Raw genomic sequence first — 72,089 nt, 5'->3', positions numbered from 1 at the left:
TTGCCAAGACCAAGTTCTCCTAGCCCTCTTTTTCCTTTGCTGACATCACGCCCCCTCGCAGGTCGCAGGGTCGCAGGTGAGGGAAGGATGTCAGGAAGGACGGACTAAGGGGCAGCACAGAGGGCATGCCACGATTGGCTGTCTGGTGTCGGCATGCTGTGTGTGCTGGTATTACATGCCAATTCTGTACAGAACTGACATGTGACACCAACACGCCAGCATAGAATACTTTGTTATGATATGGCCAGTAATACTGCTGAAAGTATTAACCACTCCAGCAGCGAAGAGGTTAAACTAAGCGAAGCTCTGCAAGTACATGCACCATGTCCACTTCAAATCACTGAAGTGGTCATGGTGCTCAGAGTAACCCATTAATATATAGTTGTTGACATACACATTAAATGCATTACTTTCCCTGTGTCCACATCCTGATAAAGCATGAAAGGGACCAGGAACCAAAACCACTTTAATACCTTAAAGTTATTATGTGACTGGATTCCCTGGGTGCCATCTTCCGCACCACTGTTGAACTGTTTTTGCACAGTATAAAAGTAATTACACTATACCAGGGATATGGCAAAGTGATTGTTTGAGGGAGCTCAGCTGATGCTCTCAGCCAATTACTTACCATTATCCCAAATATAGGGTAAGGCAGTTAGGGTAAGGCAGTTTCAGCTTCACCATTGAGTCTGGACTGTGGGTGCCCTGGACTGTGGGGGGCTGAACTGTAAGTGCCCTGTGACTCCAGGCACCATAATAATTTAAAAGCGTTCAATCAACCTTAGGGAAGCCAACTTTCTGCGGCAAACAGAAAAACAGATAGGCAGAAAAAAAAGAGGATGGCAAAAATAATATCAGCGTCACAACTATGTACTACCAGACCTGTGAGTCCACTATACACATGCCATTTATTAGATAATGCGACCTGCGAGTCGCCAATGCATGTCTGACAGACTGTACCTTACGATGTATAAGCGACTACAAGTAACCAAAGGGACCTGCGAGTCCACGTTAATACGTTCTTCTTTTTCATGTTGGAAACAAAAAAAAAGTTCAATAAAAACATATTCACAACAAAAAAAAAATTATATCAGCGTTTGTGTGTGTGTGTGTCTAGTAGTATGTTTAGCAGTGTAATTGTATGTGTCATGACTCTGGCAATGTGAATTGTGACTGGTAGTGTTTGTGTGTGTCTAGTAGTATGTTTAGCAGTGAAATTGTGTGTGTCATGACTGGCAATGTGAATTGTGACTGGTAGTGTTTGTGTGTGTCTAGTGGTATGTTTAGCAGTGTAATTGTGTGTTTCATGACTTTGGCAATGTGAATTGTTTGTGACTGGTAGTGTTTGTGCGTGTGTACAAGTATGTTTAGCAGTGAAATTGTGTGTGTCATGACTCTGGCAATGTTGACCGTGACTGGTAGTGTTTGTGTGTGTATAGTGGTATGTTTAGCAGTGTAATTGTGTGTGTCATGACTCTGGCAATGTGAATTGTTTGTGACTGGTAGTGTTTGTGTGTGTGTATTAAACAGGCAGTCTGGTATTGGCACGGTCTATTGAAGCAAGCTAAAAAGTTGGCTGCCTTAATATGATTAACATTTTACAGCTTCCTACCTTACAACAAGCAGTACTCGATGTACCATAACAATAACACCAATATGTAAAACCTACCAAAATACACAGTGACACATTGTACCAGAGCTGTCAACCACTGAAAATACATTTTACTTACTGCATGTTCTAAATTTAGTGACAGCTAAATGCTGATAAATTTATTTCAAAAAATCCATATGGATCAAAATAATATAAATAAATATATATGTGATATATATTTAAAGGCACATATTGTACTTACACACTACTATAAAGGAGCTTGCAACTACAATTTAAAGGAACACTCATGTCACTATAACACTTCATCTGAATGACGTTGTTATGGTACCCGGAGGTCCTGGGCATTGTCTTACCTTAAGGGGCTACTATTGCGAACAGTTCAACCACAAGGTTGTGCAGATGGAGCCCATCATGCATGGCAGATTTCTTCTGGCAACGTCCTACGTTTCAATGAGAAAACCTCTGACTGGGTGCCAGTGATATGCTCTCAGCCGATCACTAGTTTCCCAATGAGAAAATGGTCAGGGTTATTCACTAAAATGAGAATTGCAAGGATTGCAAAGTCAATTTCAAATTTAGAGAAACACTATAGGGTCATGAACACAAACAATTTCTAGCCCCCCTGTTCCCCCTAAATATAGTAACCTTTATTCCAGTCTGCTGGTGCTGGCTCTGCCCCTAATCTGCCTCCTTGGTTGATATCATCGGAAGTGGTGATCTCAGCCAATCACAATGCTTTCCCATAGGATAGCTGAGACTGTCAAAGAGGCAGATCAGGGGCAGAGCCATCACAAGTCAAACACAGCCCTGGCCAATCAGCATCTCCAGAATTGAATCAATGCATCTCTATGAGGAAAATTATGAGGGTGGAGACACTGCCCCAGGAAGCACCTCTAGCAGCCACCTGAGGAGTGGCCAGTGAATGGCAGTGATGCACATTAAGCTGTATTTGTTCTGATGACTATAGTGCCCCTTTAAGGCCAAAGTAGCTGAACTGGAACAATTCTCCTTTCAGTTTGGCTACTTTGGCCTTCAATATTCACTTTGAATTCACTCTGTACTGCCTGCAATTCTCAGTTTGGTGAATAGCCGTGTTTGTGAGAAAGGTACACTGTTTAGATAAGTGGTTCCCAAGTTACATTATAGGGACACTATAGTCACCCAGACCACTTCAGCTCAATTAAGTGGTCTGGGTGCCAGGTCCCTCTAGGGTTAACCCTGCCTGCTGTAAACATTGCAATTTCAGATAAACTGCTATGTTTACATTTGGGGTTAAGCCAGCCTCTAGTGGCTGTCTTCCAGACAGCCACTAGAGGCGCATCTGCGACGCTGGATGCATATTATGCCTCCATCACGCAGAGCGTCCATAGCAAAGCATTGAAAAATGCTTTCCCATGGATACTTTGAATGCGCGCGCAGCACTGCCGCGCATGCGCATTCCGCTCCACTGACGTCAGATGGGGGAGCTGACGTCGGTGGGGGAGGAGAGGTAAGGGGGCCCAGCGGTGGAAGAAGGTGAGTAACTGAAGGGGTTTTAACCCCTTCAGCACCACGGGAGGGGGACCCTGAGGGTGGGGGCACCCTCAGGGTACTATAGTATCATGAAAACCGATTTGTTTTCCTGACACTACAGTGATCCTTTAAGAGTCAAAGCATACTTCGGTGAGAGAACAATTTCCAAGATTGATTTACTTTTATGGGCAGCTTATAAACATCATATTTACTCAGATTAAAGGGGACTTGTCACTTCTCTGGATTTTTAATAGTTTTACTTGTCCTCTGAATTTATCATGTCTCTACATGTGAGGTATGAAAAATAAGATTAAATGTTAATTCTTATGCTTAAAGAAACACAATAGCATTGGGAATACAAAACTGTATTCGTAACGCTATAGTCTGCCCTGCCCCTAACTTAATAGGTCACCCCTACCTGCAGTCGTAAAAGTTTAAAAGCCCTTTTTTTCACTTATCTGTTTCCAGCATTGAGGTCCCTCCTTTGCGCTCATTAGAGCGTCTTCCTAAATAAGCATTGAAACAATGTTTTCCTATGGGCATTTTGAAGACGATGGACGTCCTCATGCAGAATCTGAGAACATCCAATGTTATTTCATGGAGTTAAAATCTGTACATGAAGAGAGCTGGGTGCTTATAGTGTCACTTTAAAGGAACATAAATGTGTATTCCTAAAGCTATAGTGCTTGCTTCACTTTTATCTATAGAACCATCTGATTGAAAAAGCATAATTTTACTCTGCTATTGTGTTGGAAGAGCCTCTAGAGCAGTGGTCTTCAACTACTGGTCCGTGGACCAGCGCCGGTCTGCAATAATTTTTTGCAGGTCCACGAAAGCTTTCACCCGACTGCTAGGCTGCTAGAGTTCTCTCTCACCACTGGGACCACCAAGGATTGCAGGGAATGACCCCCTCCCACTCAAAGCAGGGATGGGGGATATCAAAATGAGTATAATTGTTTTATTTATTTATTTAAAATATATATATATATATATATATATATATTTATTAATCTACCCCCCAACCCCACAGACCCATTCTCCCCTATACACACACACTGCCCCACATATACACACACACTGCCCCCCATATACACACACACACACCCACACTGGCCCCCGTACACAAACACACTGTCCCTCATACACATACACTGTCCCACATACACTGCCCCCCATACACACACACACACACACTGCTTCACACATACCATTGGTTTTTATAGCTGGCTGATGCTGGTCCGAAATATTTCTCCTCTTTTCGCAAGGCCGCGGGTGCTAGAAGGTTGCAGAACACTGCTCTAGAGACATTTAAACCCTGCAATGAAAACATATTGAAACTGGTTTCTAATAACCCTAAACCTCTAATTCTAAATGCAACGATTACACTGCTCTACGCCGTGTGATGGCTGAATTGGGTATTCAGTGGCGGCTCTAGACTTTATGAGGCCTTAGGCGAAACTCAAACATGAGGCCCCCCACTAACACTCATAGTAAAAAAAACATATAGGGGTTGAATTGTGTGTATAATGAGCTGTAGTTATAATGTATGACAGGTTTGCAGTGCTGGATACAGAGAGCTAGTCTCTGTATTCACTGTTGGGGTGAGTGTGGCACGGTTGAAGGAGAAAGGGTGACAGGGCGAGGGGAGGTGAGAGTGACAGGATGAGGGAGGGTTATGTGACAGGGTGAGTGTGGCATGTCTAGGCAGGATGAGTGACAGGATAGGAGAAGTTAATGTGATAGGGTGAAGAGGGGATGAGTTTGACAGGGTTATGGGTTACGTGTTGCACGGCTGGAGGAGGGAGTGTGACAAGGCAAAGGGAAAGTGAGCCGGACAGGATTACGTGACAGGGTGAGTGTGGCATGGTTGGGCCCACGAGAAAAGGGTTAATGTGAAAAAGGATGAGTGTGACAGGGTTGGGGGTGAGTGTGACAGTATGAGAGAAGATGAGTGTGATAGGATTAGGGGGATTAATGTGATAGGGTGAGTGTAGAAGAGCGAGGGCCGGTAATTGTAGAATGGATGGAGGGGGTGAAAGCAACAAGATTAGGAGAGGTTAATGTGAGCGAAGCTGGGTGAAGGGGGCATGACAGCATGTGGGGGGTGACAGTGTGTGGGGTGGCTGTATGTGTGTGGAATTGTGACGGTGGGTAGGTGAGAGTGTGGGATGCAGTGTTGGAAAGGGTGACAGTGTGTGCAGGGGCAGTGTGTGGGAGGGGTGACTGTATGTATTGGTGACAGTGTTGGGGGCTGACAATATGGGGTGCAAGTGTGTGAAAGGGTAACAGGGTGAGAGAGCAGTGTGGAGGAATGTGACAGTTTTGGGGGCAGGGTGTGAGTGGGTGACAGTGAGGAAGAAGATGACAGTGTGGGGTAGCAGTGTGGAGGATGGTGAAAGTGTGGGGAGCAGTGTGTGATAGTGTGTGGGACACAGGGTGTGTTACAGTTTGGGAGGGCAAGGTGTGTGGGACACAGTTTAGTGAGGGCAGGGTGTGTGACAGCATGAGGGGGCAGTGTGTATGACAGTGTAGGGGGGCAGGGTGTGTGACCATGTGGGTGGCAGAGTGTGTGGGAAACAGTGTGGGAGAGCAGGGTGTGTGACAGTGGAGGGCATTTTGTGTGAGAAATTGTGTGGGGGCAGAGTGTGTGGCGGACAGTGTGGGGGGCAGGGTATGTGGTGGTCACTGTGGGGGGCAGGGTATGTGGTGGTCACTGTGGGGGGCAGGGTATGTGGTGGTCACTGTGGGGGACAGGGTATGTGGTGGTCACTGTGGGGGACAGGGTATGTGGTGGTCACTGTGGGGGACAGGGTATGTGGTGGTCACTGTGGGGGACAGGGTATGTGGTGGTCACTGTGGGGGACAGGGTATGTGGTGGTCACTGTGGGGGACAGGGTATGTGGTGGTCAGTGTGGGGGACAGTGTCTGTGGTGGTTAGTGTGGGGGACAGTGTCTGTGGTGGGCAGGGTATGTGGATGGCGGGGCAGTGTATGTTGGGGCAGGGCACGTTTGAGACAGGGTATGTGGGGGGCAGGGCAGAGTGGGTGAGAGGGCAGTGTGCGTGGGAGGGCAGTGTTGGGGCAGGGCAGTGTATGTGGGTGGGCAGTGGGGGTGGGAGGGCAGTGTTGGGGTAGTGTGGGTGGGAGGGCAGTGAGGGTGGGAGGGCAGTGTATGTAGGTGGACAGTTTTGGGGCAGTGTTGAGACAGTGAGGCTGGGTGGGCAGTGAGGGTGGGTGGGCAGTTTTGGGGCAGTGAGGGTGGATGGGCAGTGTTGGGACAGTGAGGCTGGGTGGGCAGTGCTGGGGCAGTGAGGCTGGGTGGGCAGTGAGGCTGGGTGGGCAGTGCTGGGGCAGTGAGGCTGGGTGGGCAGTGAGGGTGGGTGGGCAGTGCTGGGGCAGTGAGGCTGGGTGGGTGGGCAGTGCTGGGGCAGTGAGGCTGGGTGGGCAGTGAGGCTGGGTGGGCAGTGCTGGGGCAGTGAGGCTGGGTGGGCAGTGCTGGGGCAGTGAGGCTGGGTGGGCAGTGAGGCTGGGTGGGCAGTGCTGGGGCAGTGAGGCTGGGTGGGCAGTGAGGCTGGGTGGGCAGTGCTGGGGCAGTGAGGCTGGGTGGGCAGTGAGGGTGGGTGGGCAGTGCTGGGGCAGTGAGGCTGGGTGGGCAGTGCTGGGGCAGTGAGGCTGGGTGGGCAGTGAGGCTGGGTGGGCAGTGCTGGGGCAGTGAGGCTGGGTGGGCAGTGTTGGGGCAGTGAGGCTGGGTGGGCAGTGTTGGGGCAGTGAGGCTGGGTGGGCAGTGTTGGGGCAGTGAGGCTGGGTGGGCAGTGCTGGGGCAGTGAGGCTGGGTGGGCAGTGCTGGGGCAGTGAGGCTGGGTGGGCAGTGTTGGGGCAGTGAGGCTGGGTGGGCAGTGCTGGGGCAGTGAGGCTGGGTGGGCAGTGTTGGGGCAGTGAGGCTGGGTGGGCAGTGTTGGGGCAGTGTTGGGAAGAGTGTGTGTGGAGGCTGTGACAAGCCTCCACACACTAAAATACCTTGTTTTATAATTAAATTCCCTGGTGGTCCGGTGGCAGCAGTCCCTGGTGGTCCGGTGGGATGACTGTTCTGTCTGCAGCTCCGCGAGAGCTGCAGACCTCGTTCTCGCGAGAGCCTGTCAGAGCGTTGCCGTGGTAACCCGCGGCAACGCTCTGTGTGCTCGCGAGAACCACATTATGTGATCTGCAGCTCTGCACTCGGCGGAGCTGCAGATCAGAGGCTGGCTCTCCCTGTGGGCAGACCATGTGGAGGGGCCACCCGGCGGCATACTGGGCAAGCCGCCGGGCCCCCTCTCACTGTCGGATCCTCGGTCTCGGTCATGGACCGAGGACCCGGCAGTTCCGTCTGCCCTAAGGTGATTTAGGCGGCCGCGAGGCCCCAGCAAGCGCGAGGCCTTAGGCGGCCGCCTAAATCGCCTAATTAGAGAGCCGCCTCTGTGGGTATTCATTGTTTTACATGTTTTAAGGATTTGTTAAAGCCTTCTTTAGAACATGATTTTATTATGAAAGAGGCACACTAAGTATCTTAATCACTACTGCCTGCTCTAGGATTTATGGTTCATGAACCCTGGCGCTGTCTGAGTCAAATCACTTTCGAGCAACCCGATACAAAGTAAGGGTCCTTCAGGCAGCCATGGCTCAGCTCATCACTAATATATTTCTATGGCAGAAATTACACATTCACAATATCAATCTAATGTGGAGATATAACTCTGAGTGAGAGGCTAGGCTGTGTGTGCATTTAAAGGACCTCCAGTTTGTCTCAAACCACCAAAACTGTTGGACATAGACCTGAGAAGCCATGTGAGGGGCAAGCTATTGTAGAGCCCTTTTAACACTGCACTGTTATAACACTCATCTTAAACAGCACTATACCAGCACAGTGCTTTCTTCATTGTAGTGAATGGTTGTCTTTTAAACATTGTAAATAAAAAAACTAAAAACGAAACACATTCCTCTCCGGTTTAAAAAAGAGCCTACATTTTGCTACAAATTAATTCTTAACTTGCCATAACTCTGTTTCCTGAATAGACCCCCCAATGTGTAGTCATGTTAGGATAAAACCTGAGTATACCCATTCACAAAACAGCAGGTCCTGACCATGAACTTTTCCTTTTAGAGTTATTAAAGGAACACTTCAAATACCATAACCAGTACAGTGCAATTTGCCAAACTGTTTTAGTACAAGCTTAGAAAGCCGTGCCCCGCCCTGCAATTAGGCTCAGGGCACTCTGGTGGGTTTAGCCATCCAATCAGAGTGCTCTGACAGGTAAATGAAGAGACTGACAGGTAAGTCTCTACATTTACCTGTCACAGCACTCTGATTGGTTGGTTTGAAATCCACCAATCAGAGTACTCTGTGTCATTTTACACAGCGTGGGAAAGTTCTTTGGAATTTTCCCACGCTGTGTAATTTGAATCATAACTCTCTGATTGGTGGATTAGGTAACCAATCAGAGAGTTATGAGTCAAATTACACAGGCGGGGGTGGGGGGGAAGACAATAGGTCCCCCCTCCCTATTGGTATTTAGGTCCTCCCCCCTTATTTTACTGTAGGGCCTCCACCCACCGCTCAGGGGTGTGGGCCAGGGGGAGGATATTAGGTCCCCCCCCTATTAGTATTTAGTGCCCCCACCCACACTCAGGGGTGCGGGCCAGGGGGGAGGACATTAGGTCCCCCCCCCTTATTTTACTGTAGGGCCCCCACCCACCGCTCAGGGGTGGGGGCCAGGGGGGAGGACATTAGGTCCCCCCCTTTTTAGAATTTAGGGCCCCCACCCACCACTCAGGGGTGGGGGCCAGGGGGGAGGACATTAGGTCCCCCCCATTATTTTACATTAGGGCCCCCACCCGCCGCTCAGGGGTGAGGGCTGGGGGGGCAATTGGTCCCCCCTTTAGTTTAAAAGCGCGGTTAGGGGCTCGGGAAAGGGGAGTAGGGGCATAATTTACTAATACTAAGTAATCTTTACTTAGTATTAGTAAATTTGGCTGAAAGACCAATTTAGGTCTTTCAGCCTTTTAGTAGATAGCTCCCTAATACCGTGGGAATTAGGGAGTTATCTACTTATTCATTCCTGTCATTACACTGACTGGCCAAGCAACTTACATTTTATATGAATGTATGTTACTTGATTGTTGTAAGTGTTGCAAATATATACTTTTTATTTAAAATTGTATGCAATGTAACATTGCGAGGCTCTTGCCGCGCATGCGCATTCAGCCGATGACGGCAGAAGAGGGAGGAGAGCCCCCAGCGCTGGAAAAAAGGTAACGGATTAACCTCTTCCTCCCCCTTCAGCCTGGCGGGAGGGGGACCCTGAGGGTGGGGGCACCCTCAGGGCACTATTGTGCCAGGAAAACGAGTATGTTTTCCTGGCACTATAGTGGTCTTTTAACCCCTTAAGGACACATGACATGTGTGACATGTCATGATTCCCTTTTATTACAGAAGTTTGGTCCTTAAGGGGTTAAGCAGGCTACGTTAGTCACAGCCAGATGAGGCATGGCTAGGGCTGCATTAATAGAAGCAAAAGTGATTGAACTCCTAAATGAGAGGGAATTGAGCAGTGAGACTGCAGGGACATGATCTATACAGCAAAATGGTATTATTAGGCTAAGGTTATTTTGATGCCTAAAGTATCCCTTCAAAGCTGCTCTGTCACCAGTGATGTTGGCTCCTGGCAGCTGAGGCTGTGCCCACGAGGGGCAGATTCAGACAAGTAAAACTCTAGCTTGTTCCCTAGCTTGTTCCCACAGGCACCGATGTCTTTGGGGGTGGCTGGACAGGAAGTGGAAGGGGTCATTTCCTGCTTTATGTTTGTGTCCCTGACCCTATAGTGTTACTTTATTATATACCATGGGCAGACTAGATGGTTCTTATCTGCCGTCACATTCTATGTTTTTTATCTGCCCACTAGTAACCTCTCACACAGGAAGTGCTTTGCAGGAGGAACAGGGAAGCTCTGAGTATTGCACTCTGTATAACCACTCCTGCAGCTCTAATATCATCAATCATCATAGGAGTCTGACTGGACTTCAGAAGACATAGGAGGTAAGTACTTTGCAAATAACTCTTCAAACTCCAGCACTCAAAGCCTAAACCTGAATATAAAACATATTCCTCTTAAAAACTAATCACCTCATGTACCCCAATACTAATTTTAACCCCACACTAAATCTAAACCCAATAATCATAAACAGCCCTAATACTACAACTATAACCTCTCTCAAGCTTTTTATCTTCTTAATACTAAACACCCTATGCAATCAAAAACTGCAAACTTTTCTCTCTTTTTCTATTAGAAAAAATTGTGTCTGTACGTCCAGCCTATTGTTGCATTTTAATTTCCTTTGTCAATTCCTACAAGTCCTCCTTTGGTGACTAAAGCCTTGATTCTAAAGTTTCCTAGAATTTATCCAAGAAATTCTTAAAATATTAATATCAAATCTAGTGTAAACAATGAAAATTAAATGTTCCAGTTTGACACTTAGAGAGTGGTAATATGCCATTTCGTGCATGGCAGCGAAGTACCAGTAATGTATATCCACATTCCTCACTCCATTCCTAGGATGACATCATTGTATCCTGTGATCATTCCGTGCAGGACTTCGCGGCTGCTAAGCATTCTGGGGCTGATCAACTAAGGTGTGGTAACATTTAGTCCCAGGAGAGTATATGTGTGTGTGTGTATGTATATGTGTGTGTGTATATATATATATAAAACAAAAATAGTAATGCACTCCACCTTCCTTGATGTACTTTCCCGGTGCTTATCAGCAAACAGATACAGCCAAAAGTACAAGATAGCACTCCAGGGACTTCCAAGTCAAATGAATAAAACTTAGCTTTTATTAGCTCAAAATAAAAATCAACGTTTTATCCTGATGAAAGTCTGTGATACAGACTGAAACATTGATTTTTATTTTGAGCTAATAAAAGCTAAGTTTTATTAATTCGACTTGGAAGTCCCTGGAGTGCTATCTTGTACTTTTGGCTATATATATAATATGTATATGAAACCATATATAGATAATATACTGAGAAAGAGAGAGAGATCTTATAATTTGTATCTTATAATACGTTTTTTACTGGACTAACAGAATTTTGTAATGACATGCTTAACCCCTTAAGGACACATGACATGTGTGACATGTCATGATTCCCTTTTATTCCAGAAGTTTGGTCCTTAAGGGGTTAAGGGAGAACCTCCCTTTCTAAAGTTTGAAGCATTTCTGAGTAAAGACGAGGCATAGAATTCAAAGTTGAGTTTTGATACGGGGGTTAAAGTGACATATCTATTTATCAGACTGTTACACATACATCTGAGACTTTAGTGATTGGGTAGTTATATATTATTCGTAATACTCCTGGTCATTTGTATACATCAGTGTTGTCTGAAAAAAAACTTATTCTTGTTGGTAATTTTTGTCCATAGGTCTTTGAAGTTTAACACAGAGGGCGATAGATTGTACTGTGTATGTGTGGAGACAGGGGAGAGCTGGGAACTTTAGACATTTTGTCCAAGTACAGATAAGTTGCCTTTTCTTGTGCACAAAACTCCTAAATCTCTCAGTTCTTTAAAGGATCACTATAGTGTCAGGAATACAAACATGTATTCCTGACATTATAGGTCTAAATCACCATTTAGATGACCGGCCCCTAAAAAGGCATTGTAGACAGCCTGTCCCTGCAGGCTTTTTGATGTAGACACCAAAACAACTACATTAAGCTGTAGTTGTCCTGGTGACTATAATGTCCCTTTAAAAGCTGTGAACAGGCTCTACAGAATGCGCTCCACAGGTGCCCACTCTAGGTCGTATGATAAATTCTTTACTAGTTACAATGAAGTCTTTGAGGTGAGGCCAGTTATTAGCGATCATCATTCGCAGAATCTATTCAGGACCAGACTATTTTCCACGAACCCAAACACCTCCAGGGACGTCATGCATACTCATCATAGTCTGGTTGCGTGGTAAACTCCAGATACAGCAGTCCTTGCCTGGAGAACATTGAGACATCAGCTCATGCCCAAACCCACACAGTGCTAGGTGAAAGGCTAACAAAGCCACCGTTCCTCACTCATGCAGTACTCTGTCAACAGACATTCTAATGGACCTATTGCTATTTGAAGCCATAGGAGAATGGTGTGAAGCAGTAGTGCACACCTCCTGTGTGTTAGTGACCCAGGGGGCAATTGCACCCCTTGCCAATCCTCTCTTGAGTGGCGTGTTGTTATATATCTTGTGAGATCAGGTGCTAGAAAACCAATACAGTGTCCTCTCTTATATGTTCATCTAAGTATCAGAAAAAGGAGAAAATGCACTTTGTCCGACCCTTAATATCCAATGCCTTTTGAAGTTATTTCTTCAGGCGTATTACATACTTATACCATCTCCAGTGCTGCTAATTATGGATTAGTGGATGATAGGTTAGTCTAGTCTAGACCAGGTTTAGGCAACCTGCGGCCCTATAATGCCCATAATGGCAAAGCACCAGAGGAGATGTAATCCACACAATCTGGAGTGCCAAAGGTTGCCTAACCCTGGTCTAGAGTAACACCCACTCACATTTCATTCTTACTTCCTGCGCCTCTTCATCATGATTAGGAATACTGTACGTAGGAGATGCGGAGTGCTCCTCCACTAACAGAAACAGAACGCAATTTAATATTGTTGAATACACTTTCAAAATAATTTAATATATTCGAATACACTTTTAAAATGACTTAATAGCATCACAAACATTTAAAAAAAAATTATATTTTGATATTCATTGATATATATGATAGATTTTTTGATATTTTGAAATATATATAATTTTAAAAGTTTATCCAGAAATATTAAATAATTTTGAAACCCTATCCAACATTATTAATCAAGGCCATAATTTGCAGCAATCCTGTTCTAGCTAGGATAGACCCGCTTCTTTGGATGCTCTCCTTTCTAAAATTATTTTTTAGTTTAAACAATACAGCCAAGTTGATATAAACATTACCGGAAAAAGGTTACCTAAGCACTATCCCATATCCCTACACACATTTAAATAACATAATTTTTAGTACCACTGCAATGGCCATTAAAGTGTATCTCATTAGAGATTTCCTTTGAACCTGAAAGCAACACGGTGAATTGTTAGCATAGGACTTACCTATGTATTGACATTAGTTATTTATATGTTTAGGTTTTTCACATTCCTCTAAACATTGTACAGCATTTGTCAAAATAAAATTAGTACACTGGTACATTCTTAAAATTTGTCTCTGAATTGTATTTAGTCAATCCACAAAAGGAGAATGTGGAATTATGTCTGAATTCTTCAATTCAGATACCATTTTAAAGCGTTGGACAATTATCCCCATGTATGTAATAATATAATAGAAGTAATGAAACCCATGCTGTAATAAAAACCTTTAATGTTCTCAGGAATTTTGTAATAACTCTTATAATATTTTTAGACAGGCTATAACTACACCTATGGCAATTCTTTGCAGCCTATAATAAAACATATGATGTTCTCTGTTAGGCTATAATAAAACCTAAGATGCACTTGGGCAGTCTGTGATAAAATTATATGAGAAATGCAGGCAATATATAATAAAAAAAAAACTGTTATTGGGCAGTCTGTGATAAAATGCATGATTATTCTATAGTAAAAAAACTATGATGTTCTCTGCAGTTTGTGATAAAGTGTAGGACAATCACAAGCAATCTATAATAAAACATTATGCACTTGGGCAGTTTGTGATGAAATATAGCATGATTACAGGCAATCTGTAACAAAATCTATGACATTCTTGGACAGCCTGTAATGTGATGATCACAGCTAATCGACAAAAAAAAAAAAAACATTCTTGAGCAGTTTGTGTAAAGTGTGTGATGGTGGGATGTGGCTAGCTAAGACGCATAATTGCCACTTGATCTGCAAGCTCGAGACCATGATGCACAAGAAAAGGTAGATTAAATGTTCCTGAATGCTGGCAATGACAGACGGTCAACAGAAGTCTGAGAAGATATTGGAGGCTCAGATAATATTGTAGACATCTGGAACATTCTTTTGAAATTTACTAAGTTATGCTATCTAGGCTGCATGGACCAAAATCTTTAGAGGAGAGACCAGCCTGGATGGGGGTGGGAAGGAGAGACCACTAGGGGAGGGGGGAAAGGAAAGACCACTAATGGGGTGGGGGAGAGGAGTGACCACTAAGGGACAGGCGAGGTGAGGAGAGACCAGTAATGTGCTGGGGGTTAGGAGAGAGCTCTAAGGGACAGGAGGGGAGAGCAGTAAGGGACAAGAGGGGGGAACTCTAAGGGACAGGGGGAGGAGAGGAGACCACTAAAGGACGGGTAGGAGTAAAAGAGATTATTAAGGGACAGGGGAGTGGAAGACACACAGAGCGGCTAAGCAGGGGAGGGCTGGCAGCCTTAGGCCTGGGGGGCAAAACCAGTCAAGTGGCCCATTGCGCCACCAAATCAGTTCACCATCCATGCCCACCTTTTTCTGGTTTTATAACGGATATTGATGTTATGCTAATCAGTAGCTTTTTGCCATACCCGCTCCTTCACGGCTCTGACTTTCAATGTTGTCAGAGCACAGGCTGAGAATCTCTGAGCCTGTGCTCTGACTCATTAACTGAGCGCCGGAACCACGAGGGAGAGGATATGATCTGACTGCACCTACTGCTGGTGCGCACCAGTGGACCACCAGCGAATCGTTTAAATTAAATATGCTGGTGTACCCAACTTGTGAGCTGTGTTGGCCGCTGGGCACCTCTGTTGTCATGGCAGCCTGCGTGACCGCACAGCTTGCCCACCCCAACGGCTGGCCCTGCTGACACACACTGATGTTACTACTTAGACATCCCTCAATATTAATACAGAGATGAGTAAACACCAATAAACTGTGGAAACAGAGCTGATCCCCCCCAAATTTATAAAGGTTTGCTTAGAGGATTTATTGTAAGATTAAATCATGCCTCCTCCTCTCTCCCCCATGCGCTGCTCTGTAGGCTGGGAGGAAGTGAAGAGTAATCACAGTCTCCCAGCACAACGCCACCTGTGGCTGCATGGGGAACAGCTGTTTAATGTAATGCTTGCAGGACGGCCAGCTGCCGCAGAACCTCTTTGTTCCCGTCTCTGCAAAGGGCTCCAGGCACTGCTTGTTGTGAGTGTGAGCCACTGTAAATTAGGGGCAGAGGGCACTTGCACTGCGGTCAAGACGGGTCTGGGCAGGAGGAGAGTGCAGTGCAATCAGTGCACTCCCCTCCTGTGGGTCACCAGTAGACTGGTGCACCTGCCCAGGATCAGAGCCGGTGCAAGGATTTTTGCCGCCCTAGACAAAATATAAATGTGCCGCCCCCCCCCCCATGTGACATCACAATGCCCCACCCATATGATCTGCCATATGAACTAACGCCAGTGCTGCACACAGTGTGTGTTTACATTAAAAAGCCTGCAGGGACCAGCTATAGACGCCAGAACCACTTCATTAAGCTATAGTGTCCCTTTAATGTGAGGTAAATTATAGATTAGTGTCACTAATAATATACTAGATTGCCTACTTACAATTAGATGAGGATGATGATGGGCTGCAGTTTGGCTCCACTGGTCTGGTGTAGAACAGGATCTCTGGAGGCTGTTTGCAACTGTGGTCACAAAATTCAACGTTCTGGGAGAATTGGAAGCAGCTCCATTTTTTGGGGGCCTCTTACACAGCTCAAGGTCTGGGCCCCAGTGCCTGACGGTGAGTATGCCCATAAGGCCCACTCATAAGTCCACTTATATGTTCCACCCACCCATGAGCTCGCTCACAGGGAGTGGAGTGTGTAGGGGATGTGTTATGTGTTATCTAATATGTGTGCTTATGGTATGTAGTGTATAGGGATACCAGTTTGTGCAGGTGATGCAATGTGTTTGTGTGTAGTGGAAGCAGTGTGTATTTGTGTATAAGGGATGTATTATGTGTTTCTGGTTGTGTGTGAGGGATGCATTGTGTGAATCTGTGTTTGTATGCATAAGGGATGCAAGGTGTGTGTCTGTATGTGTGTGCATTGAGTGTAAGAGATGCATTGTGTTTCTGTGTGTATGTAAGAAAAACAGTGTGTGTGTTTGCATGTGTGTGTAAGGGTTTGCATTGTATGTTTCTGTGTATGTGTGCAAATGATGCATTGTCTTTGTGTGTAAGGGTTGCATTGTGTGTGAGTGTAATGGATGCATTGTGTGTTTCTCTGTGTGTAAGGGAAGCATGTTCAGTTTCTGTGTATGTATAGGGATGCATTGTGTGTTTCTGTGTATGTATAGGGATGCATTGTGTGTTTCTGTGTATGTATAGGGGTGCATTGTGTGTTTCTGTGTATGTATAGGGATGCATTGTGTGTGTGTGTGTGTGTGCGCGTAGTGTTAAAGAGCTCCCTGTCTTGCCCCCTGTCCTATAGAGCTGTCCCTTCTAGCTCTCCCCTGCCCCTTAGTGGTCTCTCCTCTCCCCCACCCTCCCCTAGCGGTCTCTTCTCACACTCACCCACCCTCCCTGTGCTCTTCTCATCCCCCCTCCACCCTCCCTGTGTTCTTCTCACTCCTCCCTCTGTGTGTTCTCACCCCCCCTGTGTTCTTCTAACCCCCCCTCCTCCCTGTGTTCTTCTTACTCCCCCCTGTTCTTCTTACCCCCTTCTTCTTATTACTCCCCCCTTCTTCTTACCCCCTTCTTCTTCTTAACCCTCCTACTTCTTCTTACCCCCTCTTCTTCTTCTTACCCCTCTTCTTCTTCTTACCCCTTCCTTCTTCTTCTTACCCCTTCCTTCTTCTTCTTACCCCATTCTTCTTCTTCTTACCCCATTCTTCTTCTTACCCCATTCTTCTTACCCCCTTCTTCTTACCCCCCCTTCTTCTTACCCCCCCTTCTTCTTCTTACCCCTTCTTCTAATTACCCCCTTCTTCTAATTACTCCCCACTCTTGTTCTTACTCCCCCCTTCTTACTCCCCCCCTCCCCTCTTCTTACTCTCCCCCTCCCCTCTTCTTACTCTCCCCCTCCCCTCTTCTTACTCTCCCCCTCCCCTCTTCTTACTCTCCCCCTCCCCTCTTCTTACTCTCCCCCCTCCCCTCTTCTTACTCTCCCCCTCCCCTCTTCTTACTCTCCCCCCTCCCCTCTTCTTACTCTCCCCCTCCCCTCTTCTTACTCTCCCCCTCCCCTCTTCTTACTCTCCCCCCTCCCCTCTTCTTACTCTCCCCCTCCCCTCTTCTTACTCTCCCCCTCCCCTCTTCTTACTCTCCCCTCTTCTTACTCTCCCCCCTCCCCTCTTCTTACTCTCCCCCCTCCCCTCTTTTTACTCTCCCCCTCCCCTCTTTTTACTCTCCCCCCTCCCCTCTTCTTACTCTCCCCCTCCCCTCTTCTTACTCTCCCCCTCCCCTCTTCTTACTCTCCCCCCTCCCCTCTTCTTACTCTCCCCCCTCCCCTCTTCTTACTCTCCCCCCTCTCCTCTTCTTACTCTCCCCCCTCCCCTCTTCTTACTCTCCCCCCTCCCCTCTTCTTACTCTCCCCCCTCCCCTCTTCTTACTCTCCCCCCTCCCCTCTTCTTACTCTCCCCCCTCCCCTCTTCTTACTCTCCCCCTCCCCTCTTTTTACTCTCCCCCCTCCCCTCTTTTTACTCTCCCCCCTCCCCTCTTTTTACTCTCCCCCTCCCCTCTTCTTACTCCCCCTCTCCCCCCTCCCCTCTTCTTACTCCCCCCTCCCCTCTTCTTACTCCCCCCTCCCCTCTTCTTACTCTCCCCCCTCCCCTCTTTTTACTCTCCCCCCTCCCCTCTTTTTACTCTCCCCCTCCCCTCTTTTTACTCTCCCCCCTCCCCTCTTTTTACTCTCCCCCCCTTCCCCTCTTTTTACTCTCCCCCCCTTCCCCTCTTTTTACTCTCCCCCCCTTCCCCTTCTTCTTACCCCCTCCCCTGTAGGTGGCCGAGCTGCACTCCAGTCCGCGGTCCCGGCCGGAGTGATAGGAAGGTGCTCAGTGTGCACCTTCCTGTCAGTCCGGCCGGGTACAGGAAACAGAAACTCCTGTTCCGCGCGGAACAGGAGTTTCTCTTTCCTGTACCCGGCCGGACTGACAGGAAGTGCACACTCAGTGTGCACCTTCCCATCACTCCGGCCGGGACCGCGGACCGGAGTTCAGCTCGGCCACCTACAGGGGAGGGGAGGGAGGGGAGAAGCAGCTGCAGCCGTCTGAGCGCTCTTTACAGAGCGCTCGGCGGCTGCAGCATTTAAAGGGCCGGCCCGCCGCGGCCGGTCCTAAAATAATTTCGGGCGGCCTGGGGGGCAATTGCCTCCCTGCCCCCCGGCCCAGCCCGCCCCTGAGGCTAAGGAAGGGGGGAAAGAGAAGCACAAAAGTGCTGGTAGGGGAGAAAAAGACACACAGAGGGGCTTGGGAGGGAGACACACAAAGGGGCTGGGGGGAGTAAGACACACAAAGAAGTTGGGAGGATGTAGGAGACATACAAAGAGGGGGTATAAGAGACAAACAAGGGACTTGCAAGAGATACACTAAAGGGGGATGTAAGATGCAAAACAAAAACAGAAAATTATATTTTTCTGCTCCCCTCCCAGCCCCTATCCTACCCAACAAACTCTCTTTCACAATGCACACACACACACACACACACACACACACACACACACACACAATGCATCCCTATACATACACAGAAACACACACACACAGAAACACACCATGCTTCCCTTACACACAGAGAAACACACAATGCATCCCTTGCACACATATACAGAAACACACACTACATCCCTAACACACATACACACACACACAAACATACACTGCTTCTCTTGGACACACTCAATTCACCCCTTAGAGACAATCACACACTGCATCCCTTACATACACATAAACACACCTTGCATCCGTTACACATACAAACACAGAGTCACACAATGCATCCCTTACACACACAATACATCCCTTACACACAAACACACACTGCTTTCTATCCTTTACACAAAAACACACTGCATTCACTACACACACACACACACACACTGCATTGCCTACGCAAACTGGTATCCCTATACTCTACATTCAATAAGCACACACGTTAGATCCTCTATGGGAGGGCCTTATGGGCATACTCACCATCAGGCCATGGGGCCCAGCCCTTGAGCTGTGTAAAGCCCCCCAAAAAATGGAGCTGCTTCCCGTTCCGCCAGGACATTGATTTTTGTGACCACAGTTACAAACAGCCTCCAGAGATCCTGTTCTACACCAGACCAGTGGAGCCAGACTGCAGCCAGAGCCCATCCTCATCCTCATCTGGGTGTAAGTAGGCAATCTAGTATATTATTAGTGACACTAATCTATAATTTACCTCACATTAAAGGGACACTATTGTCCCCAGAACCACTGCAGCTTAATTAAGTGGTTCTGGTGTCTATAGCCGGTCCCTGCAGGCTTTTTAATGTAAACACACACTGTGTGCAGCACTGGCGTTGGTTTATATGACAGATCATATGGGTGGGGCATTGTGATGTCACATATTAGGGGGGGCAGCAATTTTTTCTTTTGCCTAGGGCAGCAAAAATCCTTGCACCGGCCCTGAGAGCGTGTTCCTGTTTACTGTATAATTGGTTATTGATCTTGGCTTGACTTTCCGTATTTCTGGTATCGCTGACTCTTTTGCTTTGTTCATTCCGTATTCCTTCCTTTCTGTATTCCTGACTTCGGCTCGTTTCTAGTTATTCTTATATGTTAAAAACAGCAATTCTAAGGCCCAGTAATACGTCTTTTACTGTTTGTTATTTTTCTGTGTTTGACTTAATTCTGCATGTTGGGCCTATGTTTCATCCTGACAATATCCACAACCTTGTCCACTCTATGTCATGAACAATTTGTTCTGTTCTGAAAGTGAAAGTGCCATCTGCACATGTATGTCTGTTTTCCTGCACAAAATGCAGGTACTCTTCATTATCCAATTTCAAAGTAACTTGGTTAATGTGCCACCCGAAGACATACAACAAATCTTAAATATAAAACATGGAGCACTCACCAGTGTTGACGAGGTGAATTTATTTAAAAAAAAAAAAATCTTCAATAAAGTTCTTTATTGTTATTGTATGTGTGTGTATCTTTCAAGACTTGACAAACCTCAGAAACCATCCATAGCTCTTAAAATATTACTGCTGACACTCACCCTTTCACTGGTTTTGAAAAAAAATATGCCGGCTTTTATATAGTTATCATTTAAAGTCTGCATAAAAACGCAGAACTGATATATTAGCTGTTGACCCTTTTTAATTCAGTCTAACACTCAAAAAGCAAATCTTATGTATTTTTCTGCCAAATTGTCCATGGTTTTGGATACAAAGTTCACATTGCTGGTTGGCACCGTTTGATTATGAAGTCTTATATCCGAGACCTTTTCTTGTTCTCCAATTTAATATCGAGCTGTCGAAGTTGTTCAAGGAAGCCATGGTTGGGGAAGATATCTCGGTGTTCACCTACAGTTCTAAGGGCATCGACCAGAGTAAGACCCTCTGATATCATTAGGAAAGCCAGGACAATGGAAGCAGCTCGGCTAATCCCCATTGCACAGTGCACAAGCACCTTCCCTGTAATGATAAGGAAGAGACAACATGACGGAGCTTATTAAGAGCTACTTGTATTGTCACTCGCTCTACACACAGGCTAAGTATACAGAAAACACCCCACAGTCTTGTGATGTGACTGTTGCTGGGATATAGGTAAAGTATAAATGTACATCCTCCAGTTCTTGGTTTCCACCTTTTCCATGTCAGATTTTAAATTGATTACCAAATGATTGTTGGTACTCAATTCTTTAAATGTTAGATGGTTTTGTTAATTTATTAGTAAAGTTTATTTGGAAGGATTGTGATTGCTTCAAGGGACTCTCAAGGTGTATATATATAAAAACATCTTGCAAAAGCTGCAGATCCCTTGTTTGCTTCCTTTGCAAGCCCTCCTCTTCTTCTCCAGGGCAGACTCTCTGTGGCTGTCCAATCACAGACTTCATCGTGCAGTACAATGAGAAGTCTTTGTCTTCCTCTTGAGTTTAGCTCCACTGAGCTAAACAAACAGAAAATGTAAAAATATAGGGCCCTTTACACTGAATCGGTAAGGATAAAAGAGTTGTTGAAAGGTATTGTAGTGATGAGATTGTGATTGTGTCAATACTGATAATAGCTCATCATCCGCCATGATTGATAATTATAAAAAAAGAAAAGATTGTAATTAAAACCTTAATTTCTTCACTATAGTGGAGTAAAGACTAGGTATAAATTAACTGTTGTGCATCATCTTCTTATTTCAAGTGGGCAAAAGTTAACTTTGGGTGAAGTATTCTATAATGTTTCCATAATCTCCCCAGAATTCCCAGCTCATTCTGCAAATGACCATACGCAGGCATAACGGTCCAAACTTCATAGCAGTCATCTTTGGCCAGAAATCCTGATTTTACTGAAGTAGCAATTTTATTGGTTCCCAGTTACAACTTATACATACTGCATAGAGTGATCTGCAGGGACATATCTGTCAAGGTCAGTTTTATTTAACAGATCTTGGCTCTGTGCCCCATACACCCTGTTGTTTATTTAACATGTTTCAACTGGCTATTAAACTAGGTAATATTAATAGCATATCAGAATGAAACAAAACACAGTATGTCTCTATGCAGACAGGTGAAGTCCCAAGGTCAGTTTTCAGTGCGTGACTTGATATATGCAGTTGACTCCCTACGTTACTTAACCTCTTCTTCATCACATAAATAATGAATTCATAGTATTGACAAAGCCATTATTGGAGACACAATTGTGATACAAACAGGTGCACGTGTAATATTTGAAATTGAAGATTCTGGAAATTATTAGTAGGTATATTTATTTCATATTTTATTTTATTATCAAAAAAGATACTTAGGTTAGACCAAGGCTTAAAATGTAATGTCCTGAGCTACCAGCCTGGCCTAAAATGTACTTACCACTTCACAATGTACATAATCAGTTTTTATATATATATATATATATATACGCACACAACAGGTATACATATACACACAACAGGAGAAAAGAGTAAGCACTAATTAACAACCCTAAACAGCAACCCTAAAAAGTGAATTCCCTCAAATCCCTTTTAAAATACAGAAAGAATGATTAAAAAAAAAAAGAAGAAATAAGGGCTGCGCCAAAATCCTATAGCAAGAGATAATACAAGATAGTTCAAGCCGTGATTTGTCATAAGTGCGATGATTATAGCTTACAGCTCATGAAAACCCCAAATCCACAATCTCAGTAAATTAGAATATTGTGAATAGGTGCAATATCCTAGGCTCACAGTGTCCCACTCTAATCAGCTAAGTAAGCCATAACACCAAAGGGTTTCTCAGCCTTTAAATGGTCTCTCAGTCTGGTTCAGTAGGAATCACAATCATGGGGAAGAGTGCTGACCTGACAGTTGTGCAGAAAACCATCAGTGACACCCTCCATAAGGAGGGAAAGTCTCAAAAGGTAATTGCGAAGGAAGTTGGATGTTCCCAAAGTGCTGTATCAAAGCACATTAATAGAAAGTTATGTGGAAGGGAAAAGTGTGGAAGAAAAAGGTGCACAAGCAGCAGGGATGGCCACAGCCTGGAGAGGATTGTCAGGAAAAGGCCATTCAAATGTGCTGGGGACTTTCACAAGGAGTGGACTGAGGCTGGAGTCAGTGCATCAAGGGCCACCACACACAGATGGATCCTGGACATGGGCTACAGATGTCGCATTCCTCTTGTCAAGCCGCTCCTGAACAACAAACAATGTCAGAAGCGTCTTACCTGGGCTAAAGAAAAACAGACCTGGTCTGTTGCTCAGTGGTCAAAGTCCTCTTTTCTGATGAGAGCAACTTTTGCATCTTATTTGGAAACCAAGGACCCAGAGTCTGGAGGAAGAATGGAGAGGCACACACTGCAAGATGCTTTAAGTCCAGTGTGAAGTTTCCACAGTCTGTGTTGATTTGGGGAGCCATGTCATCTGCTGGTGTTGGTCCACTGTGCTTCATTAAGTCCAGGGTCAACACAGCCGTCTACCAGGAGCACTTCATGCTTCCTTCCGCAGACAAGCTTTATGGGGATGCTGACTTAATTTTCCAGCAGGACTTGGCACCTGCCCACACTGCCCAAAGCACCAAAGCCATTGGTTCAATGACTGTGGGATTACTGTGCTTGATTGGCTAGCAAACTCGTCTGACATTGCCAAGAGAAAGATGAGAGACAAGAGACTGAACAATGCAGAAGAGCTCAAGGCCACTATTGAAGCATCCTGGTATTCCATAACACCTCAGCAGTGCCACAGGCTGATAGTTTCCATGCCACGCCGCATTGAGTCAGTAATTGCTGCAAAAGGGGCCCAAACCAAGTACTGAGTCCATATGCATGCTTATACTTTTCAGAGGTCTGATATTGTTCTATGTACACTCCTTGTTTTATTGATTGCATGTAATATTCTAATTTACTGAGATTGTGGATTTGGGGTTTTAATGAGCTGTAAGCCATAATCATCGCACTTATGACAAATCACGACTTGAACTATCTTGCTTTGCATGTAATGCGTCTATCTCATATATTTGTTTCCCCTTTTACGTTGCATTACTGAAATAAATGAACTTTTGCACAATATTCTAATTTTTCAAGTATCACCTGTATTATCTCTTGCTATAGAATTTTGGTGCAGCCCTTATTTCTTCTTTTTTTTATCATTCTTTATATGTATATATATTTTTAAACAATGAAAATCCTGGAAAAGGACTGAAACGTTGACCATACTTGATCTCACTTTTTAATCTTGCTACATTAAAGAAGTTATTTTATTGAAGATCGTGAGTGCTGCCATTCCTCTTGTTGTTTGGATAACCAAAGTCCCAGGCTAAGCACCCGACAAGTATAGGACAGTGTAGCCCGAGTGCAAGGATTTCCAGATATATATATATAATGGTGGCATGTTTGTGAACGTATTTGTTTTGAGGGTAATTGCATGGGTATATATGATTGTAGGAATTTCACAGGCAGTCCTCCCCCCCCATTCCCGGATCAGATAGGTACAGATCTTATCCCATAACTGCCTGTCCAGCAGGAGATTGATAGGTAGTTTTATCTTTAAAGTGCAGCCGCTATCAGTTTATAGACAGAACTGGGCTGTGTTTTATAGCAGACTGTGGCTCAGCTTTCTCTTCTGGAAGTGAGGGAGCGTTTGGTGCTTAGATTAGCTTGATAAAGGAACACTCCAACCACCATGACAGTGGTTTACTGGTTATGGCAACAGGAGTACCCTGGCACCCTCCTCATTCCCCAGTCGTAAGAAGTCAAGTCGTTTTAGAATGATTTGGCAGAATGGGATCTGCCAGTTGCCACTCCCTGTGTCCACTATATCCAACAAAGCTGAGCCTAGCACTGCAGGCGCCTGCAGACGCCAGGTAAAAAGTTAAGCTGTTATAAGACAGTACTGTTTGCCTACTTACAGGAGGCCATTCCTTGCATCATAACCATTACAGAATGCTGTAGTTGTTATGGTGCTTGTAATGTTCCTTAAACTGGTGTGAAATGATATCATGATTAGTTATTCCTGCTCAAGAAGTACATAATGATAGACACAGGAAAAGGACTGCAAACAAAAAGATTATTTTCAGCTGTCCAGATACTGGGGTTCAGCCATCCTTAATAAGTTCGGAGCTAAGTCACAGATCATTTTATGAGAAATCTTACCCTTGTTAGATTGCAGCCCTGTTCTTATGAACTGCGCCGCTGGGTGGAAATAGACACTCAAGTCAAAATTTGCATCATCATCTGCTTCTACCCCATAGTAATCGATATTGAGGTCTTTGTAGAATTCAGGTCCAGTGTTGATCCTGTATTTTCCCGAGGCAGCATTTAGAATGTGAGTTATCCCCAGTTCTCGCAGCACTGACTTATCCCTGGCTGTGAACCTGTACAATAATACAAATTAGGACAATCATCTATATTACTGCACAATGTTGTTCAAGTACATGCATATTTTCTCTGTATATAAGTACCAGTTTTAGATATCCATCAGTAAATGACAATAACCTGTCTCTTTGTTTTTATAACCTTGTCCATAATGTTAAATTAGAGGACAACTAAAGTCACCCAGACCACTTCATCTCAATGAAGTGGTCTGGGTGCAGGGGTCCCATAGTTTTAACCTTTTAATGGAAAACGTTGCAGTTTTGTACAACTGCAATGTCTGCATTGAGTGGTTAAGCATGCCTCTAGGGGCTGTGTCCCTGTTAGCCATGACATATGCACCGTCGTTATTCGGCAGGTGCTATTTTAGTGTATCTTAAATAAAACACTGACACCAAATTTATCTGTTGGATTATAACGTCCACAGCTTTATTAATTATTAAATATATAAATAAATAAATTAACAATTTAGGGTCATTGTCCAGCTAACATTATATTACTATCCCCCCGCACAATACCCCTGACAATGACCCTATCTTTTGAACAATAATTAACATTCACTTAACATATAACCAGTAACACACGGCCTACCAGAGAGGCCCCAAAACCATCTGTTAACTGTAGGGGTGTACCCAGACACCCCTACCCCCTAGGTTCGTAGCCACCGAAGAGCTTGAACCTACCAACACTCTAATCCATCTGGCCTACTCCAGCCTAGGCCTTGGCCTGCCCATTCCCAATTCCAGCTAACTCCTGGCTTTAACACGCCCTGTTCCCGCCGCTGTGACCAAACGGGATCAAAACTCAACTATAGGGAGGGAGGGAGGGACAAGTGACAGGTCAGTGCAATTCAGATTAACTGGCTCCTCACTTAAGATGGCCGCCTATTTACACTACCTGACTCCTCCCCTACTTAGCCCCGCCCTAAACATCCCATAACTTTCCACCTGCCTACTTCCTGGCCTTGTCAAGGCCCACTCCCCTGTTTCACTGTTCCATGGGCTTCATGACATATGCACCGTCGTTATTCGGCAGGTGCTATTTTAGTTTACCTTAAATAAAACACTGACACCAAATTTATCTGTTGGATTATAACGTCCACAGCTTTATTAATTATTAAATATATAAATAAATAAATTAACAATTTAGGGTCATTGTCCAGCTAACATTATATTACTATCCCCCCGCACAATACCCCTGACAATGACCCTATCTTTTGAACAATAATTAACATTCACTTAACATATAACCAGTAACACACGGCCTACCAGAGAGGCCCCAAAACCATCTGTTAACTGTAGGGGTGTACCCAGACACCCCTACCCCCTAGGTTCGTAGCCACCGAAGAGCTTGAACCTACCAACACTCTAATCCATCTGGCCTACTCCAGCCTAGGCCTTGGCCTGCCCATTCCCAATTCCAGCTAACTCCTGGCTTTAACACGCCCTGTTCCGCCATAGCACATGACTTGATCCCTTAAGGACATGTGCGCCCCCCACCACCCTGAAACAGGGCCAAGCTAATCCCTTCCTGAAAGCCTAGATTGAGCAAGTCACAACCCACGTCTGACAAGTGTACCCCGTCTCTCCTAAAATAGCCCGGCAGCATGTCCTCCAGTTCCCTATGCCGAACTACAATGCCCCCCACTCGCCGCACAAAGCTCGCCATTGCCCTGTTAACCTTGCCCCTGCATCGAGCCACTGCAGCTGGATCCCTGGCGTGCCGCCACGTGAAACGGGGGACCATTTCCGACCACACCACCACCACGCCAGGGACCAGGTCCAACAGCCGATCAACGTCTCTCTTCATCCGTCTAACCAACTCCCTTTGCGGAATCAGACCCAAATCATTCCCACCCCCGTGTAATAAAACTATGTCCGGTGCAGACCCTCCGGCCAACCTGCTAAACAATGTACTACTGAGGCTTTGCCAGCTAAACCCCCTAAAGCCGAACCAAGAAATCGACACTTCTCCTTGAGGAAAACCCAGCTGTGCTCCACTTCTCCGAACAGCAGCCCTCATCTGAGCCCAATAGACATACGAGTGGCCCCAGATCCACACTCTCCATCCTGCAAAGAAAAACACGTTAATACCAAACAGATGGATCCCACTTCCATCACAACATAACACTGCCCCTCTTACACCAGCCTATCTGGTCTAACGTATGATCGAAAACGCAAGGATTCCCACCTCCCTATGCGTTTAATCCTCTCGTCCCCCAGTCCCAACCGTGCGGCCTCGGTTGCCGCCCCAATTCTAAAGGAGTGAGTCCCAAATTGCCCCGGCTCCAGGCCCAGCTTACTTACTCCCGTCCGAAACACCCTCGCGAACTGGAAGCGCGACAGGGCTGAGCCGTCCTGGTGCACCAAGAAGCAACCATCACCCCCCGGGTGCAATGCCCGGTACTCCGACCCCTTTTCAACTGGGCACACCCCTGACCCAGGCAACCCGAACAGCACAACTGTGCAACCTTTACCAAAAATGTCCGTCTTCGAACGGCGTAACTGAATTTGCACCCTGTCTTCGCGAACCTCCACATCCGTGAGCTGAAGACCCCCAAGGCCCATCTTGTTCGCGCTTACCAACTCCCCGATCCGAAAAGCACAGAAAAAGGCCCACACAAATGCCACCGTGAACAACGATACCTCGAATGTGGAGCTGCAAATGCCCGGTAGAACCCCCACCAGCTCCCGCAACAATTCAAAGGACACTGGTCTACGCGTGTCTACCGTTTTCTTCCCCCTCTTGAATCCCTTCACTGCCTGACGGACCAGGAAGTGTTTGGTATCATCAACCCAGCCATTGAACTTAAACAGGAAAGCCAAGGCAGAGAGATGCCTATCCACCATGGCAGGCGACGCCTGAGCCGCGAACAATCGACAGAGCAACCACAAAAGTGCATCCAAGCGTTGCCCCTCCGTAGGGGCGCTACTCACCTGAGCCACCGTCTCGTCCCACAGCTTCCAAACCTTTACGTAAGACGCCCACGTGCTCGGCGCCAGTGACCTCCTCACACAGTCTCCAAGCAGGCCGTCCCGAGTTGCCACATCACACCCGGGCACTCCTGTCCCTGGGCAAGCGCGTCCGGCGCAGCCTCCCGAAAGCGTTCCCACTGAAAACGAGACAGTGAGTCAGCCACCACATTCTGGAGCCCCGGGATGTGCCTAGCCCTGAACACTATGTTGAATGACATACAACTAAGCACTAATTGTCGAAGCAGGCGTACTACCGGGGGCGACGAGGCGGTCAAGCTATTGATCGCTTGCACTACCGCCATGTTATCGGAGTAGAATACCACCTTTTTGTCAGCCAACTCCGTACCCCAGAGAACCACTGCTACAACGATGGGAAACAACTCCAAGAACGCCAAGTTCTTAATCAGAGGACTCACCTTCCACGGTTTCGGCCACGCCTCCGCGCACCACTTACCTGCCAAGTAGGCCCCAAAACCAATACTGCCGGAAGCGTCTGTAAACAACTTCATCGCGGCCGACGACACCGTCGGTTCCCGAAAGAACACTGTCCCGTTAAAGTTGCCCAAAAACTGTTCCCAAACCCCCAAATCGTCCTTCATCTCGGCCGACACCCGAATGTAGTGCGACGGCCGCCGCACCCCACTTGTTGCTTGCGCCAACCTCCGACAAAATATCCTCCCCATGGGGATCACCCTGCACGCAAAATTAAGGCTCCCCACGAGGGACTGGAGCCCCCGCAAGGTCACTTTCCTCGCCCCCTTGACCACGTCCACTAGCTGTCGCAGATGCCGCAGCTTATCCCTAGGCAGCCTGCATTCCCCGAGCTCCGAATCAATTTCGAGACCCAAGAAGCTAAGGCACGTGGTGGGGCCCACCGTCTTGTCCCCAGCCAACGGCACCCCAAAGGTATGCGCCACCCGCTGAAAAACCCTCAGTACCTGAGCACACCGCTCAGAGTCCCGCGGGCCGACACACAGAAAATCATCCAAGTAGTGCACTACAGCACCCCCCGCCGATTCCATGCGCACCACCCACTCCAAGAAGGTACTAAACCTCTCGAAGTAAGCACAAGAGATGGAACAACCCATAGGCAGACACAAGTCCACGAAGATTTCACCCTCAAAGTGGCACCCCAACAGGTGGTGACAGTCCGGGTGTATGGGCAGCAGCCGAAAAGCCGCCTCCACGTCCACCTTGGCCATCAGCGCCCCACGCCCCGCTCTCCTAACCAGCTCGACGGCGTTGTCGAATGACGTGTAGGAGACCGAGCATAGGTCGGCGTCGATGTCATCATTCACCGAAGACCCTTTCGGGTGCGATAAATGATGAATCAGACGGAACTTTCCCTCTTCCTTCTTAGGGACCACCCCCAATGGTGACAACCTCAGATTCGCCAAGGGCGGGGCCGGAAATGGCCCCGCCATCCTCCCTGCTTGGACCTCCTTGGCTAATTTCTCCCGCACCACCCCCGGGTGTTCCCTGACCGACCTGAGGTACTCACAAGGTGCCCCCGGCCCCGTGGCTTTGAAGGGAATTTTGAAACCCCCGGCAAAGCCCGCCCGAAGGAATTCTGCCACGGCTTGATCAGCGTATTGCCTTAGCCAAGGCAACATCGCGCCTACCTTCACTGGTGACACCCCCAGCGGGAGCTGTGGGAGCGGCCGCTCCCGTTGCTCCGCCCCCTGCGGCCGACTTACCTTTCTTGAAGCACCTGTTGACCCCGTGGTTCCCGCCGCACCCTGAGCATTCATGCCGGAATCTACAAGCGGATCCCCACTTACACTGTCCTTCATTGAAGGCCCAGCAGGTACCTTTCTTTTGACCTGCCGCCACCGCCCCCCCGGGAGCGGTGCCGGCAGTCCCTGGAAAGGGCGCATTCTTTTGCGCCATCATTAACCGCATCCAAAGCGGCAGGTCCATTTGGTCCCAGCGCATGGAAGGGTTGGCCGCCAGTCGCTGACGGAACTGCTCATCATACCTCCACCATGCCAACCCCCCATAGGTGCGGTATGCGTCCCCGATTCCGTCCAAGTAACAAAACAACTGAGAGCAGCACTCCGGCCGCTTCTCCCCAATAACACTGGCCAAAATGCAAAAAGCTCGCAGCCAATTGCCGAAGGTCTTCGGTATCTTGCGATACCTCCGCCTTTTCTCCTCCTCTTCCTTCTTGGCGTCCTTCTTGTCCTCCTCTTTTAAATCTAAGAATTCCTCCAGGGGAAGAAGGGAAAATATTTCCACGAATTCCCCTTTCGCAATCTTCTCCTTCACCTCCCCTTTCAAGTGGCAACCTAACGGCCCCGCGAAGGACACATGTACATTCTGACGCGCTGCTTCCGCAATGTCCCCACCCGTCACGTCGAGTACCCCGTCCCCCACCGATGAGCCGTCAGGCTTATCAGTGGGTCGCGTTTCCTCCCTATTACCACCTGTCACTCCTGAGGATACCCCCTCCAACCCCGACCCTCTGCCTTCACCTGCTGACCAAACCCTATCGAACCTAAGCGGCTCCCTATCCTCTGACCAAGAATCTATGAATGACTTCAAACAGTGTATGAATGTCCCCGGGTGTGGTGTAGAGGAAGACTCACCGCTGATGCCCCTGGCCGCCGCAGGTCGCGGGGTTGCTGTCCCTCCATCCGCCATTTCTGACACTGGAGCTCCCAATAGTCGCCGACTCCTGCCCGCCTGGTCCCGCCTCGGAACCGCTGGTGAGTTACTCCGTGACCTGTAAGGAGAAGACATCCTGGGTAGTCTGCCCGAGTAGCTCCCTACCCGCCCTTCCTCCCTACACTCTTCTCCGACTGCCCTGGATCCTCTCCACTGCTCCTTCCGACCTCCCTTGCTGGGCGCTCCCCGCCGCTGCTCCCTGAAGCTCCTCTCTGAAGATCTCGATGCACTGTGCCTTCTGCTCCGCCTCCCTTCCTCTGACCTGGACCTCCTTCTCCTCTCCCTGACGCTGAACCTGGACTCGCTGCGGCCTAGCCGTGAATGGCTCCTGTCCCTGCTCTCCCGTCCTCCTGACCAGCTCCTGTCACTGCTGCACCTGGCGCTGCTGCTGCGCCGCTGGCCGCCCTGGCCCTTCACTGCCGCATCCCTGTCACTAGGCCGTACCTGAGGGCAGCCGGATGGGCCCCCCCGCTCTATACTGCCACCCCTTGCTCCCCGGTATCGTGCTGAAACCACCGGCTCTCCCACAGCCGCTGCGCCTGGCCCCCTACCGGCCGCCCCGTCTGACTCCGCCATAACCCCTAAGGATAAGCCGCCTGTCGCCTTCCTAGCTCCAGAAACCCTCTGAGCCGCCCGACCCGCTCCGCTGTCCTCTCCTCCTATTCCACTGAGCTCAGTCCTGGCCCTCCCTCCGGCCGCCCCTTCGGATCCCCTGCTGGCCTGGTCTCCCCGCAATGCCTGGCGGACCGCTGGTGCTGTGGTAACCCGACTAACATTCCCCCTTTGCCCCTCAGTGATACCGCTGGAGGTTGACTCACCGGGACGCTCAGTCCGTTGCCCACTGGCCGCGTGGGTGAAGCCATCCGCAGCCGCATGGTCCGCTGGTGTTGCAGCATTCCCGCTTCCTGCTGTCCCGCCGGCCGCCATTACGCGGGGCGCCTTCTGACCTCGTGGCCTCCGTTTTGCGCCCGCAGTCGCCTGCCCGGCGGGTCCGCCCGAAGGCGCCTGCCGCATTCCCTCCTCCACTGCTGTACTCGGTCCGGCCTCCGACCCGCCGACCGCTGAAGGGCTCCTCCGCCGCCGGGCCGCAGGAGCCTCCCCCGGGCTCAACCTCTGTGGCGGCCTGGTCCTCCGCGCCGACCTCCTCTCCGGTCCCTCCGCGTGGGTGGCAGCAGCCCCGATCTGTTCATGCAGCCACGCCAGCCCTCTATCACGAACCGCCGCCCGAACTCCGTCCAGAATCTCCTCTAGGGACGCCATTACCTGCAGAGGGAGAAAAAGAAAAAGAACTCCGCCGACCAGCCACAAGTGACAGGTCAGTGCAATTCAGATTAACTGGCTCCTCACTTAAGATGGCCGCCTATTTACACTACCTGACTCCTCCCCTACTTAGCCCCGCCCTAAACATCCCATAACTTTCCACCTGCCTACTTCCTGGCCTTGTCAAGGCCCACTCCCCTGTTTCACTGTTCCATGGGCTTCAGAAGAGGTGCTTCTGCCTCCATAACCGGGAAAAACTCAGTTCTGATAGCAGCATTTGAGAAGCGTGACATTTTGCAGTGAATGCATTCTCATCCACAATGCTTTTCTATGACAAGCATTGGATTGGACGAGATTGCAGGTTATATTAGTTTAGATGCTATCATCAACAAAGGAGGAGCTGGAGGCTGCAGAGGTGGAACTTGTGGCTGCTGGAAACAATGTAATTTAAATAGATTAAACATAAAATTTATAGAGAAAAGGGGGTGGATAATCACATTGATATAAGGGAACCTATAGTGCCAAAATAACGATTATTTTCAGAACTGTAGGTTCCATTTAAATGTATGTTTCTTCTAGATTTCTTGTATGCAGTCTTTTCAGTACCTATGATATCTATTATCCTACTGCTTGTCCTACATCTTGATATAAGCTACAGGGGACCCCAGACACACTCTTCACACATAAAGCTTTTCAGCAAGCTAAAGTGCTTTAGGGGTCTGCAGTGTCCCTTTAAGCAATTAATGCATTATTTATCATAGTAATATGTTAAAGGATGAGATGTTACATGAATTGTCCAAGCACCATAACCACAACAGTCCATTGTAGTAGTGGTGGCAGGAGTACCCTCCCTGGGTAAGTAGTCACAGATACACTAACAGAGTTATACACCCAACAAAATAGACACATTTCGGTAAATATGATCACATTCCTACCGCATTGTCAATGATTATATTTACTATACCAAATGCTGTCCAGTTTGGTCAGTCCTACCGATATGGTAACATTTGTTCAGAAAATCAGTGATTTACCACACCGGAATCTGAGCTTTATCAGAGAGTGCATGGCTACCAATAATTATTATTATTTATATAGCGCCAGCAAATTCCATAGCGCTGTACAATGGGTATAAACTGAATACATCCAGTAGGATGCTATTTGCAAGTGAATTGATCATTTGAAGAACCATTTGACCACTGGCAGCGCTAGCAGTGAGCAGGGAAATAGTTCAAAACCCTCGGCGGCAGCAGGGTTAATTATGTTGGTGGCTGGACCTCGCTTGCTAGGATGCCTCCACATTAAAAAGGAAAAAAACAATAATAAAAATCCTGTGGGGGTCAATAAGACCTCTTTATTGCTATAATATAGGCATATTACCTCATTATACCCCCACCTGTATTCTAAAGACCTAAAGAGGACAAAAATAGGGCAGCAGCCCCGAGGGACAGATTTCAGGAAACATTAATTTACCATCCCCTGCACACCTTAGCCACCGCATTGCCCATGTAGCAGTCCCCATCGGGGGTCGCTGCAAATTATGCAAAAACCCCAGGCACTCATATAACTGCTTTATGGGTTCACACTAAGCACCATAACTACTCCAGCTAACCCACTCACACCACTCTCAGCCAATCATTGCTGCCTAAGCTAGACAGATTTGCACTTGATATTTAATGTGGAAATGTAGATTCCTCATGAGCAATCCAGCTGAAGAGAGGCAGGGTATGGTTGCCAGATAGATGTGTTTTTTGTCAAACCTCTTCAAAACTGTTTCACAGAAAATGTGGGGTATGGAACCTATAGATTCATAGGGCCGGACTGGCCCACCGGGATACCGGGAAATTTCCAGTTGGGCCGCGGCACCTGGGGGCTGCAGAGGTATGTGCCACCGGGTGGCCGGTCTGGTGGCACACTCAGAGGGGGCCGGCCGCTTTCCACGCTGGTGCTGTCGGGCCGGGTGGCAGCCTCGCCGGTCCGGCGGCACTTCTAATGTTGAGGACGGAGGAGAATGAAGGAGGAGCATGTCTCTCTACCATGCTCCCTCGCGGTTCCCACAATTCCCAGCACAGGAACCGCGAGGGAGCATGGTAGAGAGACATGCTCCTCCCTCCTCCTTCATGCTCCTCCGTCCTCAGCATTAGAAGTGCCGCCGGACCGGCGAGGCTGCCACCCGGCCCGACGGCACTAGCGTGGAAAGCAGCCGGCCCCCTCTGACTACTCTCAGGTAAATGGAGGGGATGGGGGTGTAATATAGAGACACAAGGGGGGGGGTAATATAGAGACACAAGGGGGGGTTAATATAGAGACACAAGGGGGGGTTAATATAGAGACACAAGGGGGGGTAATATAGAGACACAAGGGGGTGTAATATAGAGACACAAGGGGGGGTAATATAGAGACACAAGGGGTGGGGGTAATATAGAGACACAAGGGGGGGTAATATAGAGACACAAGGGGGGTGTAATATAGAGACACAGGGGGGTGTAATATAGAGACACAAGGGGGGTGTAATATAGAGACACAAGGGGGGTGTAATATAGAGACACGGGGGGGTGTAATATAGAGACACGGGGGTAATATAGAGACACAAGGGGGGGTAATATAGAGACACAAGGGGGGTAATATAGAGACACAAGGGGAGGGGGGGAAATAAAACAGAGATAGGGGAGAAAGAGAGGGAGGGAGAGTGAGACACAAGGGGAGAAAGAGGGGAATAGAGAGATGTTAGAGAGGGAGAGAGAGACAGGGAGAAGGGGGAAAAAGAGACAGAGGTGAAGAGAGACATACACAAGGGGAGGGAGAGAGAGACACAAGGGGAGAAAGAGGGGGATAGAGAGATGGTAGAGAGGGAGAGAGAGACAGGGAAAAGGGGGAAAAGAGACAGAGGGGAAGAGAGAGATACACAAGGGGAGGGGGGAAAGAGGCAGAGGGGGAAGAGAGTGACTGGGAAGGAGAGGGGAGACATGGACACAGAGGAGCAGTGAGGGGGAGAAAGAAACAGATATATATATATATGACTGGTGGATCCGGGGGGGGGGGCAACGGGCAATTGCCCTTTCCCCCCCAGATGCTCTCCCCTGCTGGCCAATGCAAGGCTGGCACTGTCCAAGCACCATGTGCCTTCACGGACCGGAGGGGAGATCAGAGGTCTCCCTCCCTGTTCTGGAGGCACCATGCAGGCAGCCGGCAGGGGAGGGAGGAAGAGAGGACCCGGGAGCTCAGTCTGCAGCCCCTCCGGGTCCTTCTTGTGCGAGTACAGAGCGTTGCCGCGGTTACAGTGGCAACGCTCCAGCTCTCGCGAGAGTGAACTCTAGTGTTGGAGCAACAGGCTAAAGTTCACTTTCACCACTGCGACCTCTAGCCCCATACACACACCTAGACCCCCCCCATACACACATTGCCCCCCACACACACACACACAGGCACCCAAACACACATTGCCCCACACACCCTACACACTGAACCTTTCACACAAACTGCACCCCTCACACATTGCACCACTGCTCCTACACCCTACTACAGCCCCATATCCCAGCAGACCCCAGGTAAGTTGTCAAACTGTTCTTAAACGGTTTGACTACTTACTCTGGGAGCAGGTCCCGGCACTCCTGGCACCATAACCACTACACAGAGCAGTAGTGGTTATTGTGCATGGATTATTTCTTTAAATTTATAAGTGCCCCTCCCGAGATCAGGCTCTGGATCCGCCACTGGTGTGTGTATATATATATATATATCATGTATATTAATGTGTGTATTAGTTATATATATATATATATATATAATTATGCCTATTATATTTACACATATATTAATGTATATATATATATACCGTATTTATCAGTGTATAACACGCACTTTTTCTCCCTGAAAATAGGGGGAAAATGATGGGTGCGTGTTATACGCCGATATACCATATTTACTTACCTGTCTTGAAGCGTGGGCCGGTGTTCAGCGCGCACCGCGGTACTGGAACTTCAATTTCAGGTTCCGGTTTCCGGCGGGACTGAAACGAAGTGTGCACACTTCCTTTCAGTCCCGCCGGAAACAGGAACCTGAAATTGAAGTTCCAGTACCGCGGTGCGCGCTGTGAAGCCGGCCCACGCTTCAAGACAGGTAAGTAATTATGGGACAAGGGGAGGGAAAGTGCACTAGGGGACACTATGGGAGGGGGGGACACGATGGGAGGGGGGGGGCACTATGGGAGGGGGGGAACACTATGGGAGGGGGTGGAGAATACTATGGGAGGGGGGGAGAATACTATGGAAAGGGGGGGGAACACTATGGGATGAGGGGGGGACACTATGGGAGGGGGTGGAGAATACTATGGGGGGGGGAGAATACGATGGAAAGGGGGGGAACACTATGGGAGGGGGTGGAGAATACTATGGGAGAGGGTGGAGAATACTATGGGAGGGGGTGGAGAATACTATGGGAGGGGGTGGAGAATACTATGGGAGGGGGTGGAGAATACTATGGGAGGGGGTGGAGAATACTATGGAATGGGGGGAACACTATGGGATGAAGGGGGGGGAATACTACAGGGAGTGCAGAATTATTAGGCAAGTTGTATTTTTGATGATTAATTTTATTATTGAACAACAACCATGTTCTCAATGAACCCAAAAAACTCATTAATATCAAAGCTGAATATTTTTGGAAGTAGTTTTTAGTTTGTTTTTAGTTTTAGCTATTTTAGGGGGATATCTGTGTGTGCAGGTGACTATTACTGTGCATAATTATTAGGCAACTTAACAAAAAACAAATATATACCCATTTCAATTATTTATTTTTACCAGTGAAACCAATATAACATCTCAACATTCACAAATATACATTTCTGACATTCAAAAACAAAACAAAAACAAATCAGTGATCAATATAGCCACCTTTCTTTGCAAGGACACTCAAAAGCCTGCCATCCATGGATTCTGTCAGTGTTTTGATCTGTTCACCATCAACATTGCGTGCAGAAGCAACCACAGCCTCCCAGACACTGTTCAGAGAGGTGTACTGTTTTCCCTCCTTGTAAATCTCACATTTGATGATGGACCACAGGTTCTCAATGGGGTTCAGATCAGGTGAACAAGGAGGCCATGTCATTAGATTTTCTTCTTTTATACCCTTTCTTGCCAGCCACGCTGTGGAGTACTTGGACGCGTGTGATGGAGCATTGTCCTGAATGAAAATCATGTTTTTCTTGAAGGATGCAGACTTCTTCCTGTACCACTGCTTGAAGAAGGTGTCTTCCAGAAACTGGCAGTAGGACTGGGAGTTGAGCTTGACTCCATCCTCAACTCGAAAAGACCCCACAAGCTCATCTTTGATGATACCAGCCCAAACCAGTACTCCACCTCCACCTTGCTGGCGTCTGAGTCGGACTGGAGCTCTCTGCCCTTTACCAATCCAGCCACGGGCCCATCAAGACTCACTCTCATTTCATCAGTCCATAAAACCTTAGAAAAATCAGTCTTGAGATATTTCTTGGCCCAGTCTTGACGTTTCAGCTTGTGTGTCTTGTTCAGTGGTGGTCGTCTTTCAGCCTTTCTTACCTTGGCCATGTCTCTGAGTATTGCACACCTTGTGCTTTTGGGCACTCCAGTGATGTTGCAGCTCTGAAATATGGCCAAACTGGTGGCAAGTGGCATCTTGGCAGCTGCACGCTTGACTTTTCTCAGTTCATGGGCAGTTATTTTGCGCCTTGGTTTTTCCACACGCTTCTTGCGACCCTGTTGACTATTTTGAATGAAACGCTTGATTGTTCGATGATCACGCTTCAGAAGCTTTGCAATTTTAAGAGTGCTGCATCCCTCTGCAAGATATCTCACTATTTTTGACTTTTCTGAGCCTGTCAAGTCCTTCTTTTGACCCATTTTGCCAAAGGAAAGGAAGTTGCCTAATAATTATGCACACCTGATATAGGGTGTTGATGTCACTAGACCACACCCCTTCTCATTACAGAGATGCACATCACCTAATATGCTTAATTGGTAGTAGGCTTTCGAGCCTATACAGCTTGGAGTAAGACAACATGCATAAAGAGGATGATGTGGTCAAAATACTCATTTGCCTAATAATTCTGCACTCCCTGTATGGGAGGGGGGGAAATTTCCTGGAATTTCCTTCTTAAAATGAGGTGCGTGTTATACGCCGGTGCGTGTTATACGCCGATAAATACGGTACGTAATACACAGAGAAATGTAATTGATATGTACCATATGTAATGAGCAGATATTGGCCCAGTCTTGTTGCTAGGTGCATACTCCAGCACAATAACATATTTAAAGTGAAGAGCGCACCCACATGACTTCAAACTAAACAAGATACCGTCATTTTTTACAGTTGTGCCCTACATACATTCACCATTTCAGTCCCATCACCAAGCTTTTCTTAATATGTCAAGGTAGTTGGACTGAAACATTGGTTATATGCAAAGGCACGTCTGCTTAAAATGCACACTTGTTTTTTTTGAAGCCTATATGTGCTTTTTTCACGTTGGAGTAATAATTTTTAATCTTAAATTATCTTTTCTAACGCTGTATTTGCACACTATGCTGGCGCAACGCATTATGGGGCTGGTAAATAATTTTTTTCCAGGGCTGCTTTTAATTCCCAGTCCGGCCCATAGATTCATAGTACCATAAACCGCAAGATGAGTTGTTAATATATATCATAATTCTGTACATTAACCCCTTAAGGACACATGACATGTGTGACATGTAATGATTCCCTTTTATTCCAGAAGTTTAGTCCTTAAGGGGTTAAAAGGCATCTGCAGAAAACCACTCATCTGTTTAATAATTAATTATGAGGTTAGGGTATTATATGCAAAGTTAAATCACCTAGTGGGTACTGATTGAGACTCCATTAGCTGAAATCTGTCACAGTGCTGGAAGAGCCATACTCAATAGCTCACTCAAAGGCAATCCTTTCATCACATTCAGTTCATAACACTTAATAGGAACAAGGCATGTTCGTTCTGGAGACTTACTTATGACAGCTGCTGATGGAATAATTCAATAAAAACCTGTCTATGTGGAGGTGCTTTAAAAAACAGACATGAAAGACATGAATGATGTGGTTTTATTTATTGTCAAAGTACACTGCCTGGCCCAAAAAAGAGTCACCACCTGGATTTAACGTTTGGTGAAATCTAATCGTATAAAACCGGAGAAATCAGGGCTATGTTTAATAGTAAGAGCATTTCCACACACACAATGTGAAGGAAACTCAAGGGATTGGGAATGAACAGCTGTGTAGCCTTAAGAAAACCACTAATCAGTGAGGCTATTCTGGAAATAAAAAGGCTTCACTTTGCTAGGGAGCATTAAGATTGGACTCTGGAGCAACGGAAGAAGGTCATGTGGTCTGATGAGTCCAGATTTACCCTGTTCTAGAGTGATAGACGCTTCAGGGTAAGAAGAGAGGCAGATGAAGTGATGTACCCATCATGCCTAGTGCCTACTATACAAGCCTGTGGGGGCAGTGCTATGATCTGGGGTTGGTCAGGTCTAAGTTCAGTAACATTATGTGCCCAAAGAATTAGGCCCTGGGGAGATAGCGCAGCTAAGCGGACAAGGGCACATGTAGGAGTGTGGGGATAGATGCAGGGGAGGGTCTTTGATAGTGGGTGTATTGTGTGGGTGGGGGTTAGGGCTATGTGAGCTAGCAGGGGGGAGGTCTTACCTCAGTGCCACTTGGGATTCGGGCCAGTGAACAGCTTCCCGCCCGCCCACCCCGAGTAGGTTTAGTTAGTCACAGCGAGTCGGGGGTATGTCCTTGCCAATTAAGTGTGGTTATGTTAAGGATGGAATAAGTTCCTCATGTTTACAGGTCTCAGCCTCCCCTGCTTCAAAAGGTTTAACTTTAGGTTGCCTGAGGTCTCGTGCCCATCGAGCGTGGATAAGGTCGGCTGATGGCAGGCATTGGAATATGTTTTTTATGACGGGGGGGGAGGTGAGAGGCAGTGGTGTTTAGGAGCCACTGCAGGTTTTTATTGGCAAGGACGGGGGGTTCTCTGTATAGCACTGTATGTTGAGTTGTTATTTATATATATATATGTTATTTATGTTTTGTTGCTAACAATTTCGTTACAGAAAGAAGAGTTTAATATATGGAGTTATGGGTGTGTTATACAGTAATTTATTTATGTTATAATAAATGCTGTGGCCTGTTCATCCATACCACGTTGTCTGTCATTATTGGGGGGAGGTTGAATGGGGTTTAATTATGTTTATGCTGCATCGTAATTCCCCACTACGTACATACAAGGTCAGCTGACAACCTGAATATACTGAATGACCAGGTTATTCCATCAATGGTTATTTTCTTCCCTGATGGCATGGGCATATTCGAAGATGACAATGTCAGGATTAATTGGGCTCAAATTGTGAAAGCGTGGTTCAGGGAGCAGGAGACATAATTTTCACACATGGATTGGCCACCACAGAGTCCAGACCTAAATCCCATTGAGAATCTTTGGGATGTGCTGGAGAAGGCTTTGCGCGGTGGTCCGACTCTCCCATCATCAATACAAGATCTCGGTGAAAAATGAATGCAACACTGGATGGAAATAAATCTTGTGACATTGCAGAAGCTTATCAAAACAATGCGTGCCATAATCAAAGCTAAAGGCGGTCCAATGAAATATTAGAATGTGTGACCTTTTTTTTGGTGGTGACTTTTTTTTTGACCAGGCAGTGTGTTTACACCAATAACTATATGCAGCATTTGAAGAGATGTATTTTGTCTGAATTTATATCCAGGCTAGATTCTAGCTAGAATACCCAAGCTAAAGACTGCAAATCTTATTTTTCCAGCTTGGTTATTTTGACCTACAGTTTACTAGCTGGTAAATCCAGAGCAGCTCCTAATTTATTGAATAAGCATTAAAATTAATGTAACCACCATGACCACTGCAGTGATTTGAAGTGGTCATGGTGGCAAGAGTCAATGTGGGTAGTGTTTCAGTTTGGGGGCTGGTAGCTCCCCCAGCACACGTGACATTGGCAGCCCAGCACTCTCTCCTGATATGCCTAGTTTCAATTCTGTGCATAAAATACATCTGTTGTCAGTGCTCATTTCATGCAACATACTATATCTCCCCTTTCCTTCCCTCATTGGCGCCATTATTAATTTTGGCGTCAAATTTCTATTTAGTTTTAGTCATAGTCTTTTGAGTAAAAAAATTTTTAGTTTTAGTCGTATTTTAGTCATCTGAATTGTTTTAGTTATAGTCTAATTTTAGTCCACTAAATAAACAAAATTTTAGTCAACTAAAATTGATTCACACTGATTGACGCACATGCTCTTTGAGACTGCGAAATGGTCCAATTACAGGCTTCTCAACTGGACAGTGCACGGCCTCAGTGTTGTCAGGAGGGGGCATGCGTCTGGAACTTCGCTCGGCACTGAATTCAAGGTAAGCAAAACTTAATTCTTCTGCAGAGTATAAATAACCCTGATAATGTCAATAATGTAAGTTGGAAATAGTTGAAATGCATGTTGCTATTGAGAGAAATGTAAAGGTTGAAAACAAGGGATGAATGGAAAAGACGAACGACAGCCTGTTGTTGTTTCTCCATTTCTGGTGGGAGATGAATGAACCAATCGAGTGTCAGATCAATAGATAACCATTGATTTGTGGTTTTGTGAAGAAAACAAATTGACATTTGTGAAGTTCTTATTGTTATGTTTTCAGAAATACTTTGAAGGATGTAATATAGTATACTGAAGATGAATAAATGGGCAAGGTCAAAGGTAAGCAACAACTATCCTTTCTATACAATTATTTTTCTAAAGATACATTTTTGCAAAGTAACATTGATAAATGTAAGAAAAAAGACAGAACCTTCATTATAGGTATGTTAAATTCCTTAAGGACATTGGGGAGAGGCGAGGGAGAAAGATGGGTGACTCTTGTGTAATATGTTGGTCAGCTCATCGTTAGAACATGACCCCACTTTCTTGTCTTGCTGTAATGTGAGATGTGGGCAGACCAGGGTTAGGCTTTTACCTCTATTCAAAAAGGTATTGTTAGATGTTTTTGTTGTTTTCGTATAGAGAGAAAGGTTGTGTGGTGTGATGAGGAATGGAATGAGGAATTTTCTCCTACTATGGCTGTATGATAAAATTGGCTCATGTATAGTGCTGATTTAATTTGAGCAGTGCTAGCTTCATTAATTTAAAGTAACACAGTGAATGCGGTATGCAGAACCAGAATAAGAACAATATTTAAACCCCAGTGGTACTGGTTCCTGTGTTCCTGCACACTGTGCAGCACGGCCCCAGGAAGCATCTCCGATGGCCATCTGAGGAGTGGCTACTTGAGCTTTCTCCAGAGGGCAATGTAAACACTGCCTTTTCTCTTTTTGTTTACATCAAAATGCCTGCAGGGAATGATTATACTCACCAGAACTACTACATTAAACTGTAGCTATTCTGGTGATTATAGTGTCCCTTTAAATAATTTTGTTTAGGCAGCCCTAGGCACAACTCCCTGCACGTGACTTGCATGGCCTTCCTAATTACTTCCTGTAAAGAGTTTTACAGGAAACTGTAAATTGTTACACAATTTCTTACTTTTAAAGTAAGTTACATTTGATTGAAAGTGAAACCATTTTGTTTTCATACAGACTGTGTCAGTCAGGGATGGTTTGGCTAGGGCTGCATAAACAGAAACAAATGTGATTTAACTCCTAAATGACAATGGATTGAGCAGTGAGACTGCAGGGGCATGATCTATATGAGGGGTCGTCAACCTGGTCCCTACCACTTACTAGTCTGTGATTCAGGCTTTATGGTGGGTGGTGGTGGGTTCTTTGGCACAGGCCCTGCTGTGAGCCCTCTCTGGCCCGCTGGCACTTAATTCCAGCAGAGGTTGACAACCCAGTGGCGGATCCAGGGGGGGGGGGGCAACGGGGCAATTGCCCCCCCCGAGATTCTCCCCTGCCGGCTAATGCAGGGCTGACATTGCCCAAGTGCCAGCCCTGCATTGTGCCTGCAGACCGGGAAGGGAGATTAGAGATCAGTGATCTCCCTCCCCGGTCCGCAGGCACATTACTGACAGCCGACCGGCAGGGGAGGGAGAGAGGACCCGGGAGCTGTTACCAGCAGCTCCTCCGGGTCCTCCTCTCGCGAGATTTGGAGCGTTGCCGCGGTTACCACGGCAACGCTCCAAATCTCGCGAGAGTGAACTCTAGCCCTGGAGCGCGGGCTAGAGTTCACTCCTACCACTGGGACCACCAATGAATCCCCACTGGGACCACCAGGGAAATAAATATGTCCCCCTCCTCCCAGTAAAGGTAAGAAGGGAGGGGGGACATAAATTATATATTAATTTTAATTAAATGTAAAAAAAAAACACACATTTAAAAAAAAAAAAAAAAAAGCCCCCCCCCATCCTTCTTCTACACACACATTGCCCCTGCCCCCATACACACACACACACACATTGCCCCTGCCCCCCATATACACACACATTGCCCCTGCCCCCCATATACACACACATTGCCCCTGCCCCCCATATACACACACATTGCCCCTGCCCCCCATACACACACACACACACACACACATTGCCCCTGCCCCCCATACACACACACATTGCCCCTGCCCCCCATATACACACATTGCCCCTGCCCCCCATAAACACATTGCCCCCATATACACATACACTGCCCCCATAAACACACTGCCCCCCATACACACACTGCCCCCACACACATACATTGCCCCACACACACACTGTAACTGTCACACACACATACTGACCCACACACACACTGCACCCCTGACATATACTGCCGCCCTCACGTACACACTGCAACCTTCACACACACACACACTGCTAATACACTGTCCCCCTCACACACACACACACACTGCACCCCTCACACATTGCACCACTCACACATACCACTGCTCCTCTGCCCTACTACAGCCCCATTTCCCAGAGGACCTCAGGTAAGTTGTCAAACAGTTCTTAAACAGTTTGACTACTTACTCTGGGAGGGGGTCTTGGCATTATTGGCACTATAACCACTACACTGAGCTGTAGTGGTTATTGTGTCTGGATTATTTATTTAAATAATCTACAAGTGCCCCTCCCGAGATCAGGCTCTGGATCCACCACTGTGACAACCCCTGATATATAAACAAAAATTGTTTCATTAAGCTAAAGTTGTCTTGGTGACTATAGTGGTCACTCCCCACCTTGCTGTTCTCTTTCTCAACCACACGTGGATCATGCCTTTCCTACCCTTCAGACCTTCTCCCCAGCTACAGAACAAGAATAAGAGGTGGCTGCGCTTCTCCTTTCCTCTCGCCCCACCACTTTACGCTCGATCCTGTCCCATCTCACCTTATCAGATCTTTCGCCTTGTCTTGTGCCTTCCTTAACACACATTTTCAACTGCTCTCTCTTGACCCATCCTGCCCCTATCGTCCCATATCCCTGCTCCCTTTTTCCTCAAACACTTGTCTTTACCCGTATGTTTTACTTCCTCAATACCAACTCTCTCCTTGACCCTCTGCTGCCTTTAACACTGTTGATCATGTTCTCCTTCTTCAAACTCTTCAATCACTCAGTCTCTGTGACTTTCATGGTTTTCCTCTCATATCTCCCAACGTTCATTCAGTGTCTCCTTTTCTAATGATACCTCCTCCCCTCGTCCTGTCTCGGTTGGAGTCTCCCAAGGCTCTGTCCTTGGTCTCCTTCTATTTTCTCTTTATACTGCCTCTCTTGGCGAACTTATACCCTCATTTGGATTCCACTACCACCTGTATGCTGATAATACCCAGTTATATCTTTCCTCCCCAGACCTCTCCCCTGCAACGTGTAACTGATTGCCTTTCTTCCATCTCTGACGATGTACTCCCGCTTTCTGAAACTCAATCTCTCTAAAACTGAGCTCCTTGTCTTTCCTCCTTCTAGTACTGATCCTCCTCTTTCGCTCTCCCTTCAAGTTAATGGTAAGTCCATCCTTGCAAGTGTGCTGTCTTGGCGTCATACTTGATTCTGGCCTCACCGTTGAGCCTCTCATCTAGTATGTTGCCAAATCCTGTAGATTCCATCTTAAAAACAGCCTGCATCAGCCCCTTCCTTACAGAAGATGCTACCAAGGAGCTTGTCCATGCTCTAGTAATTTCCAGTATGGAGTATTGTAACCCTTTCCTAATTGGTCTCCCCAAAAGCCGTATTGCCCCGCTACAGTCTGTAATGAATGCTGCCGCCAGACTGATCTTCCTCTCTAGTCGGTCATCTCACACCTCTCCCCTCTGTCAGTCCTTACATTGGCTTCCTGTATTCTATAGGAGTCAATTCAAAGTGCTAACCCATACCTATAAAGCACTGAACAATTCTATACCTATGGAATAGCCTGCCTACGGCCATCAGACTCTCCCCTAGTCTTCAATATTTTAAGAAGTGCCTTAAAACCCATCTCTTTAGGAAACATATGGCCTCAAAGAGTAACCTCTACCTCACATACCTGTCTCCTGCTTTCTCCTAAAGGGCAACACTTTTTAAAGCGCTACGGAATCTGTTGGCGCTTTATAAATGGCAATAATAATAATAATATAATGTTTTAGGACATTAGGATGTTCCATGCTGCTCTAAAAATCGAAACCTGGGATTATCCTCTGGCAGTGGGGGCCATATTCATATGACTCAGATTGTACGATGAGCACTCAGAATGAGCATGCATACAGCCCTTGAAATCTATTTAAATTAATGCTTTTGCATTCGTCCATAGTGATTACAAGCTTTTTACCAGACACGAGGAGACACCCCGGGTCTGAAAGAGCTCTGACAGTCTCACTGCATACATGCTTGCTGATTGTGATCAGCGTTCAGCTTTTCCAGCTGCCCTGTACTTATGTCTGTGTGATCAGTAGGCACCTACTGTAGGTGCTGTAATCACACAGGAGATGGTGCTCACAGAGTGTTCTGTACTGGCTGTGCTGGAATATCCCTATGCTGACATCCGTTAGGGGTACGACTAGTGTAGGGTAGGGGCTAATACTGGGTTAGGAATAGTGTAAGGTTAAGGTTAGGGTAGGGGCATGTTTAGTGTAAGCACAGGGTTTTAGAGGTAGGGTTGGTATAGACATATGAGGGCATTTAACAATCAGGACTGATACGTTAATCTATTTTGAGTTATTTTTCTTTAGTTGCACTTGATGTGTAGAATGTATTATAAGTAAAACTGAAAAAAAATTTTTTTATTTTTTTCTCCCAATTCTTTACATTTTATTCATACTTAATGTTGTGTTAGGTATATATGGGGGATATTTTAAAATAAATCAATGTCTGTCTTTTAAATAACAATATATAATATGTGTGGCTGCACTTAAAGTCAACCCTTAAACTATGAAGGAACAAACACACAGTACAAATTCTAGATTTTGTTGTGGATGAGGAATTGGACAATTGCATCCTTTCTTAACGGGTTAAAGATCCCGAAGGCATTTTTAGCAATACAGCTTACTACAGATGGCAACAGAATTTAAAAAGATCTGAATTTAAAAAATAATAATGCCTGTGGCGAAAGTGACCTTGCCACTGGGCATTGTAGAGGACTGATTGCCAGCCTCCTGCCATGTGACTATGGCCCGGGGGTGGGGGGGTGGCCCTTTAAGAACATTTTTGGGGTCTATGGACTTTCATTGGACTGGTGCTGGCCCTTTAAGCACACTTTTGGGACATGGGGAAAATTGGGACAATGCCCCTTTAAGATGGTGTCCCCAGACTTGTTTGGGACACTGCCCCTTTAAACCTGTGTCCCCAGTGTCCCCAGACTTGGTTAAAGTACTTTATTCATGGCTTCTTTACACTTGGTTCAGAAAATGGGGCTTACTGAACCAAGTAACACACAGGCGGACCACCCAGAAGTGGAAGTGTGCAGGCAATTTACCTCCCAGGTTGGGAGCCTGCTGTAGATAAATTGCCGACCGGCCATCTTTGTTCATTCGAACGCGGTCAGCAGTATGTGTAGCCAAATCCATGGAACTGAAATCGGCTACACATTTCAACGAACACCGCTGACCCCTACCTTCTCCTGCACTTCGACACTGCGGCTGAAAACTAAGTCCCGCTCGAAGATTCGAACACTTGTGTAACACTTTACTTCAGTGTAAAATAGACCGACCGCACAGCCCAAATCTATGGAACTGTTTTGGGCAGGAAAATGTGCTAAATCACTACTAAGCTCTTGTAAGAGCTTGTTCCTGCCTTGCTCTATGGAGGAGTATACGGTGGTTATGGTGTTGGCTAGAGTGCTTGGAGTCCTCAAGAAGCGCTAGGAGCATCCATCAACGGAGGTACCCAGTCGGGGTGCCAGGTGATCCGTTACAATGCCCATATTCAGTGAATACAGTTCAATCATATATTTCTGAAATAAGGGTATAATAATGCCCATATACAGTGAATACAGTTCAATCATATATTTCTGAAATAAGGGTATTTAAAACTGCCATAGCAATCTTTTTCACTCTCTGAAATGCTCATTTAATTTCAACAGCGAAATGGTAGAATCCATTCACTCCTCCCCCCTCTCTGACTTTAGAAATTATATGACCCACTGAAACTTCCTTTAGTGTTTTGAACAGGGGTTGAACAGTCATTTGTAGTAAACAATACCTATGTCACCTTACACCTCTCCCCGTGTATAATTTTGTGTGCATTCGAACTGTTATACTCAACAAATAAATTGCATTGGTTGATCTACATTATTGCTAAGATCGATCCCTTTTAAATCGTTTACTTTTGCAAGCTAGTAATGCACTCCTTACGCATCTCCCAGATACAGTTTTGGCCACACTTGGTTGACATGTCCCGTGCTTGTTTTGTGACTCCACAGAAGGCGCTGGAGATCGGGAACTGGTAGGGGTTCATAGCGGTGCTGATGAGCAGCCATCCTGAATAGAAATGACCATGTTATTCATAATAACAAATATTAAATCCACTGTTTTATAAATAATTCTGTTATCTCAGTAATACTGCATTTTCTGTTTTTCTACCACTTTCACATAGTCCTTCTACTCCCCATCTTCATTAAAAGGAAGGGGAGGGTTGGGGTTGGATAGATAACAGTGCTGCTTCCAGAATTTCAACTGACTTGTTATTAAAGGGACACTATAGTCACCTGAACAACTACAGCTTAATGTAGTTGTTCAGGTATGATCTATAGCTCCCTGCAGGCAATCTAATGTCAACACTGTATTTTCAGAGAAAATACAGTGTTTACATTGATTGATAGGAATACCTCCAGTGGCCGTCACTCAGACGGCCACCAGAGGGACCTCCTATCATGCAGGGCCCTAAAAAGGCCCTGTATACGTCAGACGTTTTAAAATACGTCTGACGTGTGCAGGAGAGAGAAGGCACTGTGTGCGCGTCAGTCAGCTCCGCCAGTCAGCTCAGCTCGCCACCGCGCGCATGCGCAGTAGTGCGCTCAGGACTTCAGAGGGCGGCATGAATGCCGCCCTCTGAAGTATGTGCGCATGTGCGGCAAAGCCGCGCATGCGCACAAGGGAGCAATGACGCTTCCAAATGGAAGCGTCTGATTGCTCCCTGCTCGCGCCCGCCTATTTCGTCATTTTGACGAAATAGGGGGGCGCGGCTTCACGAGGCTCCCGGCGCTGGAACCAGGTGAGTAAAAACTGCTGCCTGGAGAGTCCCTTTAATGCATATCTATGGGAAAAGTTCACTGTCTCCATGCAAAGCGTGGAGATGCTGAACGTCAGTGCTGCACACTAGAGGTGTTCATAGGCTGTAATGTAAACACTGTTTTTTCTCTGAAATAAAAAAAAATAATAATAATTTTAAAAAACAACCAAAATCCTGTGCAAATAAGAAATGAAAATCTATTAAATTCAAAATTAAATCATGTCATGTTCTCAAAACTTGATAAACTCCCAAAATACCACATATTATAAAGTAGGATAATATAAACATCAAATAAAAAGGAGACTTCGCATTTAGAGATATAGTATTTTATGCCTAGAACTTTTTCATATTGTTTGGAGAGTTATTAAGGGGGTAACTCGAAGGGCCATCATGACTTTGCATTATTGACCGTGCATAGACCACTTTACGGCCTCTCTCAGCTCTGTGGATGGATTACAAGTACATTGATATGTAGAAAGCTACAAACTGTCAATCAGGCAGTATGGGATAAGAGTTCCAGGCTGTCTATGTCTACACTCCACATGCACAACTTGTGCTGAGCTTGCTGAACCTTGAATAAGAGGTTTGCTAAGAGCTGGATTAAGGTTGCCCAGAGTACCTAGGCAGTGTGCCACATTGGAGCCATCTCATAGTGCCCTGAGCTCTGTTTCTATGATTGAAAATAATTGAAGTCCTTGCCAACAGCCTTGGACAAAGTGTCTCAAACTATACTGGGGTATAAACTACTGATCCCATAAGTTATTGTTGGTAGGTGTTTATGGGATCAGGCCAGACCTGAATGAAACACTCCAATCCTTTTCATTTGAACTACTTTATTAAATTGCCTATATCATGGATTAAAATGGTGAGCCAATTTCTACTTAGCTTCTCTTTACTTAATGAGATTGCACGTGGTACTTAAAGGGACACTATAGTCACCCAGACCACTTCAGCTCAATTTCAGAGAAACTGCTATGTTTACATTGCAGGGTTAATCCAGCCTCTAGTGGCTGTCTTCCTGACAGCCGCTAGAAGCGCTTCCTCAACGCTGGATGTGAAAATCACATTCAGCGTGCAGAACGTCCATAGGAAAGAATTGAGAAATACTTTCTATTGGTCTGTTTGAATGTGCACGCGGCTCTTGCCGCCCATGCGCATTCCGCTCCGCACGGGAGCTGATGTCGGCGGAGGAGAGGCTGGATTAAAGTAAGTAACTGAAAGGGTTTTTACCCCTTCAGCGCCAAGGGAGCCCTGAGGGTGGGAGGACCTAAGGGTTATATAGACACTTATCCTGACTACCTTTTTATGGCTTGTTATGCCCTACCTCATCATGATGATACTTTATAGTGGGCTACATCCTAGTAACTACTACGTACCAACCTAAGGACTCAACGTGCAGGGACAAGTTGTAGTTTAGGTGATAACCTACATTTACAGTAGTGCACAGACATCTCAGTTTTGTGGGTTCTGTACATTGATATCACTGTGGCAAGAATAAATTTTTTCTTTTAAATTACCAATTTAGAAAAACAGATCGCTAGTTTGGCTATTCAAGAAACTGTAGCCCCAGGTAGCCCAAGCGCAGCTAAGCGGACAAGGGCCTTGACAGGAGTTAGGAGGCGGGCATAGGAGGAGGAAAGGAAGTATAGGGTTATGGGTAAAGGGGATGGGATATTTAAATAGGCAGCCATTTTGTGTTAATTCACTTTTAATCTCCTACCTGACCGAGTTTGTGTGCACTTCTGTGGGCACCTATTTGGTCTGGTGGGGTCTCTTTTTTCTCCTTCTGCAGGGCCATGGATGAGGTGGAGAAGATGCTGGAGGTGATCCGGTCGGCGGCGCAGGGTCGTGGAGCTGGATGGCTGCGGGCCCAACTCGGTCCGGCCCTGGCGGGGATGACGGCCCAGGAGGGCGAACGGGACCGTCCGGTTCGTGCCAGGAGGCCACCGCGGAGGCTGAGCCCAGGCGTGGGGCCTGGTGAAGATGGTGCTGCTGGCGAGTCGGCGGCAGGAGGACGCAACGGGCCCGGTGGCCATGCGGTCGAGGCCCCGCCTCCCGCCGTGCTGCCTGGGCCGCGGGGACGTGCGGAGCGACGGGCGGCTGCCCGGGACCGTGACGGTCCGGCCCTCGGGTCGAGGGGGGCCGCACCTGGATCGGGGGTTGCGGCGTCGGCCGGGCCCTCTGGAGTGACGGTCGGCGTGGGGTCGCGGCCCAGGAGGGCGCCCCCTCCGTCCGGGACTGCTGCTGCCAAGGCCAGAGACGTGGGGCCCACACAGAGGCTGCTGGATCACCAGGCAAGTGCAGGGGGTTCTGCCAAGGGCCCCCTTGGCGTGTATGGGGAGGGATGTTCTTTGCCCAGTGGTAGTGGGGCTAATGGGGGTGGAGGGCGCAGGCCGGAGCATGAGGAAGGGCAGGGGGGGGGGGAGGTGATTACTGGGGGGGCTCAGGCTAGCGCAGGGGCTACAAGAGGGGGGCGCGCAGCTAGGAGAGAGGGGTTGGGGTCTCCGGAGGGGTCCCTGGGGGTAGCTGGGGGCAATAGGGGGTCCTCGGCCGGAAGGGGGGTTAGGTCTATGGGGCAGTCAGAGTCCTTGAGGGCGGGTGGGCCTGTTCCTCAAGTGGGGGTCAGGAAAGGGGGTCGGGCTAGGCTTTGCTCAGCAGGTATGGGGGGCGGTACTGGGGGGGGGGAGAAGGTGGTTCGCTCTAGGGAGCGGTTGCCGGGGTGCAGTGGTAGGCGGGGGAGGTCCAGTTCAGGGTCCAGCGGTACCAGCACTTCCCCGGTTAGAGCGTGTAGGCCCGAAAGGACGGGGGGTAGGCATAGGCGGGACAGGTCCACCTCGGGCGGCTCAGAAGGGGACGGGGGCAGGGCCTCCAGGCGTGGTCGGCAGAGGCGGAACTCACACCGGGATGGTAGGAGTCGTAGTCCCCGGGGCGGGGCCGTTCGGGCCTCAGGAACGCAGAGCGGGGGGACACAGAGCGGGAGGCTTGGTCGGATGGCAGGCGCTCCCTGGGGCGGGACGGGAGGGTAGCTGATGGTCGGTGCTCCCTACCCAGGACTTCTTCTCCTCGTTACAGGTCTCGGAGTCGTTCTCCCTCTGTGCTGGCTGGGCACCGGGTGGACTCCCCGGTTGGCGGGACGTTCACGGATGTTCCTCATCCAAGGCGGACAGCGATTGTCGATGCAGCCCCGAGCGTTAGTCGGACGGGGGGCTTGGCCGGTGAGTTACGTTCCTCTTTGCAATCCACTACATTGGTTCACACACTACAAGCACTTCTCCACTCACTGGGAGCGGGGGGGCAACAAGGGGACGGTGTAGGTCAGGTGTGGGCTCAGGGGCCAGGGGTCTCGGGTACGGTCTCTGCAGGTCCGGGCTCAAGCGGGGGGTCGGGGGTCGCAGGGGCGGTCGACGTGGAGCCGGGCCCAGGCGTGGGCCCCAGTGCCGCGGGCAGCCTAGCGGACGTGACAAGCGAGCGGGTGGAGTTGGCTGGGGGGGGGGGTCCCGGAGGCGGCCAGGCAGCACGCCTATGTGTCCTTTGCGGGCCCCCTAGGGGTACACCTCAAACAAGAGGTGAAGGAAAAGATATGGAAGGGCGACTTCTGTGAAATCTTTTCCCTCCTCCCGTTAGAGGAATTTATTGACCTCAAGGAGGAAGATAAGAAGGATGAGAAAAAGGAGGAGGAGGAGAAAAAGAAACGGTATCGTAAGATACCGAAGTCTTTCGGCAACTGGCTGCGGGCGTTCTGTGTGCTGGCCAGCGTCTTGGGGGAGAAATCTCCTGGCCTATGCTCCTCCCTGTTCTGTTACTTGGACGGTATTTGGGAGGCGTACCGCACCTACGGGGGACTGGCGTGGTGGCGGTATGACGAGCAATTCCGCCAACGCCTGGCGGCCAATCCGGGAATGAGGTGGGACCAGATGGACCTACCTCTCTGGATGAAATTGATGATGGCACAGAAAGCACAGCCCTTTCAGCACACGGCCGGCGCAAAGGGGCAGTCCGCCTCGTCGGCCGCCACAGCAAAGGGCTTCTGCTGGCTCTTTAATGAGGGCCAGTGCAAGTGGGGGACCGCCTGTCGCTTTAAACACGAGTGCTCGGGTTGCGGGGGCGCCCACGGGCTTACCCGATGCTTCAAGAAAGGAAGGTCGGGGACTGCCGGAGGTACAGCCGCGAGCGGAAGGGGGGGGAGGGGCTTCCCCTGCCCAGGGGCTTAACCCCGGTGAGGCTAGACGCGATGGAACCTTGGCTAAGCCGCTACGGTAACAGGGCGGACGCCGTGGTACTTCGGGCGGGCTTTGGGCAGGGGTTCTTTATCCCCTTCCGGGATGAAGGGGGGGTCGCAGGGGCGGCGCAACCTTAAGTCGGTTGCGGAGTTCCCTGGGGTGGTTCGGGAAAAGTTAGGGAAGGAGGTCTCGTTGGGTAGGATGGCGGGCCCGTTCTCAGCTCCGCCATTGGTAGGTCTTAGGGTTTCCCCTCTCGGGGTGGTCCCAAAGAAGGAACCGGGGAAGTTTAGGCTCATTCACCACCTCTCCTACCCCAAGGGGACGTCGGTGAATGATGGCATCGACAGGGAGTTGTGCTCGGTGTCGTACGCATCGTTTGACCGGGCGGTCGAGCTGGTGAAAAGGGCCGGACGGGGGGCATTGATGGCTAAAGTGGATATCGAGGCAGCCTTTCGGCTGCTTCCGGTCCATCCGGCTTGTCATCACCTGCTGGGGTGCTTCTTCGAAGGGGAGTACTTTGTGGACTTATGCCTCCCGATGGGCTGTTCCATCTCCTGCTCGTACTTCGAGAAGTTCAGTACTTTTCTTGAATGGGTGGTACGGACAGAGGCTGGGAACGGTGCGGTGGTGCACTATCTGGACGACTTCTTTTGCGTAGGGCCGGCGGCCTCCCCGGCCTGCCTGCACCTACTGAGAACTGTCAAATGGGTGGCGGGCCACTTTGGGGTCCCGCTGGCGGCGGATAAAACTGAGGGCCCAGCGGTGTGCCTTAGTTTCCTGGGACTGGAGATAGACTCGGTGAAGGGTGAGTGTCGGCTGCCGCCGGCGAAGTTGCAGGGTCTGAAAGGGGCGGTGGCAGCAGTGGCTCGGGTACGCAAAGTTACCCTACGGCAACTGCAGTCCCTGATCGGGATGCTCAATTTTGCTTGCCGGGTGATCCCCATGGGGAGGGTCTTTAGCCGCAGCCTGTCGGCGGCTACGGCGGGGGTGCGCTCCCCACACCATTTCATCCGGGTGTCGTCCTCTATGAGGGCCGACCTGGCCGTATGGGATACTTTTTTGCGGGATTTCAATGGTACAGTGTTCTTCAGGCAGGAAGGGGTGTCGGCGGACGAGCTGGAGCTGTTCACTGACGCGTCGGGTAGTGTGGGCTTCGGGGCCTACTTTGGTGGGAGATGGTGCGCGGAAAGATGGCCGGAGGCATGGGGGTCGAGCGCCCTCATGCGGAACCTGGCTTTCCTGGAACTGTTTCGGCTAGTGGTTGCGTTAGCTCTGTGGGGTGAGGAGCTGCGGAATCGAAAGGTGGTCTTCTTCTCGGATAACATGGCGGTAGTGCACACGGTGAATAATCAGTCGGCGGCGTCTAAACCGGTGGTCAGGCTACTGCGGCGCTTTGTCTTAACGTGCATGTCCCTGAATGTAGTCTGTCGCGCGCGCCATGTGCCCGGGTACTTGAACGAAGTGGCTGACGCTCTCTCTCGTTTACAGTGGCCTCGGTTCCGGACGGTGGCACCGGAGGCGTTGGAAGTGGGGCAGGAGTGCCCGGACGAGATTTGGCAACTGGGAGAGTCCTGCTTGGGGGACTTGTGAAGGATTCCCTGGCACCGGCCACGTGGGCCGCTTACAGTAAGGTTTGGGGTTTGTGGGAGCGGTCGTGGGCTGGACTGGCCGGCGTGCCGGAGGGGGAGGCGCTCCGGGACGCGTTCCTGTGGTACACCTGCCAATTGCTGGCGCAAGGGGCTTCCCCGTCGCTGGTTGACAGGTCCATGGCGGCGCTGGCCTTCTGGTTCAAGCTGCACGGGAAGGAGGACCTTACTAAATGCTTTGTCGTGCGGCAGGCACTTAAGGGATATCGGAGGGGGCGTAGGGTCCCGGACGCGAGGCGCCCGGTGTCGGTGCGGGTGTTGGGCGACCTGTTGGGGGGGCTGCCGGACATTTGCTTCGACGGGTTTGAGTTGTCCCTGTTCCGGGCGGCGTTTTTGCTGGCCTTCTTCGGGGCGTTCAGGATTGGCGAGCTGGTAAGCGCCAATCGGGCGTCGTCCGGAGGCTTACAGGCTTCGGGGGTCCGGATTCTGAACGGACACTTGGTGGTTCATCTGGCCAAATCCAAGACGGACGTCCTGGGGGTGGGCCGCGATGTGACGCTACGGGCCTTGCCGGGCTCCCCTCTGTGCCCGGTGGCGTCAGTGGTAGAATACTTGGCCAAGAGGCCGGTGGTTGGGGGATCACTGCTGGTGCACGCTGACGGGTCATCCCTTTCCCGTTTTCAGTTCACTAGGGTCTTTCGGTCCGGCCTGAAACGGTTGGGGCTCCGGGCGGATAGATTTGGTACACACTCCTTTCGCATTGGGGCGGCCACGGAGGCTGCTCGGTTGGGGCTGGGGGATGACACGGTAATGCGGATTGGGAGATGGGAGTCTAAGAGGTTCCGGTCATAGGTGCGGCTGGGTTTGTTGGAAGGTTAGGGCAGGTCGCTTCGGGGTTCCTGAAGGGACTATTGTGGGGGGTGTTTTTTCAAATGCTGTTTTTTCTCTTTCTTCCCCAGGCCGTGTGGCATGGATCGTGGGCCATTCATTTGTCTTCTGGGCCGAAAGGAGGGCCGCAGCTCGAGCTCAAGGCCAGCAGCTGGGCTTCGCAGCGGACCAGTTGGCGGTGAAATGGTTTGGGTACAGGGGTTTTCGCTGGGGGGAAGTCTGCGGAAAACTATTCCGGTTGGTGGCGGGTGGGCATAGGCCCGACCTGCTCGTCCTCCACGCGGGGGGCAATGATTTTGGCCTCACGCCGCAACGGCACTTGGTAAAGTGGATGAAGCAGGACCTCAACAAACCGGGGGACCTGCTTCCGGGGGTGATGTTTGTATGGTCGGAAATTATCCCGAGACAGCGTTGGAGGTACGCTAGGGACGCGGTGGCCATCGAGAGGTGCAGGAAAAAAGTGAATAGCTTGATGGCAAGCTTTGTGAGGAAGCTGGGGGGTGTGGTAGTGCGACACAGTGAGTTGGAGGGTGCGCTGCCAGGGTACTACCGCTCGGACGGTGTTCACCTTTCAGCAGTAGGATGGGACCTGCTGAACCTCGGGTGGCAGGACGGAATACACAAGGCACTATTTCTTCGGGGTGGCGGAGCTCAGACAGCTTAAGGGGTCAAGGTCTGAGCTTGTGGCGGGATAGGGAGCTGAAGGAGAAGGAATAGGCTCCCTAGGATGAAGGTCATGGAGACGTAAAACTGTGGTCCTTGGTGGTTGGTAGGTTTCGAGTCCTGTCGGTGGCTCAGAACCTGGTGGGGTAGGGGTATCCGGGTATACCCCTGCCATGGTTAAATTGTGTTTGGCACTTTAAGTTGGTATGTTGGAATTATGTTGGTATATGTTATATATGTGTTATTATATGGGGGTCATTGCCTTTGTTATATTAACAGAAGGATTCGGATGCGAGGACGGAGCATGGGGGCAATGACCCAGGTTTATTTGTTAAGTTATTATTACTGTGATTATTATTGTTATTATAATTATTATTGTTATTATTATTAAGTTATAAGTAATATGGTTATTATAATTATTCAAGATTGTTTAATAAAGCTGTGGACAATTTTTCCCATATACACTAGTGTCAGTGCATTATTGGGGAAGGTATGTGGGAGGGTTGTCCTGGTATCCGACTGCCCATATGGCGACTATACACCGGTCATGACCAATTCCACTGTTTTGAATTAGTATATTAATATTTGTTCCATTTGGTCCAACTAAGACTAGACACATAGTGCTATGAATTTAAAATCATGATTTGACAGCTTACGAGCCATAAAGGAGAGGTCCACATATCCCTAAACAGAGACTAATTCAGAAGCAGATACTGCTTTATTGAACTGATTGATTAAACATAAAAAGGTCTGCTGTTCCTGTACCCGCAGAACTGCTGGCAACATACAGTGTGGACTACATCTCCCATCATGCTCTTACAGCTATAACGCTGGCAATGCATCACGGGTGTTGTTGTTCACAAGATACGGTGCTGAATGTTGCCTAACCCTGTAGTATAAAATAAGTTAACTAGCCCTCCCTACACATCCCCTTCATCAGTTTAAAATTCGATTTTTACCGCAAGTCTGCATAACACATGGTGATGACCAGGTGGATCTATTTTTTTTATATGATTAATTGTGATTATGATTAATTGCAAAAGATCATGTTGGCATCACCGTTACCTTGAATTAATCACATGCCCATCCATAAATCAGTGAGCTCAGAGTTGTTCTCTCTTTTTTCTTTGTCCAGAGCACAGTGCCAGAAAACAGCATGAGGCACAGCCAAAACATATGAAAGTACAAGGATGCACACCACGAATAGATTATCAAGTGCAAAAGCCAGTCTTTATTATTTAAAGAGACAGCACATATGCAAAACAACTATAATGACATAACAGAGAATCTATACAAACAAAATAATGTATAGGCTGCATGCATACTGAATGTATGGCATACATGTAAATAGAATGTATGTGATATATGCAGGATACTAAATCAGGGAGTTAGCCAAGCCCTTTTCTTAATGTTGTCCTTTCAGTTGTTTAGTAGATAACTCTTTAATTTGTTATCCGTATGTTGGATTGCCATAAGGGATACCTATAGTAAATGGCGCGGATCTTGATCAAGAAGACACTATACTGTGTGCAGCTCTCGCAAGATTCAACAGAAAAGTCAAAGACACTTGTTTTCTCGCTTAATAATACCATGGCTCAGCTGTCCCCTGTAAATCTCAAGCCCTTCATGCACTCACCATGCAAGTGGCCCTTCTGGATGACCGTAGCCAGAGCCACAATGTCAAAATCAGAGGAATCCCGGAAGCAATTGCTATGGAGGAACTGGTGACACCAGCTTATGGTGTATTTTCTCCCTCCGAGCCATGCTGAGAAGATCACTTTCAATGGAGCCTATCTTACAACCAAATCTTCTGCCATGTGTGATGTCATCAAAAGATACCCCGCATCCTTTGATAAACGTCAATTCATGGTGGCTACATTTCACGGCAACATGCCTTACTCATTTGAATTATCGCATCTTACTATATCACACCCTTACTAGATCCACACTTCAATGGAAAAAGTCATTGCATTCTGTAAAAGCTGTGAGCAGCCTGTATGGAGTACCGATGGGCAACATTCTAGGCCCTATCGGTCACCCACTGAAAATGTAATCTATCAAAGAGGCTCCTGCCTTATTTACAGCATTAGGTCTCGTGGTGCCAACATTGGAAGCCAATAGCCCTACTCCTAGCACCCAGCCAGGCTAGTCCTCTTTATACATAGAAGAGTAGAGGAGTCATTCTCGGGGACCTGATCTGAGTTTGTGTAGGAGGCCTGAGACTCCCAAGATGATCCCTCTTATTTTTGTTTGTTTTATTGTTTTCCTGTTTTACCCTATGTTTATTTTGTTCTGTTTCATGCCATATTATTCGTGTTTCACATTAGCCTTGTGCCTGTATGTAATGTTCAGCTATGGTCTCCATAGTTTGCAGTATATCACTCCCCCCCCCCCCCCCCCCCACTGCCCCGTTGGTCAGGGTTACCAAATCCCTATTGAGCCCATCTAGCATGATGACATAGTATTATATCTTTTATTTGTGGCAATAATCATGGTTTTACCATATTGTTCCAAGTATTTTAATAACACAGAGACTGCTCAAGAGACCACTAGCTTGATTACTCGTGTATCTATATACTTAAAAAAATAGGATATAGAATATGACACAGAATCCAGCATAAAAATTATGGATAAAAAAAAAAATTATGGGAGGTGGAGCCAGCATCCGAGCGAGATGGACACATGCTGCCGGAGCTCCGTTCTGCATTGTACATACATGCGCTTTTTGAAAACTAAAATTGCTTAACTGTGACTCAATCCATGACCCAGCTCCTTTTGACACAGATGGGAAAGAAAGCGGAACAGCACCGGGCCGATCAGGGTTCCGCATCCCGCGTTATAGGGACTTTCACAACAGACTGCTAGGCCCGAGCCTGCCAAGATGGCAACCATGGCGGTCTCCGCCTCGGAATCCTCTGAGGACAGCATACCCTTCACCCTTCCGAGGCACTTGCTATGCTTCAAGAGATGGGGCTGCTAAACGTGCCCATACATGCGAGGAATCAACCATTATGGTCCGTAGACAGGATCACACCCTTTGTGCAGAGACTCCTTACAGGCTGGCGATACACCCACTTGACTGGCACTGAACCTGTCAATGTTCTTTTAAGTTTTCTTATGTTTATTCAATTTGTTTTCAATTTTTCTTTCCTTTCAATTTGGCTCCACAAGCTGACATCCCATGAGTAATATACTGCTTTATCCCTCTCTACCTTAAAGGACCACTCTAGGCACCCAGACCACTTCAGCTTAATGAAGTGGTCTGGGTGCCAGGTCCTGCTAGGGTTAACTAATTGTTTTATAAACATAGCAGTTTCAGAGAAACTGCTATGTTTATCAATTGGTTAAGCCTTCCCCTATTTCCTCTAGTGGCTGTCTCACTGACAGCCGCTAGAGGCGCTTGCGTGATTCTCACTGTGAAAATCACAGTGAGAGCACGCAAGCGTCCATAGGAAAGCATTATGAATGCTTTCCTATGTGACCGGCTGAATGCGCGCGCAGCTCTTGCCGCGCGTGCGCATTCAGCCGACGGGGAGGAGAAGAGGCGGATCGGAGGAGGAGAGCAGGAGGAGATCTCTCCGCCCAGCGCTGGAAAAAGGTAAGATTTAACCCCTTTCCAGAGCCGTGCGGGAGGGGGTCCCTGAGGGTGGGGGCACCCTCAGGGCACTCTAGTGCCAGGAAAACGAGTATGCTTTCCTGGCACTAGAGTGGTCCTTTAACCACGCGTGCTAAAAGGCGTTTGCCCCTTAGCTTATAATGTGCACCTAATTATGGCTGATAATTGCCACACAGACTAAAGTTTAATACTCTTAAGCTATGTTCTCCTGTTGTTCGTCTGATGGGGGATTGTCCATGAATTGTATGTTATCAGTATTTCCTTCCCCAATTAAAAGAATTATTATCAAGGTTACTTATTTTCACATTTATTGGCAGTTTCTTCACAAAAAAAAGGGCAGCTTATCTTGACAAAAAAATGTTGTAACCATGTTTCACGACTAAAACTGTAATTTGTCAATGCCTGTTCATGTACAAGCTAATGCCCATCACAAATAAAGAATGTACCGTGAACAAAAATAAAAAGTTATAAGGACTAATTACCAAATATCTCCTAAACAGAGCAACCAGTTGGTACCCTTAATTATGGCAATCCCAGTAAGAATGACAAATTAGTGAGCTATCTAAAATCCGTTGAAAGAGCAAAATTAAAACAAGGCCTTTTACTTAAGTTTGCTGTTTTCAGTTGCTTAGTAGATATGTCCCTAATTTGCTATCCCTATGAAAACAAATGAATTTAAAATAATTTGTTTTGATTTGTTCCGAGTTTGTTCCTTCTCGTTTCATTTTGGATTCCAAAGAATTTGGATGAATTCGAACGAAATAAATAAAGTGAATTGCACATGTCTAATGAACAGCATCCACATAGCATTCCGTTTTCTAGTTTCAACCTAACATTTGCCATGTGAAACTCAGTTTGCTAATCACAAATGGTATACACTTACAGTATTTTGTTATTTTAGATGTTTTCCACTTTCATTCCTTTGTCATTCATTTAACTGTTAAAATCACCTAATTGTATGAGCATAAATTTGAATTGTTGCTGGGCCAGCTCAGAATACGTTCTCTGACATCTAACCTTACCTCTGACACTCTAATGGAAGCATCTTGAAACAATGTAGAACTGTTTCAAAATTGTAAACGCCCTACATTAGTGCTTGTTGTTTCTAGTTCGTTGTTGTAGTAGGATACCCACCTCTATGTAGTCTTCTTCTATATCACTCCAGTGCTGCTTCTTTGTGTATTCCTTTCACTCAATGCTGATTCCTTCTTCAAAATCTCAGGACTCTGACTCAGGGAAATCTTACTTGGCTTCTATTTTTGATCTGTGTTAATTTTATCTTTGGATCCCCTCCTTCCCGTGCCCTTTCCTTAGAGCTAGAAAGGGACAGTAACTATGAGTGTGAATTGGTTCCATGGAACGTTGCAGGGTAATGGAACTGAGGCAAAATGAGCTAAATAGCACCACTTCTAATTCGGTGTAATATTTAACATACACTTATACATTAAAGTACCATTTATTAATATTTTTTATTTCTTTCTCAGACTTTTCTACATGTAAATTTTTTTGGTTCTCTGAAAAGTGTGTAGACCAAGAGGTAGAGGTAACGTTTATCTGCCATGCCTAACACAACTTAAAGCGGCACTGTCATGCCAAACTTACCTTTCTTTAATCGATTCATCTTCTCTCCCTCTGTCAGGATCTGTTCTTCATTTCTTCTGTCTGCTCTAATTTTCTTTAAAACATAAGACAAAGTAGAGACTACTTTGTCTTATGGAAGTTTCCTACGCTTGACAGACTTTGACCGGTGGTCAAAGCAATTTTCCCACAATTCTCACCTTTCCTCTGTGATCTTGCTATGCTTCCTGTCAGTATTCCCGAACGTCCTGTCATTTAGACAGAATGCCGGCGAAACTGTGAATTTTGTCCTAACAGAATGAGAACAGTTTCTCTATTAGTGTTAGGACGCAATTCGTGCATTTGCCTTGGGCAGCACTATTTAGGTGTCCCCTGTAATTTCCCTGTCATGGGGAGGGGCCCAAGAGCTGGCCTGCTGGCCAGCTAATAGAGACCCCACCTCCCTCAGGTGGGCAGCTTCCCATCCGAGGCGGCGAGGGAGCTGTGATCTCTCCGCTCTGCTCCCTCGCGCGCCTTTTACTGATGCAGTGGGAGCCAGAATATGATGTCATTCCGGTTCCCAGCATTAGTAGACAGCCCGCGCGGTGTGAAGAAGCTGAGCAGGGAGATCACAAACCCTAGAGTTTCCCATTCTAAACCCAGGGAAGCTGTCTCCCAACATGATTTTGACCCACTTGAGGGTTCAACCTCTAATTATCATCTTCAGGTGGTAGATGAATACTATGCAGGGTATTCGGATGATGACCCTCCACCTCATAAGACATCCTGAGATCTTTACTCTTCTGGATTTGCTAATGAGTCCTCCCTCATGCCTCAAGAAGAATTACATTTGGAGTCTGACCTAACCCCTGACCCTAACTCAAAAGATGATACCCTATGTGATGCCGCTGGTCATCACTTATTTGACCCTAGATGCATTAGGCACCCTAGATCTGCCGAATGGACACCTCCAGACCACATTGCCAAATACTTTAGAATGTGGCTCCGTCAGCCTTTAGAAAAGAAGGTGAGAGACAAATTAAGGGCAGAATGCCCATGACCCATCATCCCAGACAAGGTGGCTATTACACCTGAATTTGACCCCTTCCTTGTTACGTTTCTGACCAAGTTAGGGAAAGACCCCTGTAAGGGTTTAGAACAAGGCCTGAAAGCCACTCAGGACAAACTGATGGATGTGGCGGGCCCGCTTATACAGATTTTCATTATCGCAGACGAGGCTTTATCAGGTGAAACTTTTGACGCACACATGGTGCGAGAGTGGGCACAAAGGGCTTCATACCTTTTAGGCAATGCCAATGTGGCGATCTCTACGGAACGGCGGAAGGCGTCCTTTATAAAATCGATGCCAAGCTTGCCGAATTGGGCATTAAAGAACTTGGTCCTGAGGCTCAAGGCATGTTTTTCGGAGACAAGTTCATAAAATAATTAAGTAAACATGTCTACGTGTTTACTACGCTAACAAAAGCGCAATCCTCCATTCACAAGGTGTTTCGCACACAACGTTTTTCTCGGAGAGCTGGTCGCTACAGAAGCCGAGCAACTGGCAGAGCCGCCTTCACGGGCTACAGATAGAAAAATAGCACTAACAACAAAGTGTAAATAACACAGAGTGAGAGTGTACCCTTCAAGCAAGATATAAATATAAAATAAATAAATACTTATGCATATACATAAATGGCAGGATGGTCATAAGCAATACCTAAAAAACAATAACACAAACCATAGTGTATACTGTCAAAATACAAGTGAGTATAGATGAATAATTGGTTCAACTCACAGATTCCAGAGCTGTGCCAGGCTCTGTATAGAAAGCTATATCGCGAGTAGGGGCATGTCCACTAAACAGTGAGCAGCCTGTGGCTGCTCACTGTAAAAAAAAAAAAAAAAAAAAGGGTAATAAGGGGGGGACGGGGGACCTACTGTCCTCCCCCGCCGGCCCCCACCCCTGGACGGCGGGTGGGGGCCATAATGGGAATGAGGGGGGACCTACTGTCCTCCCCTCAGGCCCCCACCCCTGGGCGGCGGGTGGGGGCCATAATAGTAATAAGGGGGGGGGGGACCTACTGTCCTCCACCCCCCGGCCCCCACCCCTGGGTGGCAGGTGGGGGCCATAATAGTAATGGGGGGGGACCTACTGTCCTCCCCCCCCCGGCCCCCACCCCTGGGCGGCGGGTGGGGGCCATAATAGTAATAAGGGGGGGGACCTACTGTCCTCCACCCCCCGGCCCCCACCCCTGGGCGGCGGGTGAGGGCCATAATAGTAATAGGGGGGGGACCTACTGTCCTCCCCCCCGGCCCCCACCCCTGGGCGGCGGGTGGGGGCCATAATAGTAATAAGGGGGGGGGACCTACTGTCCTCCAGCCCCCGGCCCCCACCCCTGGGCGGCGGGTGGGGGCCCTAATGGTAAAAGGGGGGGTACCTACTGTCCTCCAGCCCCCGGCCCCCACCCCTGGGCGGCGAGTGGGGGCCCTAATGGTAAAAGGGGGGGGACCTACTGTCCTCCAGCCCCCGGCCCCCACCCCTGGGGCGGCGGGTGGGGGCCCTAATGGTAAAAGGGGGGGACCTTCTGTCGTCCTCCCCCCCGGCCCCCACCCCTGGGCGGCGGGTGGGGGCCATAACGATAATGGGGGGGACCTACTGTCCTCCCCCCGCCCCCACCCCTGGGCGACGGGTGGGGGCACTAAGTAAATTCCCCCCCCCCATCAAGGTGACTAGGGGTGCCCAAGCCCCTAGTCACCCACCCCCCACCCAAATAAAAAATGCCCCTACCTACCCCCCTCACCCTAAAAAATAGTGAGGGGGGAATAAAATTGCTAACCTGTAAAGTAAAATTAAACTTACCATTCGACGTCTTCTTTTTTCTAAAATCTTCCTTTTCAGCCCCAAAAAAGGCCAAATAAAAAACCATCATAGCCGTCGAACTAAAAATAAAATAAAAAACCCGAGCGCGGGGGGGCGGGGCCTGGCCGCAGAACGGAGCAGTCGCATGTCGCTGCTGCTCCTGCTTACCACCGTGCACACCGTCGACTACCGACGAACAGAGGCTGTGAACCACAACATAACGACTCCCAAACGACTGGGGCTACTGAGACCTACGTGTGGACACCAAGCAAGGTGATCTTTGCACCGGTCCCGACCCGCACGGGGTTGCGGCCTACGAGCATGGCGGCGGTGAGGGAGACGGCCGCTCTCTCACTGCTGAAGCAAGATACGAGACAAGGTTGGTGCCCTCGTTCCCCCCCCTATGGACCGGCGGGGGTTATCCCGGTCCCCACCAATGGGACATACGTTGATCCAACAACTGCACCTACCCACTCAAGGCTGGACTTCGGATGTTCTGGGTCCAGCCACATGGCGGGAACCTCGCAAAGCACACTCCTTAAACCACCCAGGGACGCCATGGAGTTCCTACACCAGCTATGCACACGCCTGTGGAGGGGGCACAATACCAAGGGCCTGCCTTACAAACGAGGAATAAGAGAATTGGCGGCCTGGATCCGCCCGGCTACCCGGCGCCACCTGTGGGTGATCCCTCCACGGAAGGCAAAGGCGGCCTCTCAACGGAAACGCAGCCTAGGCGAGGCCTTCCCGAACCATGTCGGCAAACACGAGGTGGAGGTAGGACCCAACCCAAGCAAGCTCCTGAATACACCCCGGACTCACCGCCAAACACACCCAGCCACCAAAGGGGCCACACGATCTTCTTCCGAGCTGGGGGTTCGTCTAGAGGTAACCCTCCCACGCCACCCATACACCCGAGGGGACAGCCGTGCACCGGCAAACCCTCAGGCCCACGACCCTGTTGATGGGGCCAATGGACTTGTGGCAAGAACCCCTACCAAGGCCTCGGGCCGAAGACACAAGGTCCCCAGACACCAAGCGCCCGGTCGGAGCGGGCGGAGAGCAGGGAATCGGGAAAATCCGGGCAGAAACGATGCTGAGAACACCGCGCCGGACCACGAGGCGGTCTGCCTCCAGAAACATCCCAAAGGCATCGGGTGAACTGTCTCAACAACCCGCACCTCAGCCACCAGTCTAGACACCGGACAGACTTTGGGTGCTGTCTCACTGCTGTAATTGTAAGGCAGACTAGAGTCACTAACGTTATTATCTGCTTCAGTTTGACCCCTTACCTTGGTTTTGCTAGCTATAAAGCAATTATGATTCGTATACAGTGCCTAAACTAATCAATAATCTAAACCTAACTAGAACTATCTAAGTCACGTTTGCAACCAGCCTTAATGTTATTACATAAAAAGCGCAAGGTGTTGATACCGGAGAAACTGACGGAAGCCAATCACAGAGAGATGGACACAGGTTTCTTCAGGAAGGAAGAGATTCTTTATTGGATCACCGATCGGGACTCAGAGGGACTAGCGTCACCAAAATACAGCAAATTCTGAGCCCCGGACAATAGTGCAGGCTCCTTATATAGGCATATAACTCCTCCCATATTAAGCTCCACCCGCACATTCTCTTAACCAATCAATACAAATAAGAATTAACTTCCTGTTTGACCGCATGGCTTGTCCAGCACAATGGAGGAGGGGGAATACTATATCCTGTATTCTTGCACATGCTCCGTACACTACTGATCGTATCTTGCCTCGTGCAACCAACTGATCGATACGTCAGCATATGCACGTACACATGCCACGTGGTAATCTCGGCCTACTAAATTTATTTTTACCGAGATTCCACCACATTCCCCCCTTTGATGCCTCTTGATATTTTACAATTACTTGAGGCATCACATAACCTTAGTTTGCTTACACCGCAAGTTACCTTGAACCAGACCAGACTTATCTTATGATGTGAATCTTCAACATTCATCTTCTTGCATTGGTTCTCCCTGATCTAGAGCCTTATATTTATATATCGCCATTATCTGTGCAGCAGCCTTCCTCTCTGCTATACTTCCTATCAGGCTTTGCACAGACCTAACTACTAAGGGTATAAGACACGGCAGGAGTAGACACAACAGTAAAATCAGTAGGACTCCACCTACCACTGCCTTAAGCCCTCCAAACCACTCATACCAGCTACCAAACCAACTACTTGGATTGTACCCTTTCCATACCTGAGTAGGCACATGCGCTAGTTTAACCATATGGCTAGTAAGCTCAGCTATTGCTTGCCCTTCATCATCTATTTGAAGACAGCAATTGCTTAGGTTAAACTTCCCACATACACCTCCCTCTACTGCCAAAAGGTAATCCAAGGCTAATCTATTCTGGTATACTGCTGTCCTCATCCTGGTATTATGTTTCACTAGAAGATTGAGCGCTTGTGATGTCTCATTTGTGATAATCTCAACCACCGCCTGTAATCTTATAATACGGTTGAGCATATAAATAGGGGTTCTATAACCAAAGGTACCATCCTCAGCCCACGTGGCTGGCCCATAATAATCTATGATACGCTGGGGAGGCCATTCATTATCTTCCCAGGTACCTATCTCTAAGGGCCCCCTTTTCTTCCTATGATTCACATCATACACTTTAACACCTAAAGTCTCACCTGTTTCAATCGGTAACAAGAAGAAGGATGGTTTGAGCATACCCAACACACATGCCCCTTCCCAGTCCTGTGGCAGCTCCGAATAGGCTTTCTTACCACAGATCCAGTACAAATTTGCTGGGGCTCTCCAGGTAGATGTGATGGATAAATCAAACCACACATCCTTTAAATTGGCGTATCTAGCAAACGGGTTAGATGGTTCTGAGACATTTGAAGCCGACCACCAAGTTGTATTCTTTGTATCATCATCATAAGCTTTTTGCCCTAGACAAGTTAATTCTCCTACAGAAGTATTATACATTATTCCTTTCCTTGCTATGCAAACATAACCTATGATGGAGGTCTTTAATCTCCACTCAGATTTACCTCTAACACTCAAATGATAATCGGCTGGTGCAGATATTAGTTGGTCAACTGCCTCAGAACCGGACATTACCTCCTTTGCTTCCCAAGGCCATTGGTCTCCCATGTTAGTACCTCCACACACATAGCAGTTGGTAACATTAAGACTACCGGCAATACTTTCAGCTAGGTCAATGAACAGGTTCTTAGCGCTATGGGGGATCTTATTATCTATACTCATCTCTTCATAAAAGGAGTGGTATACTTGATGAGTCTGGGAGGATACCGTATCAGTCTCTATCCCTATAAACAATAATGTCCCAGGATCTAAACCCGTCCCGTATATCTGAAACCCAAATAAATTGCCATACTTATCTAGGAACTTGTCGGGGTTATTAATAAGTATATGGACTGGGTTGCATTCCATAGACTTACAATATGGGCTAGTCGGCAACTTAGTCACTATCATGTCTTTATCTACTGTCTGTCCCCAAGTCGCCCACCCCACACAAGACCAATATGGGCAAAAGTTATAGTCTTTATTTGGGCATCTAGGACTCACATATTTATTTTTACTACTGGGACAAATATATTTATCGTTAGATCCATACGTCCTCTCCCATCTAAGATCCCCACATACATTCCACGGCTTTCTACCACTTGATATCGCCTTACATGCATCAAATAGCAGAACACCCGAAGAATATACGGATTCTAACACCGTCTTATTAATTAGGGTCCCCTGAGGATCTCCATTCCTGAGAGTCAACCAAATTGTACGAGGCTGATACTCCGGACTGAAGCACTTAGGTTCTCCTACTCCTAAATGGCATACACTATAGTCTATATTTAAGTATCTACATCTTGATACATCTCCTTTACATTCGTATTGTGAATGCCAAATTAGGGTTTGGGAAATATGGTTACCTGTTCTCGTAGTCTTAATGCATACCTCACAGCTAGGAGTGTCGGTACCTCTACCTTCCTGAATATAAAAACACATGTAAATAAACACAATCAAAAGCACATCTTTCGCCGTCATCCTCAGTCTTCGTCCGTGCGATGGAACCTCAGCTTCCAGGATGTGAGGGCTGCAGGGAATGGAGTTCTGCTCGTCTTCACAGGTGTCCCTTCGGGACTTTCCTGGCTTATACACTATGTGATGGTAAGAGGACAGGCTTTATTATGGCCTTCTCACTTACACCTGTAACAATAAAATTTGTAATCCACAATAATTCCTCGTTACTCCGACTGAGTAGTGCGTTTCAACCGGATCTTGCAGGGATTCTCTGGATCTGCTGTAACTTGCCAAGAATCGACTGCTGCTGGTTTAACCCTGGAGTGATGTATCCACGGAGTCACTTCTGCTACTTTTATCGCTGTAGGGGTAGACAAAAGAACAACATAAGGACCTCTCCACTTGGGCCCTAACGGTACATTATTCCACTCTTTAATCCACACTTGGTCTCCTGGATGATAATTATGAACAGGGGGATAAATATTCACAGGTAATCTATCTTGTACCCATTTCTGTACCTCCTCCATAGTCTTACCCAACTCTACAACCTGCTGCCGGGTAATTCCTTCTCCCAACTGACTCAAATCCCCCCTTAAGTTACCAAGTACGGGAGGTGGTCGCCCATACATAATTTCAAAAGGAGAGAGGCCCATCCTTCTGGTAGGGGTACTGCGGATTCGCAATAGAGCTATAGGTAAGAGAACGTTCCACTTAAGTTGGGTTTCCTGACACATTTTAGCCAACTGGTTCTTAATAGTTCTATTCATTCTCTCTACCTTACCAGAACTCTGGGGTCTATATGCAGTATGAAGCCTCCACTTTATACCAAGCATATGAGTCAGTTGTTGTAGGCACTGGTGAACAAAAGCTGGACCATTGTCCGATCCTATAGAACAGGGTAGTCCATATCGGGGTATTATTTCTCGTAGCAGGAATCTCACAACTTCTCCTGCTTTCTCTGTACGAGTAGGACATGCTTCTACCCAGCCTGAATAGGTGCACACAATTACCAGCAGGTAACGATGTCCACCCGATTTAGGCATCACTGTAAAGTCTATTTGTAGATCGGACATGGGGAGTCCCCCCATAAACTGGACTCCTGGTGGCTTTACTGGTCCTTGTCTTGCATTATTCTTAGCACACGTTACACATCTGCGTACAATGGCCTGAGTCAAGTTGGACAATCTTGGTATGTAGAAATGTTTCCGGAGAGATTCTTCAGTACTGTCTCTCCCAGAATGTGTCCCGTTATGATAATTTTGGACAATTTCTACCGCTAGCGATGCTGGTATAACTATTCTCCCATCTTCTAGCTGATACCACTTGTTCTCCAAATACTTTCCCGGTTCAGTCTTTAACCACTCCTCTTCTTGAGTTGTATAAACTGGAGTCCATTGAGACAGTGGGGTTGGTATTAGAGCAGCTATATGCCCCACATACTCCTGTCTTCCTGATTCAGCAGCACGCTTAGCTGCACTATCTGCCATCCGATTTCCCTTAGTTACATCACCATCTCCTCTCAGATGCGCTCGACAATGTATAATACCGACTTCTTTCGGCTCCCACACTGCTTCCAATAGTTGTAGGATTTCAGCTGCGTACTTGATTTCTTTGCCTTCTGAATTCAGTAGTCCTCTTTCTTTATACAGAGCTCCGTGGGCATGAGTGGTTAAAAACGCATACTTAGAGTCCGTATAGATATTTACTCTTAAACCTTCAGCCAATTGTAACGCTCGTGTTAGTGCTATTAATTCTGCCTTTTGTGCTGATGTTCCTTTCGCCAGTGGCCGGGCTTCTATCACCTTGTCTATTGTTGTTACTGCATATCCTGCATAGCGGATCCCTTCTTTCACATAACTACTGCCGTCGGTATAATATTGAACATCGGGGTTCTGGATGGGAAAATCACGAAGATCTGGTCTACTTGAGAATACTTCATCCATTACTTCCAAACAATCATGTTGACTTTTAGTAGGTTGTGGCAAAAGGGTAGCTGGATTTAAGGTGTTTACAGTCTCTAAATGCACTCTTGGGTTTTCACACAACATTGCTTGATACTTGGTCATACGGCTGTTACTAAACCAATGATTTCCTTTGTAATCCAACAACGTCTGTACTGCATGTGGAACTCGTACATAAAGTTCTTGACCCAGAGTGAGTTTATCGGCTTCAGCTACTAGCAGGGCGGCTGCAGCTACGGCTCTTAGACAAGGTGGAAGTCCGCTGGCCACTGCATCCAATTGCTTAGACATGTAGGCAACAGGTCTTTGCCATGATCCCAAGTACTGTGTCAATACTCCCACAGCCATTCTTCTTTGCTCGTGTACATATAAGTAGAATGGTCGTGTGTGATCAGGTAGACCTAATGCTGGGGCACTCATCAAAGCCTTCTTCACATCTTCAAATGCCGTTTGCTGTTCTTGGGTCCATAAGAAGGGGTCGTGCTCTGTACCTTTGATGGCTGCGTACAGAGGTTTTGCTAGTATCGCATAGCTGGGAATCCATATCCTACAGAAGCCCGCTGCCCCCAAGAATTCTCGCACTTGTCTTCTATTCTTGGGTATTGGTATTTGGCAGACAGCTTCTTTTCTCTCTGGCCCCATAATCCTTTGACCTTCAGAGATATGGAATCCCAGATACTTGACAGTTGGCAAACACAACTGAGCCTTCTTTCTAGACACCTTGTATCCTGCCTTCCAGAGAATATGTAGTAGATCGTGCGTTGCTTGCTGACATTTTTCTTTTGTAACTGCTGCTATCAACAAGTCATCTACATATTGTAACAATACACATTCTCCTGGGATAGACTCGAAATCCAATAAATCTTGACTTAGGGCTGAACCAAATAGGGTAGGTGAATTTTTAAACCCTTGGGGCAGTCTTGTCCAAGTCATTTGGCGTTTTGAGCCCGTTACAGCGTTCTCCCATTGGAAAGCGAAAATACATTGACTTTCTGCGGCAATTCGGAGGCAAAAGAAGGCATCTTTGAGATCTAAGACTGTGAAGTAAGTAGCCCCGCCCGGAATTAAAGCAAGCAGGTTATATGGATTGGGTACAACTGGATGTATACTAACAACCGCATCATTGACTGCTCTTAAGTCCTGTACAGGTCGATACTCATCTGTACCGGGCTTTTGAACAGGCAGCAATGGGGTGTTCCAGGGGGAAGTACAGAATTTTAGGATACCATACCGTATGAACTTATCCAGATAGGATTGGATGTTCTTCTTAGCCTTCTGTGGGATGTGGTATTGTCTTAGGCTTACTGGATAAACCCCAAGTTTCAGTTCAATTTTTATAGGTGGAATATTGCGGGCCAGTCCTGGTGGGTTGTTCTCTGCCCAAACTCCTGGTATGTTAAACAATGTCTCATCACTCCTAGGGTTTTGGCTAGTCAACACTGTATAAAGTCGCCACTCTTCTTCCTTTGGTACGGATAAAGTCATAATACCTGAAGGTCCATTAAACTTTAAAGATGTTGTTCCATTTGGTAGGAACGTAATCTGCGCTTGTAATTTTGATAGCATATCACGTCCCAGCAATTGGACTGGACATTCAGGCATATAAAGGAATTGGTGTTTTACTACGTGGCCTCCCAATGTACAGAGTCGACTTTTAAGAACCGGTTTTTCAGCACTTCTTCCAGTTGCTCCTATCACAGTAATAGTCCTTCCAGATGGAGGAGCAACTAGATTAGTCACCACTGAATGTTCGGCACCAGTGTCGATCATGAACGCACTCCTTTTCCCCCCTATTGATACATCGACCATAGGCTCCGCTCGACCAAGGGGGATGGAGCCCGGTCGGTATCAATAGTCCTCCATGACCGTGTCAGCCAATCCTACGAAGTCCCTACCTTCTCTATCGCGGGACCTTTGCGCTGCTGGAATATATCTATCTTCCCTAACACTTCCTCTGTTCCCATTACTCCCTCTATAACCATTACTCCCTCCGGGGCCTCCTCTACCTCTCGCTCTGCCTCTAAAATTT

The 72,089-nt window shown here is 47.6% G+C and overlaps 1 protein-coding gene across 2 annotated transcripts; it reads right to left on the bottom strand.

The window, feature by feature from the left end:
• Positions 1 to 20,169: 20,169 nt before the first annotated feature.
• On the bottom strand, positions 20,170 to 60,859 carry LOC134575096 (dual specificity protein phosphatase 13B-like). Of its 2 annotated transcripts, none has more exons than XM_063434251.1 (4): positions 60,775 to 60,859; positions 47,763 to 47,916; positions 24,878 to 25,098; positions 20,170 to 20,738 (listed from the first exon to the last, which is right to left on the bottom strand). In XM_063434251.1, exons 2-4 carry the CDS (start codon positions 47,891 to 47,893, stop codon positions 20,533 to 20,535), a joined length of 558 nt encoding a protein of 185 aa, XP_063290321.1. In that variant the 5' UTR covers positions 47,894 to 47,916; positions 60,775 to 60,859; the 3' UTR covers positions 20,170 to 20,532. The 2 variants fall into 2 exon arrangements, with proteins under 2 accessions (XP_063290321.1, XP_063290322.1); XM_063434252.1 differs by having other exon boundaries at positions 20,172 to 20,738; positions 47,791 to 47,916.
• Positions 60,860 to 72,089: the final 11,230 nt, after the last annotated feature.

Source organism: Pelobates fuscus, chromosome 10 (assembly GCF_036172605.1).
Source record: "Pelobates fuscus isolate aPelFus1 chromosome 10, aPelFus1.pri, whole genome shotgun sequence".
NCBI classification, from domain to species: Eukaryota; Metazoa; Chordata; class Amphibia; order Anura; family Pelobatidae; genus Pelobates; species Pelobates fuscus.
The sequence above is the reverse complement of the archived record's forward strand: the minus strand, read 5'-3'. Positions and strand labels throughout refer to the sequence as shown.

Bases quoted from the DNA above. Each gene is read 5' to 3' on its own strand.
- LOC134575096 (XM_063434251.1), bottom strand. From the start codon at position 47,893: ATGAACCCCTACCAGTTCCCGATCTCCAGCGCCTTCTGTGGAGTCACA. The intron at 25,099-47,762 runs GTAAACGATTTA...ATTATTGTACAG, and splicing joins TGCATTACTAGCTTGCAAAA to GTTCACAGCCAGGGATAAGT. The intron at 20,739-24,877 runs GTAAGATTTCTC...TTATCATTACAG, and splicing joins AGGGCTGCAATCTAACAAGG to GGAAGGTGCTTGTGCACTGT.